Raw genomic sequence first — 60948 nt, 5'->3', positions numbered from 1 at the left:
CCATCAGAAGGGATGGCTTTGTGAGGCAGCCCTGTTCTGGGTGCCCTCAGCTTGGCTGGGGCAGTGCTGAGCACAGTGTGTGCTCATCAGGGATTAAGACAGCTCCTACAGGGAACTCCCACAGGGAATTCCTACTTCTAACTCCTACAGGGAACTCAGTGCTGCAGGAGCAGGACCAGGGAGGCTCCAATCTACCCGAGCTAAACCAGCCTGGAGGGTGCCTGTTCTCACAGTCACAGCTTTGTTGGCCCTGAACCCAAATTCCCAGAGCCCTACCTAGGTCAGGATAATACACTCAGAGGAGTAAAGGAGAGTTGTTCCCAGGTATGTGCATTTTCCCTACTGAGGGCTGGTTTACTATTGGTATTTCTTACCTGCCTGACAGCAAAATGGTCCAGTCAATTCCAAATTGGGAAGAAAGTAGCTGGCTGTTTAAAGCTGCAGCAGCAGCTCCTTGGAGAGTCTACAGCAATTCTGACTGACTAAGGTTGATGAGACCAAGGATTTTACTCAGGTAGTAAACTGGGAGCTACTCCACTGGCTTTATTTGTCTTAGCAGGGGGATGGAGAAGACAACTCAAAGTCTTCAGCATGCACAGTCACTTCTAGAAAGCTTCTTACATCTATTTGGCTATTAACAGATTACTTTGTTGGTAAAATATCAGCTACAGTCTCTTTTGGGTTTTCCTTCAGCATGATCTACACATTTTAGTGAACTTAACAGAAAACATCCCTAAAAACAGTGATTCCATCTCACGGAGAAGTACAGATGGGGGATTCCTGTGAACAGGCATATACTTCCTATGGAACTGGTTCCTGCTTCCCTGGGGCAGCAGTACACCACGCTGGATCCAAAGCCAGGTGGCAGTGCAAACAGATTCCTCCACGCTCAGAGTTTTGCTGTCACGCTGTGCTACATTTCTGCTGGTTGATAACAATATCAACTGTCCTGCTTTGATGTTTTGTGATCCTCACAAAAACAAAGCTGTGCCTAATGGTAAAGGAAAGCTTTGCCTTGACAGGCCCAGGATTTCCTCTCTCATGTCAAACAAGACGTTTCTACACACTTGTGCTCTTCTCTCAGAAGTTTAGATAAAATATTGAGCACCCACAATCCACAAGCCTTTGTAGTAGAAACAACAGATCATTTCTTTTTGTCTGAGGAGACGTTGCTTTTGATTGCACAATTAAGACTACGGAGTGTGGCTCTTTATTAACATGCTTGAAATACGACAACGTAGTAAGAGCATGAACGAGGATAAAGCACCTTGCAGGAGTCTGTGTCCCATCACCTGGGATGAAACTACGGCCAGAGGTTCCCACATCCAGCAGGATTCTCCACCCTGAGCCACACTAATCCGGTAGATCATTAACAACCATTTGGGAGAAGGGGGCATTCAGCCTGTCCAGTTCATCCACTTGTGGGGGGTGATGCATTATAACCTCGTGGTCCTCTGAAACATCATCCCCCACCGTGACCAGGTTTGTCAGGGATTTGCTCCGAACACACTGGAAATCAACGTGGCGGCTCTTGCCCTCCTCCTTTTCCCAGGACATTTGGATGAACGGCCGCTGCACGTAGTTGTAGATCACCTCGGAGCGCCCGCCGGGCCTCCTCTTCACCTTCTCTTTGCAGGTGGGATACCCTGGAAACACAGGCAGCCAGTCAGTGCTGCACCTCTCTGACTCACAAAGTGCCAATAGGATTCCAGAACATTCAGGGAGGAGTGACTGTGGGGTCAGGGTGAGACACACACAACTCAGTAGACAAATGCTCAGATTCCAGATAAATGCTCAGATTCCACATTTAGTGTTACTGGCTTGCAGAAGACTGCTCTCTTTCCCCCTACAAAGGAGTCCTGGAACGCTGGACATCCTTCAAGGAAGAAAATGTAAAGCTCCAGGAGCAGGTCATCCCTATGTGCCAAAAGATGAGCCAGTGAGGAGGAGAAGGAAAAGGGGGCAGAAAAATCAGGAGACTGTGAGGATGTCGTGAGCTTATGTGGGGAGAAAATGAGAGGAGTCAAGGCTGAACATGAGCTGAGATATGCCCAGGTGGGCAACAAGGCCAAGAGCATTTGGGCTGTAGCAGCCATGGTGTGTCCAGCAGGCCCAGGGCAGTGACTGTCCCCCTGTGCTGGGCACTGCTGAGGCACCTTGAGTGCTGTGTTCAACTTTGGGCCCCTCATGGCAAGAGAGACATGGAGGGGCTGGAGCATGTCCAGGGAAGGGAACGGAACTGGGGAAGGGTCTGGAGCCCCAGGAGCAGCTGAGGGAGCTGGGAAAGGGGCTCAGCCTGGAGCAAAGGAGGCTCCAGGCTTTAAATCCTGGAGGGATTTAAAAGACATGTGGATGTGGCTTAGCAGTGCTGGGTTAATGGTTGGACTCAATGATCTCAGAGGGTTTTTCCAACCTAAATAATTCCATGGTTCTCTGACAAGAGGGTGCAGCACTATGTGTAGTAAGTCTACAGGTGCTGCACAGCACCAGCCATTCTGTAAGCAAACACAGCTACTATAAAAATAATAAAGTCTCCCAGGATAAGGCCCAGCATTCTGTAAGCTCCCTAAGGGAATGCTTGGATCAGTAGGTGGAAGCATTTGACTCCTGTTTCCTGTTTACTCATTCCTAAGGAGATGAGTCTTTCTTGTACATGTTATGTACTTTTTACTTTCCTTTAACTTTTAAGCCTCCTGGCCAATTTCAGTGGAACACAGTAGAGGTAAAAGAACATGCTGAGTTTTAAGTGGTTTCATAAAGATAAACGTAAAACACAGAGTAAACAAGGAAATGCCTGGAGTCCAGAGGAAACCAGGCTTTACTGACTGTAGAGTCACCTGGTTCTGCATTTCCCCTGCTGAAGCAGCAATTTACCTTCGATGCCAATGCGAATGTTCTTCAGGCCCCGTTCCTTTAACACAGCTTTTGCCACGTCCCGGTTCTCGATGTACTTGAAGAATCTGTACAGCTTGGAACTGTAAAGGACTTGAGAAATAAAAAGGATTATTAGAATCTACGAAGAGGAACCCTCTCCCTAATTCTGACGTGCCCTGCTGTGCCAAAAGCCAGATGTGGTTTCCACGAATTACTTCAGGTGTTTGTTCTCCTTATTGGGATTAATTGTACTTCCTTGTGGGAGGGCAGAGATGCACATCACAGTCTCAACAGACTGGGTGGTGATGGGAGTGTAAAGCAAAGAGTATTCCCTCACTAAGGAGCCAGGAAAAGGCTGAGGGGAAGGCAGAAACAGAAGGAAAAGTGCAGTGAGTGCTGGCATCAGTTCTAACTAGCCAGGCATCCTGCCTCCAGCAGCACCCGCTCATCCAGAGCACACAAATCAGGGCTCCATGTGCCAGCATCTCCTCCTGGAGGAAGCCAGTTTGGGAATGTGTCCTTTCCTTATGGCTGGGTGTGTGTGGAACACAGTGCAGAGCCCTTACTTTGGGAATACTCCTCTCCCATGGGAGGTGGATGATCCTCATCCCAGTCCACGGTGTCTTCATCGGTCAGCACGACGATGTGACACTCCCGCTCCCCCTTCCTCGCACTGTCCACCATGATGGGCAGGATCAGCTCCTCCAGGTAGCTGTCAAACTGCTTGTGAGCCCCATCATTGGAGAGCTCGTGTAACAGAGCACCTGAGGAGACACAGATCACAGGAGCTTTGCTACACTATGAAAATATGTCTCAGCTCTGCACTTCCCAGATCCATCCAAGAGCACAGCCAGAATCCTTCTTCAGATAAAATGCTCAACATATGTTCAGACACATCGACAGCCTCCAGATCCAGAACTGGCAAAATCAGAAGTGCAGACTGCATTTCAAATGGGATGCAAATTGCACTGGAGAACCATTCCACTCCCATTAAAAACCCACCAAGCTCCAATCAATACAGTGAAACAGTAACAGACTGAATAATTAATTCATTATGATACTTAACTTGAATTTCCAGCAACAACCTCTGCCCTTGAAAGTACATTTTGCTGCCTTGTCTGTGATCACTCACCGGAGAACAGGGCAGGAAATTCCACCCACAGCCTGTGTTATGATACCACACACCCCATTTTGGTAAAGTGCCTTTCACAGACCTGCCAGTGTTAAAAGTACTTTTTTTGCCAGCATGCCCACCAAAAAGCTACTCCCAATCAAATCCCTTCATGACCAGGAATTCAACTACTTTCCAGATTGGGTATCCTTGGTTCCTGTTCTGCCCATCAGCCTTTATCTTAAATTATTCACGATTCTCCGGTACATTTTGGATAGGGGTTATAATCCTGCTTTTAGCCTTCATTTTGTTGGCAGTAACAGCAAGCTCTGCTCAGCCTCCGTTACAAAAAGAGGCTAAAATGTTTATAATTTGCTTTTGGATCAAGGTGCCTATGTTCTGAAGGATTCAGCCACTTCACTTAGGATTGAAGCAGCCAAAAGGAAGCTTTTTAAATGCAGCTTGAGCCCCAGTGAAATCCAAATGTTCATGCTTAAACTAAAGCACAAGATGAAGAACTGCACTGAATCAGGATCAGAGTGCTCAGTGCCCTGCAGATGATCTCCTAAGAGCTGATTTCTCTCCATACTTACTTAAATCTTGACATTTGATTGTGTTGAAATCAAAGTTTATGCAGAGGTAATCACACGTGTCTCGAAGGTCTGGGATGGAAATCCCATCAGGGCAATTAATGATTCCAGTTTTGTAATAATCCTGTGAATAAAGGGACAGATTTTGGAGAGAAAAATTAAGACATCTTGGACTATGATAATTCTTAATTAGTTCTTTGTTTTGTTTACAAATGGAGAGATACTGAAGCTATTTATAGCTCTGTGAACAGTAAAACAGCCCTGCTTGTCTGAGAATCTACGTCTCTTTCCAGATCCTCTAGGGTCTGATAAATGATGAGCTCCAGTTAAAACTTTTCCATGGCACACAATTTCATAACATCTCATATGCAATATGCATTTATATGCAACCACAGGGTCAGGATACAGCTCAGGAATTACAACAGCAGGACATAGAAAAGGTAAAAGGCAACATCAGCAAATAGCTGAAATGTGGACTTATACCAAAGCCTACAGTATTTTTTCTTTAGGAATCACAATGCAAAATGTAAAAACAGAATGTCCCAGGGAGTGCAGCTGCCTGGAGATGTCTCAGCTGAGCACATGTGACAAACAGATTGTTTCCTCCTTTTCTGCCCATCTGCAGAGCCGCCCTTACCAGCACGGTGCGGAACACGGCTGAGCTGATCCCTTCTGCGATCTCGTACTCGCCCTTCTCGTTTGGCCTGGTGAAATTGTATTCCCTGCCTGGTCCAAACATTCTGGAGAGGTAAAGAACTATGTAAGTGCACAAGACCATCGAAATGTATTTATTTCAGAGACAAACAGGTGCTCTGGGGTTAAAAAAGTTCTTCCCTGTGAGGGTGGGGAGGCCCTGGCACAGGGTGCCCAGAGAAGCTGTGGCTGCCCCTGGATCCCTGGAAGCATCCAAGGCCAGGCTGGATGGGGCTTGGAGCACCCTGGGAGAGGGGAAGGTGTCCCTGCCCATGGCAGGGGGTGGAATGAACTGAGCTTTAAGGTCCCTTCCAACTGAGGCCATTCCATGATTCTGTGGTGAAGCCCAGCAGTCACACAGAGATAGAGTAACTTTAAATCTCCACTCCAATCTCTTCCATAGTAAATAAGGACAAGAGGAGGGCTGGCCTCTGTTGCTATGGCTACTGCACTCTAAGGAACAAGCCAAAGGAACAGATCATTCAGTCCTGGGGCAGAAAACCCCCCGACAATAAAGCCCTTGCTCTGACCTACACCAAATAACTCCGCATGGCTTTTGATGCCTTGTTTTACACAATAACCCATGCAAGGGTCAGTGACCCGACAGAACCCTTTGGACACAGAGGGGAGAAAGTGCTGGCAATACAGCACACAAGGATTTCTTGATGCAGCAACAGGCTCCAACCTCTCAGCAGGAGCTGAGTAACTTCTCTTTAGGGAGAGTATCAAGGGGTGGCAGCAGGAGGGGATGGAGCATTATCATATTCCCCATTCAGGAGGAAGGTTATCAGCTGAGGACAGATGTACTGCTGACAGACCAGGCAAACACTTGGGGAGAAGGCAAAAGGAGACCATGTTTGGCTAAAAGTGTGCATTTTTTGACTGAAGTGGACCAAAGGGAGACTTATCTAGAGAACTACCACCTCTCCATCTGCTCAGGTCTTCTGGGCCTCACTCACAGCCAAATTCTTACTGAGGTCACCGTGAGGAATGTTTATTCCATTTTAAAGAATTTTAGACTGTCTTGAGGTACCTTGAAAGTAATGGCAGTGACTCACCTTCCCAGCATGGTGTCAGGGTGAGCAGTGAAGATCTGGGGATTCACTGCAAAGCGGGTGCCATCCACCACCAGGGTCACTTTCTCTGGAGCTACTGTCTGGGAAGTGCTGCTTGAAGACAATGCACAGCATCCATGGCGTTCCTGGGTATTAAAATATTCCAACTGTCTCTTATTTCCATCTGGGATATGGCAGTTGTGAGGTTCTTCAGGAGCAGACAGCATGCTACTGATCTGGGGACTTACTGGGCAAGTGTTGTGTCGGCATTCAGAATCCAAACCTGAGGGACACAAACAAACATTGCAAGGGGAAGAGAGGAGTTATTGAAAAACATCATTTCATAGTAACACTTCCTACTGAAATGAGAAAACTGAGTCATGCAATAATTAAGGCTGCCAACAGCCATAAGTGTCAGGGTAATGTTATATGACATCAAACTGGGCTGTTACTGAATTGAACCAGCAGCTGGCTGTTTTGGTGAGCCATGATGCTTAATGTTCCTTGTTAAAGCAAGATGGATTCAGGTGCAAAGAGCAGGAGCACAGGAATTAAGCAAGGCCAGAAACACAGACCCAGACTGCTGGCAGGACCCCCACAGGAGGCTGAGCAGCAGCACACACCTCACCACAGTGGTGTAAGGCAGCAGTGCCCAGTGCCAGTCTGTGGTGGGCACTCAGGACTGCCCAGGCACCTCCAGTGAATCTCTTCAGGGACAGCCTCAGGCCAGCCAGGGCATTCCCATGGGATGGGTTCCAAAGATGCTGAACTCTGCTGTGAACTTGTGCCCTTTAGGGCAACCTGGCACAGGCAAGGCACATACTCCCCAGTGCAAACTGCCTTGTGATACTGGAACATTTTCCAAAACAGAACACCCCTCAAAATAATACACCCCAAAAAATAATCTCCCTTAAAGGCTACAAGGTTGAGGACCTTATCCTTACCCTCAGTCCTGGGAACTGCAGGGCTGTGACCTCCTAACACAGAACTTTCTTCTGACTCATGGGCTGCTACAGTTCTGTTTTCCACAGGACAACTGGACTCCAGATTTCTCAACCAGTCTGTGCCCCCAGCACAGTTCCCATTCATGCTGGGCCTCCGTGCTGTGAGGAGTTGGTGGCGTTTCCTAAGAGAAGAGCTGGAGAGAGAATGCAGGTTGTTAGTTTTGGAAGAAAACTCCCAAGCAATGAAGTTCAAATCCCTGTATCTGGTACCACAAGCAAGGTCCCTCAGGCTCAAAAGGCATTTCTTCAGGTATTTAACTGTGTTTCAGAGGCTTATGGTGCTAGTTATGCCCCTACCCTCACCTAGGAAGAGGGGAAAAAAGCTTTTAAAGTAATCAGGGGTCTATTAAATCTATTTAATCTACAGACCTGCACTTTTTTAAAGCTGAGTCTAAAGGCACTGATGCCTTTAGATCACACATGTGTTCCTGCAAATACCTTCCTGGCAACTCCTCCAGACCTCTAGAGCCCTTTAGAAATTTTCTATTCTTGACTCCCAGACCTGGCCAAATGAGCTCTATAACATGGTCACAGCCTGAAATATAACATTTTCCCAGTTAACAGCTCAGGCATTGCCTCTTAACCACTGAGGTTTGACCAGGAGGTTCCTCGCTCCCAGTTTTTGCTTGGTTTTGGTTCTTTCTTCTTGATTTATCCTGTGCCATCACACAGTGCTCCCCCCACTATTTAACCCAGGACAGTCCCACAACAAACACTCGTACAGTGCAGAATGGCTGTGGCTGGAGCAGCCCCACACACGATGCTTTAACCAATGCCACTCAAATCTGGAATGCTCTTCCAGCACATGCAGAGACACAGCTCCCATTTTTTCCAAGTGAAATTCTTCCTCCTCGTTTCTATCTTTAAGACCCACTTCACTCCTCTGTATCTCCTAAGAGATCAGATCTCTTTGCTGTCTCTTTCCCTCACTCTCTCTGGCATTTGTCTTGCCCTGGATAAGAACCAGCTCTCCTTTCTTTCTTTCAAGAAAGCGATTTCCTTCCATCAAGTGTTTTCCTTTCACTCTCTCAAACATAAAACACCAATTTCCTCATTAATGATTTTTTCCAATTTCCCCCCTGCAGAACAATTGTCCTGTGTCTTTCCCTTGGATGAATGAAGACTGCAGGGCCTGTGGGTGCCATCTCTGACGCCTGGCAGAACATTGCCACAGCAAAGACAAAGCAGATAAAACACAGCACCAATAAAATAGCAAAATGCCAAGTCAGAGTTGCTGAGTTTCTGGCCAGCACCTGCTGAGGGTGAAGGCCTTAATGAGCAGTTCAATGGCTCAAGCCCATTGTTACTGGTGGTCTGAATTAAGCATTTTACTCTTAATGAGAATTTAAAAAAGGAGTAACAGCTCATTCCTTTTGTTCCGTAAACCCAATTCGAAGTTGCCAATGTTATTATATCTGTATATTTTTAGAAAATCTGCTGCTTACGCATCATGTGATGGTCATCCAAAGGAAGATTTTTGGCAACAACAAAACCATTTCTTTTTTTAAAGGCTCTGGCAGGCAGGACCAGTGACACAGGGAGCCCCCAAGGGTCATCTCAGTCCCAGCAATCTGAACAGCACCCAGAGCATTGCCTTCTCCTCTGCTCTTACCAAAATACCCAGTGTGGTAAAACTCGCTCTCCCCACACCTTCCAGGCTGCTTTCCTGTCCTGGCTGCCTGGAGAAACCCCTCAGCAGTCCCACCAGAAACCCAACAGTCCCTGTGAATGCTGCCCTGCACTATCACAGAATACCTGGAGTTGGAGGAGAACATGAGTACGAGAGTCGGCCTCCCGGCTGCTCACAGGACCACCTACAACTAAACTGTGTGACCAAGCATCCTCCAAGGAGAATCATGGGATACCCTGAGCTGGAAGGGACCCACAGGGATCATCAAGTCCAGCTCCTGGCCCTGCACAGACAGCCCAACCATCCCACCCTGTCCCTGGAGCTCTGGCAGCCTCAGGGCTGTGCCCATTCCCTGGGGAGCCTGGGCAGTGCCCAGCACCCTCTGGGGGAAGAACCTTAAGAAGAACATCTTAAGTGGGATGGACCTGGTCACACATGAACAAATCTTTTACCTGAGCAAAGGTAACACAAACTCCCTGTGAACAATCCGAGCAACCCTCTGCCCTCTTCTCCCATGTCAGAGCAGCAAAGAGTGGCAGAAAGTCCAGCAGTGCCGGGCAGTGGGACAAAGGGGTGTGGAGGTAAACCTAAATATGAAAACCCACATACTCTAAAACACCCTGGAGGGGAAAAGAAGCCCAACCCCCCCTCCAAGAGCCTTTAAATCAATTCCAGAATTGACAATGTCCAGTGGAAAAAAAAGTCAACTATTCCCCTGTTTCACAGCACTGCAATTATTGTGAGGAAATGGAATTTCTCAAGACTGCAAATATTAAAGTATTCATAGAACTAATACTGTGATTTCAAACACATTCACTGAATTATTACACTGTTATTTTCACCCTGAGATTAGGTCAGTTGGCTGGAGCACGACGCTGATCACACCAAGGTTGTGCATTCAATCCCTGTAGGGACCATCCTCTGAAGAGCTGGACTTAATGATCTTTGTGGGTCCCTTTCAACTCAGAACATTCTGCAATCTGTGATCTGAACCAAAATGCTTTACAATTTGATAACTGCACTGAAAGCCAAAACCTGTTTTTTAAAATGCAGTTTGATTTACTTAGGGAAAAGTATTTTGAGATGGGGAAAAGAATACCCTTGTCGAGCAGATACATAATCATAACCCTAACCCTAAGGGAAAGCCCTTAAGGGGAGTCATTCTCGAGACTTGCCAGCTGTCAGGAGGAACCCCAGAATGCTTTGGGTTGGAGGGACCTTAAAGCATCTCAAGGGACACCTGCCACTGGCCCAGGTTGCTCAGAGGAGCAGACACCACACTGGGTTGTGGCTCAGGAACTCTTTTCCCCCCACCTTAACTTTCCTGTACTGAAACACTATCCCTGATAAAACTGATGCTACCACGCTCACCAGGGAACAGAATCTGCTCTGCAAGCTGACAAGAACTCCATTAAGAAAACAAGACAAGCATAAAATTTACTTCTTGGGCCTCTTTTCTTCCAGGAGTGCTCAATTGCTGCAGCTCTGCCAACAACCTCCTCTTGTGGTGCCTGAACAATCTCTTGATTATTTAACGCATTACTCAGCAGAGAGGAGAATTGAGGCAGGAAATCAGATCAATAAGCAGAGTATATGAAGGCAAAGAGCAGCTTTATCCAGGGACATTTAGACTCCATAACTTCCCCAGAGCTCTGCTTTACAAGCCCCATTTAAGTGATGTCGAATAGCACGAAACACCAACAGACTGAATTTCTCAACAAGCAAACTGGTTTGGGCGAATGTTGAAATCTTTTTCATCACCTCAAGCTCTGAATTAAATGCAGAGATCCTGCACACCCCTTAGCAGAACCCTTAACAACAGCAGCTCAGAACTTATTTACAGAACTAACACCAGTTATGCAGGAACTACAACACATGAATTTTCCTTCGTCATTTCCCCTGTTTTGCTGCTTAATCTGCTAAGCAGGATTGGTAGGGAAAAAACAGCCCAGCTGTTTGACACCCTCCTCCTTTTCTGTTACACTAAGTAACACCAGCAAAACACACTAGAACCAGCTGCTCTTTGCAATGTGGTGGCTCTCCCCAAGCATAAGATCTTGACTTTCCTCTTTCCTGGAAATGGAACATCCAGTCCTGCCCATCATCTGACCCTGCTCAGGCTGATGGCATTTCCCTGTCTCCTGGCCCCTCCTGGCCTGCCAAAATCCTGCACATCGTGTGTCAGCAGAATTGAGGGAAATGAGAAAAGATCTTTTGGCACATCTGGCTGGTACAATAAATCCCCAAACTGGTCATTTAACGTGACAAATATATTGCAAACACACCCAGAACCCAGTGGGGAAGCAAGTACATAAAGACTTCAAGGCCAAACTCCTGCCTGACCAGCTTACAAATGTCCTGGTTTCCTTTCATGCCCAGGATCAAGGCAAACTACCCGTGGTGAGAATGAATGCCTATAAATAATAATTAGCACTATTCATCTTCAAAGCTTTTTACAAATATTAACTGCTCATTGCTCCTAAGAGCCCTGGGAAGCACTGCAGGGAAGTGTTTTATGAGAGAAAACAGGGACACAGAGGAGGAGACCTAATCCTCAGGATCAGAGCAGCAGGCCCACTGCCTACTCAGGTGTTACTCTGACTTGTAGCACGTTCACTGCTCACCTCCCTGGCCATGCAATTCCCCTGTGCTAGCAGGACAAATAGCCCCTGGTTACCAGTGTCCTTGAGGGCTCCTTCCATGCACGTTCCCACCCTTTGGGAAGTGTAAATTGGCTGGTACCACAGAATGAACAGGCAGCCTGATGTCTTTCCTCACTTCTCTGTGATTTGTTTGTGTGCTCAGATCCTGAAGGATCAGATAAGGACAAGTCCACACAGAGGAGCTGAAGCCTCACAGCTGGATTGTAGGAGCTGGGCACTCAGGAGCAGCAAAAGCCCCATGTCACATTCAGCACTAAAGATCAGAGAAAGAGCTCCTCCAGCCAGAGAATTTAAATTGTTTTAACGGGACTCAGTGTCAGAATCAAAAATCAAAATTCCCATCTGGCTCTGGCTGCTGGTTTTGCCATACTTGGAGCATGGGGGCCCCTTCTTCCTCTGGAACACAACAATGTCAAGAATGAGCTGTGCAACTGCACAAACATCTCTGCTCTCCAGACCCTGTGCTGGTGGTCCCAGTGAAATCATCTCTATTTGAACTTGTCTAGAATCTTGTCTTTTGTTGAAGGAAAAACATGGAAATCATATTTAAATTGTTTTTAATCACAAAGTGGAAACACTTTTATTTAGCAATGAACCTTTGGCACAGACAATTCATGCTGCAAATGCTTTGCAGAGATAAAAAGGCTGATCCTTGTTCTTTGCAATTTGTAAGTAGGAAGTGTTCTGGAATGTAAAGAGGCTGGGATGATCTTCAGCACGTTATCCTTCCCCACCCTAAGGAATCTGAGGCACATCCAAAGCCACTTCCCAGTGCATACAGTTCTCACCCCACTACTGGAAGAGCTGAATGGCTTCACTTGCACAAACCACCATAAACAAGGTAATGTGTGCCACGAAAAGAAACTCAAATACTGCAACATGGCCAGCAAGGAAAACCCATTTAGATACAGCACATTTATTAAGCAAAAGAAAACAAAAGCATCAGTACAAATGTGCTGATGTTTCTACTTTTTATTTATTGTATTATATAAATACAATATTTTATTATCTTTATAAAGATATACTCCTTATCCTTGGAGGTTTTTTTTTAAAGAGCCATTATAGAGTATTTTAGGTATGAAGAACTTCACAGAGACTTCGAAGAAAAATAATGAAAAGCCTAGCTGCCAAATCCATTGAGGAGTAAAGCCCTTGCTAAAAGGCTTGACAGCTTATACAGGGTCTTGCTGTCATCTGGCATGGCAAGAGAGAAGGTGTAAGAGAGTAAAAATAGTAGAAGTGAGTGGCTTTACTTCACCATTTGGTTTGCAAACGGTGAGGAAGGACCAGCAGTGAGTGAATCAGCTGGTGAACAATCCTCCCCTCTTCCTAAACCACAGCCTAACCATCAGGACTGAAATAAAACTCCAAACAACTCATTTTTAAGGTGACAACACTCCTTTAAGTCTACAAAAACATTCCCATGTACAATTATTCTCAGAAATATGAGCAAGCAGGAAACACGCGTACGCAGGGTGTGCCTGACCTAATTCCACAGTCCCACACTTAGAACAAGATGGATTTCTAATGGAACTGCACGTCTTTCCACAATGGCTAAAGCCTGGCTTTAATTTCTGTCCTGGTTTAACCCCAGATGGCAACTGAGCCCCAAACAGCCACGTGCTCACTGTTCCCTGGTGGGATGGGGAGAGAACTGGAAGAGTAACTCGTGGGTTGAGATCCAGACATTTTAACAGGTAAAGAGAAGGTTGTGTAGAGACCTCACAACACCTTCCAGGATCTAAAAGGGATCCAAGGCAGCCAGAGAGGGACTGCTCATAAGGAACTGGAGTGACAGGACAAAGGGGAATGGCCTCCCACTGCCAGAGGGCAGGGTTAGATGGGATATTGGGAAGAAATTCTTCCCTGGCAGGGTGCCCTGGCACAGGTTTTCCACAGAGCAGCTGTGGCTGCCCCAGCCCTGGAAGTGTCCAAGGCCAGGCTGGACGGGGCTTGGAGCACCCTGGGAGAGTGGAAGGTGCCCCTGCCCATGGCAGGGGTAGAACAAAATGAATTTTAAGGTTCCTTCGAACCCAAGCCAGTCTGGCATTCTATGACTCTATAAAAGCTGTGCATGCAAGTAAAGCAAAAAAGGAATTCATTCCCCACTTTCCATGGGCAGGAAGGTGTTCAGCCGTGCCCAGGAAAACAGGGCTCCATCACTTGGGAAGAAAAACACCATCACTCCCAACATTCCCCCCTTCTTCCCCCAGCTCTAAACGCTGAGCATGATGCCATAGGGGTGGAATATCCATTCCTGGCTCAGCTGGCCTGGCTATGTCCCCCCAGCTCCTGTGCACCCACAGCCCACTGGTGGGTGGGCAGCAAAAAAGGCCTTGGCTCTGTGTGAGCCCTGCTCAGCAATAACTGAAACACCTCTGTGTTATCAACTTCTTTTTCCAGCAAAAATCCAAACCATGGCTCCCCATGAGCTACTTGTAAGAAAATTAACTTTCTATCAGCCAAAACCAGCATGAATTCTTAAAATATCTTCTTAGAATATGCCAAAAGTTTCTCTAAACATAAAAGCAGAGAAACAAATTAGCAATGATTGACTTCCTACTCTGGAGAGAAAAAGGGCAATCTCATGGGTTTAAGATAAATAAGGAGAAGTGTTTCCTGTACATAGGGATTAGGGGAATCACTGTGAGCTGTAAACCGCAGCAGGGGATGCAGTATGGAGATAACAGATCTCCCCTGGGCTGCTAACATTGGTTAAGTAAAAAAGCAGCCATCAAACCTGATATGAAAAATTATAATATTGACAAGTAGGTAGCAATGCAACTTCTAATGTTCATAATAACTATTTGTTTCTGATCATCAGATGGAGACTTTCCCAGAGAGAGAGAAAAAGAGAAAAAACAAACCATTCTGCCTGTCAGCTCAGTTCAGCTGCAATAAAATTTTCCCAATTGCAGGGAGGCACTCCAGAGGGCTGTGCAGCATGACAGCAACTCATCCACTAGTAAGAAAGGCAAAAAGTGAAATGTTCTCCTCTATTAAAAATTCAGACCAGACCTGATGCCTCATTCTGTAACTGTGAAGGAACTTAAAGCTCATCCAGTCCCAGCCTCTACCACGGGCAGGGACCTTCCACCATCCCAGGCTGCTCCAAGCCCCATCCAGCCTGGCCTCGGACACTGCCAGGGATCCAGGGGCAGCCACAGCTGCTCTGGGCACCCTGTGCCAGGGCCTCCCCACTCTCACAGGGAGGAATTCCTTCCCAATGTCCCATCTAACCAATATCCCTCTGGCAGTGGGAAGCCATTCCCTGTGTCCTGTCACTCCAGGGTCTTGTCCAAAGCCCCTCTCCAGCTCTCTTGGAGTCCCTTTAGGCACTGGAGGGGGCTCTAAAGTCTCTCTGGAGCCTTCTACTGTCCAGGTTGGACATCCCCAACTCTCCCAGCCTGGCTCCACAGGTCCCTCACAACCAGGGAAATCGGCATTTCCAGGCTGAGCCCCAGGCACTGCCCTGTGCACCTGAACCAACGGAGATGCTCAGGGCAAGGTGAGACTTGGCAGGTGTGGGGTTGCCACTCCCTGGCAACTGTGGATACAGCTGGAGCACTGGAGAACAACATGGAAGTGCATTCACCTGGACTGCACCAGAGAGAAAAACATCTAACTTCAACCTTTACATGCTTTTCACAAACCTCCTACTGATCCTCATTTCTTTTTCCCAAAACAAACACAAGCAGACAATAAAAGCTGACTTATAGGTTGAACCAGCACAGGCACATGACAAAAAGCTTTTCCCTTGTTATGAAATAACACTATCAATATACAGAGGATTCATTTTCCATCTGGCATCAAATAATAGATGGAAAATAATGTCCAGCAGGCCTGATGCAATGCAGGACAGCCTGAAAATGTTGGCAAGAGACAGCAAGGAGGCTGATGAAATGGTTGATTGTTTCTCCCATTCTGTGCATAGTGCTGCACTGTTAGCAAAGTTTACTGACTTAGTCATTTACTTGAGGCTCAACAAAAATCCACTGTTTCCACAAATGCAATTCAAAACTCCAGTAGGCAATATGAGTTTAAGGGTTTAACACTGCACTTGCACACCTTGATTTAAGACCCAGGGTTCACCAGGTCCTTCTGTCACCACCAGTGCTCAGTTTATGCACTGAACTGACCCCTCATCAGTGCCCCACACTCACAGCATCTTTTCTTTCGCCAATTTACAATCACCAAGACTGATACCTGCAGAAAAATAATGGAGATTTATTAACTGGATGTAACCTATTACAGACTTTCCCGAAATAGGAAGGTCACACCGTGGCAGCCTCATCAACAGGACAGATGAAGTGCATCCAGCAATGTCCCACCAAGGGAACAAAATTCCTCACCAAGGCAACAAGTTACTGCTTTCTTATTTCCCTCCCTCTAAGGTCCAGGGTATTCATATTAAAGAGCAAAACCAAGCTAACTATAAAGGGTATTTCCTCACAATACTGGAATAAAGACTGTAATCTGAAAAAGTATATTTGATCCCCATAAAGAGCTTCTTACCACTGTGGCAATGGCAGCTTTGCCAGTGCTATCTGATTAAATTCAGCAATTTAAATAAAGCTGGCTATGCCCATATAGAATACACACCTCCTTCCTTGGCAGAAGGTCAGAGCGGGCAGATCTGATCAGGGAAAAGGGAAAAAAAAATCTGGCAAAAGATGAGCTGTTGCAAATATAAGCAAGATATTTTTCTCTAGAGACAGGAAAAAGCAATGTTCCTTGCTAAAATAGACAATACTGAGCTAAGTAAAGTTTTAAGGCAGGTGACACCTATGAGTTACACCTTCTCTTCGCCTGTGTTAAATTAAGCTACAAACAGTTATGTGAAAGCCTGCAACAGGAGTAAGTGCTGCAGACAACAAAGTTTGGCTGTGTTCTCTATTCTACCATTTTCTGCAAAAGTACTTATAAAGCTTTCAGAAAATCCCACACACTTCAGCAAAGCATAAAAGCAAGAGCTGCCTTATCCCTTTGGATTTAAAAAAGCTTTTATTTCTCAACTTTTGCTCTTAGGCAGTTAAATCAAACTTGGTTCCAAATTCCCACGATTTCAATTCCTGCGTTTATATTATGAGAAGTCCAGTTTTTCAATTATAAATGCAGAAAACAGCATAAGGACAAGAGTATTTCTGAGGGAGTTCTGCCACAGAATCTGATCCACTTGCAACCACCAGAACTTCTGAGCTGAACTGATCACCCACATTTCCTGGTGTACCTCTGGAGCAAACCCTGTGCCAAGCACCCCTCACTTACTGCCGGCTCATCCGTGCTCAGTGCTCCCTGCACCACGATCCCGAAATCCTGCTGGAGCAGAGGGAAGCACCAGAGCACAGCAAAGCTTCGGGTTTAAACTCTTTGAGCAGCGATGGTCACTCCCCCAAAACCCGGGCGGCTGATTCATGTAAATATTTCAGGTTAAAAGTCCCTGCAGCTGATTCATGGAAAGTTTGACTAGAATCTGTGAGGTAACAGTTTAAAATCTCCTCTTTCCAGTAAAAGCCTCCCGAATCTCTCTCTCTCTCTCTCTCTCTCTCCAGATTCCTTATTCAGGCAGTTTTTGCAGGAATTGTGTGGTAGAAAAGGCTCAGTTTTATTAAACCCTTGATGCCATTTGGTAAAACACCTGCTGCCAAACATCCCTTAGACAGGCAGAGGATGAATACCAGAATTTTTGGTTAGGCACATAAATATGTGCACATGGATTCCCAAGCCCAGGAGTCCTAGGACTTGGGCCCCAACAAATTTACAGTAACTGAGGATACAATGAGTTATTTTGACACATCAATGCATTGCTAAAGAACCCAAATAAGAACGACCACTTTCCCTCCGTGCTCAGGTGCCATGGCCAAGGCATTACATGTTTATGGAATCTGGAGATGTTACCCTCTGTCAGCCCAAATATGAAATCAATTTATTCTATTTCTTACCACTTTCCCCTAAGATACAGCTGGATTGCTCAGAGACTTCTCCGAAAACATTTTCACAAAACAGCAGAATTAAATATATCACATATTATCAATAATATATTATTTTTAATACAAATAGAGTCTAAACTAGCAGGAAACTATTTTTCTCCTGACTCATGCCAGCGATAAAGCACATTTTCCTGACAAGTCTGAAAGTGTGAACGAAAGATACCTTTAGAGGGCTCTTGATTAAAAACAAACCAAGCAATACAACACCAAAAAAAAAAATCCAAGTTGTCACTAATTTACTAACTTTCGTATGCAAAAACTTGTTATTACTTTTAGTTTGGGGGCAAGATTTTATTTTTTTTAATGCCCAGTTATCTCATCTGTCTACATACAGGTACAATAAAGCACCTGTGGCCTGTAAAAAGGGTGGGGGAATGTAAACATCAAGAGCCTCTAATCACCAAGAGGTGTTGTCCCACACCAGGTGAGGCTGGTGGCCATCATCAGGACAAAGAACAGATTTATATATATTTTTAATATAACTTATATGATTTGTATATGTATAATTTATAAATTAGCTTTTATAATTACCCTCTGTGTGTTTACCACAGCAACTGTCCACTGTGGATCTCTCGAGATGAGCACTGGTGTATTATCAGTGTGTTTTGAAATACACAAGTTTTAATTAATTTAATTAAAAATTCAGCAGAGACAATATCCAGCCTAAACCAAAACTCCTCTCCTCATTTACAGAGCTTTTAGTTCACTACAAAAAGTTATCTGACATTTCACCCAGGGCAAAAAGCACCTACTCGTTCTGACTCTTATTTTAGAAAGGCTGCGAGCAGCTCAAAACTCCACCTTCCCTCTCTGGAAGGGATCCCAATAAGTAACAGCTCACTCATTCCCAGCTCATCTGCTACAACTCTGCCCTACAACTCCAACTGCCATTCATTTCTAACCAATTGCATGGCAGCAGCTCGGAAAACTAACAATAGATGGCACATTTTTGAAAGCTGAATGCAGTTACAGGAGCTTTCAAAATAATAACAATGAAAAAAACTCAAACCAAACCCAAGAAACAAACCCAGGGAGGCTGCAATGGAATGCAATTAAATTTGCAAGGAAATACTGCCACGTTGAGAGAGAGGTTCAGACTCCAGGTCCAGCAGCAGTTTGTGTCCAGTGGGCAAGGGCAGAACCAGGCTTGGCAAAGCTCAGGTGTGCTCACGCAGCACTGGGGATCTTTCCCAAAGTTTGGGATGATTCAGGCTGGCATGGGGTCCCTGCCAGGGGCACTATCTGCCATCCCCACGGGGCACTGCCCTATCACACCACAACAGCTGCTGGAAGCCTGTTCAGATAAAGCCACAGCTGAATTTTCCTGTGGAAGGGCAGAGATGCTCCTTAGGCGCTGAGGCACAAAGGGAACATTATCAGTGTTGTCCTTAGAAACAACAGAGTTCTCCGAATCAGACGCATGGTTTAATTCTCATTAAGATACAGACAATAAGAAAAAGCAAAACAAACATAAGGCTCCTTTCACAGTGCAGCTGCATTAGTAACTGCAAGTAATACTGAGTAATCCGAAACCAAAATAAACACGGGAGTTTTATTTAGCACAATTACAGCTCTTCGGAAAACACCTCCTGATTTATTTTGAGGGAGGCAAGAGCAGGGGCTACAATTTCATCTAGGTGAGGCCAGCCATTAGCACTGGCAATTCATGTCAGCAGAGAACCTGATACCTTATTTTCAAGAACTGAAAAACAGTCCATGATTTCAAACCAACCAAGGTTTACAAGGGGACACTGGCAAGACACCTCTTGCTTTGTTTACATGCCTGGATAAATATTTTACATGTCAAGCATAGTTATAACACTTTCTAAGAATATTCCATTACATTCTTTCTTCTATGACTAATAATTCTTCCACAAAAATATTTGGCTAGTGCTGTGTTACAGCAAAATTAGCCAGGAACTGGAGCCATATTTTGTGGGAGTAAAAACGGGAAAATACCACAAAAAAAATATACAAAATTGAAAAAGCAGAGAAGATGCCTATTTCAACACACATAATGAGGTGTTTGTGCTGAGGCAAGGTGCCCATCTGGGCCATGGATAAGGTCACTCTTGAAAGGGTACGTTCTAAAATTGAAGTGTATTTCAGAACAGGCCCCTCCAGCTTGTTTTTACCTTGACAAGCAAGAACTCAACAATATTCTAGCCAAAACTGTAGCTGGTTTCTTGCCTATCTCAAAAATAACATGCAAAAGAAATGCCAGGACTTTAAAACAATTATTTATTTCAAGGAAATGGTCTTCAAAGCCTCTCCTTGTGAGGAATATTCACTCTCCTTCTGAATAATCCAAGAGATTCTCAAATAAATTAGCATATTCCAGCAGTAGAGCTTATGCATGATTTTAATAAATCCTTAACATGAAGATGATAGGTTTTCCTGCAGAGTCTGCTAATTAAAGGGTCTATAAATGTCCAAAAAGCAGCTCCCTGTAACCCGAGGATTTCAACTCAGTCCTGACCAGATGTGACCACACTGTGACATTTTAGAGCTCTTAATGTGGATTGCATGAAATGAGGTGGCTTTTGTCAGTCTGGCTGAAGACACAAGACATCACCTCTTGCTGCTAAACCTAGAGCACGTCTGCCATGAGCCCAAGTCCCAGCAGGCCCCGCCCCAGCAGGGGAATGTTTCCTCCAGTCCGGTGTGCCAGGCACGGCCTGGGCAGCACAAGGGGCTGGAATGCTCCTTGTCAGGGCTCCAGCTGCTCCAGGAAGAAGTAAAGCCTTTAAGGCTCATGGCTCTCAATCCAGTTCACAGGAGGTTTTGTTTTGAGTTGTTATTTTTACTTCAGCTGTGACAGCCTTCTAATTAAAGATAGCACTTAGTGTCTGCAGCACACGGGGTGAGAGGCTGGAGAACACTCTATTTTCTGCATTAAGAATTGCTTCATCTCTCAGAAACGCAATAATTCCACTCTTCAAGTGGTGAAGTGGCATTTCCCATAGCTGTTTATAACACCTTTAAAATGCTCTTGGAATGACTTAACAGCACAAAGTGAAGACACACAGAGGTGCCACAGCCATGGCATGTTAACCAATTTTCTGAAAACAATTGATTTTCAAAACCAACTTCTTTTAAAAGGAGAGGCCCATGATCTTTGCAAAGAACATTTTGTAATAGGGACATCTGACAGACAGGACACCACTTAAATATAGCACAGCCCTAATGCACAAAGCTCTCCACAGCTTTATCAATAAACAAACCCAGTTTCCCCCTTGCTTGGCTAGCACAAGGTAACAGAAATCATTAGACTGGTTTCACTTCAGTATCTTGTGCAGTGCATTCCCAGCTGACCTTCTCTAACCCAGCTGTTTATCACTCTCCTTGGGCCTGACAGCAAAACTGCACGTGAACACAGCTCCTTGCATCAAATACATCATTTTGGTCTTTCTGAGAGCCACCTTGTTCAGCCCTGCGAGGGGACTTCCCAGAACACTGGGAGCAGTGACAGAGCTGTCACAGCACCCTTCCCACCCCACCCAGCACGTCTGACCATGGCCTCACCCTGAGCCTGAGGTGGGACAGGAGCAGACACGCTCCAGCCCTATTACTGGATGTGGAACAGGAGGGAATGCTGGGAATGAGAAAGCTCCTTTCCCATGTGCCCAAGAAGTGCTCATGATCAATATTGTTCCCCATTAGTGCAGCATCCAAATCGATGGCTTCGACCGCACTCAAAGGGAGGTTTGAAATCGCTGGGCAGCACAGCTGAGTCCAGGGATCAGCAGCATTTAGAGTAAAAGCTAAAACCTGCCTAGTCTCAAGTGACTCAAACATTAGCTAATTTACACATGCTTAGGATGGATCTCAGCAACGCCTGGATATGGGCAAAACCTTGTGGTCTTTAGGTGCTTTACATTAAAGCTGAATCACTTCTCAAATATACCTGAATCACCTGATTTGCGCATGACTGAATAAACTTATGATTTTTCATATTTGTAACTTGGTCAGCCTGAAGGGGAAAAGAAAAATTAGATCCTATAGAAAAAGGCCAGGTTGTGCTCACATATAAGAGAGAAACTCCATGGATTTAAGAAATCAAATTTTAACAGCAAATCAAAACCTGAAATTTTAATAATCTCTATTTCTTTTCTTATTCCTTAGCTGGACTCCTTTCCCAACACAGGCAGTAAAGTCTTTTTTCCAAAATCCCTATCAGTTTAAAGGCCTTTGTTATGTACACATCCATCTCCTGAGGCTGTATCAGCCCCTGACACCTGACCAAGGACTTCTCAACAAGCATTAGACTACAGGGAAGTCTGCAAGTGCCTGCCGGAACATTTCCGTCAATGGATTAGGGAACTCATTCATAACCACCAACTGCCACAGCAGATAACATTCCAGACAGACGGAAGCTTTTCTGTGGGTAGAGATTATGTAACACCACGATTTTTAATCCACTGGCCCAGAGGAAGAAGAGATGAGCTCACTTTCACAGAGGTTAAAGCTTCCTTGCTCTGTTTTTCTCCGTTGTTTGCTCCAGTTATGTTGAATTAGCAGATGATACTGAGCACATGAACTGAGGGACTTGGAAAGTCCACCCCGCTCATCTCCAGTCCATCAGAAACTCTGCTGCTGCTGCCATCAGTTTCTCTCTTCCTGCCTTTTCCCTGCTCAAATCTTGTGGACCTCTCACTCCAATTTATCCGAGTTACCAGAATAACCTGAGAACTGCAGTAATTCAGTTATAAAACAGGCACCACTTAGAGAAAAATAATGTCAATGATTATTAAACTGAGCAAATCGCTCAAACTGGGGCAGATGCTTAATCCTGGCAGTTTACAGGACATCCAATGGCATCATGTGGACTCACAGATTCATTTCAGGTGACCAGCTGCTGTCCCAGCACAGCGAGCCACAGGGCTGGGCTCCAAGGGACTCAGCTACGCCTTCTAGACCAGGAATTACATTTATTGAAAACCCCTCTTTTATCAAACATGGCCTTGTTATTTACATCTGCCTCATCTGTTTTGCAAAGCTATGTTGCCAAAACTTTGCATACAAGCCATGTGGCAGCAGCAATCATTAACTGTTACACACCACTTCTCATTGCTGTCACAAGGGTCAGTTCTCCTGTTTTTATGGCTGCCAAGCTCTGCTTCCTTCTGAAAACTTCCTGATTCAATGGACTAAACTCTGACACCCAACACAGGTCAGGGATGTAGCACTGTTTTATGGGAGCTGGTCGGGAACCGCATTCATTTCCCAGTTCTCGGAACACACGCTGTTGCCACTGAAAGCATGACTGACTAATAAACTCTAATCTAGACTATTTGTCCACAAATTGCAGAGGCAGACCTGACACAGAGCTGTGCTTTCATTTCTCTATCTTTAGTCCATTTCCATCACCCCTTCTTTACTGCTCCTTTTGGCTACTTCTGTATTGAATCCCAGGCAGCTTTTTATTCTCGCAGTAAATAGCTGAGTAATTCTCGAGTCCCTCTGACAGAGGGGTATATATGAATTGTTACATTTTATAGTTCACAAGGGTATTTCTATATTTGTGTGTTCAGTAGCAAAACCAATGCAATGACTGAACATTCGTGCTCCCAGGAGCAATCCATGGATTAACACCACTTTTAATAGCTGCACATAACACATTTGAGGTTGTTCTGAGGGCAAGAGGAAAAAAACAATTGCAAATTGCAGAAGAAATTACTGAATGTTGAGCTTCAGCGACTACAGCCCATGTTCAGTGCTGCTTCCAAGGCTAACAGACACTGATTTTCCTTCTCAATTTCAGGCCTATGCTTATGGGCCAGCTGCCCTTCAAAAGTCCTTAATCCTCTTTTGTACTCCAAAAAGTGGATCCAAAGCCCCCAGGGGTCTGTGTAAAGTCTCTGCTGAGGCTGGAGGACACATTGTGACTGCAAATTAGAACTGGAACAAGACACAGGAGGAGAAATGGTTGTGAAAACTGATGGAACAACACAGGCAAGGCAGGTCCCAGGACTTAAGCACCTGTAATTATTGCCCTGTACCACTCCCAAAACACATCCACCTCCCATTACCTGGATTACAAGTCCCAGCTTCTCTGTACTGTCATGGCTCAGAACAGAACAGGGAGGCTGTTCAGCAAACAATTCACATGGCAAGGCCATCCAAAAGCCAGAGACCCAAAATTGTACCAACCTTGGCAAAGACGCTCCAGCAGTGCTACCCGACTGTCATGTTGGAATCAGAGGGGACATTGGGACCAGAAACCTGAAATCAGAGTGACTTTTATCAGCAGCCTGGCCAGGTCTCCCCAAAAACCAGATATTGCAATCACATTGTTTCTATAAAAATGTTATTGTTACCTAATTGGTAATTTCTAAACTTTACGTTAGCTCTGGTTATGCTATTTATGAATAAAGTGAAGAAAAAAAAAATGCTGATGGCTCCCCATCCTTTTATATTTTCACCCATACAAAAGGTGTTCTGCTGCTTGTCTGGATGTGGGTTAAATTAGCCAGTAATGATCCTCTGGCTAAGTTCACTTTTTATTAAGAAACTCATTTAAAAATCAGGAGATCCTTTAGACAGCTCAAGTGACCTTTATCAGCAGGCACCAACTCAGCATTTTTCTTGTAAAGAAAGAGCTCATTATCCACACACTCCTCTGGGATCTCCAAGCAGAACACAGCAGTTCCAGGGTCCATCCCAAGGTGAAGCTTTAGGGAGACTCACTTTGCATTTATTAGGCAGGATTTGACTTTCTAGAAGGAGGAAGAATTCCTGACAGGGGCTTTGGCAAGCACAGGCACCAAACAGAGAGCACACAGGTGCTATTTCAGGGAGTGCTGCAAGGCTCCTTTCCCCAGTTATTTGGCTGCTGAGCTGGCCTCTCATCATGCAGTGACTTTCCTAACAGACTCTGCAACTCTTGTGATGCAATTATTAATGCAGTCCCACTGCTGGGCCACTGTCCCTTTGCAATCACAGCTTCTGGCAAAGGGGGATGAAGGTGTTGTTAACTACAGCACTGGAACCTTACAGCAAATTCATTACAAAGGGTGAAATGTTATTTACTTTTCTCTACACCCGAATTTTCTACTTAGGGGTTTTCAGATAAAAATAGCAAGACTTTTAAACAATATTATACTTCAGTTCTCCTGACTGCACTGCTACTCAGTGAACTGAACACTTGGCTGCCTGTCACGGGCACATGGAATGAGTTCAAGATGAGGTCGAATGACAAACACATCCTAGCATGGCCCAAACTTGGGGCTGAAAGCATCAACCAAGAAAATGAGATGTTGATTCTTACTTCTCATGACCTGTAAAGACAGACTGAGTCACCACACAAAAAATGTTACAATATCCTGAACAGAAAACTCCAAGCAAGTGGTTATGAAACCTCTTGGATTCTGAGAAGGCAGGACTGAACATGCCAAAACATGAAGGTACTTCAAAGAGTCTGAGGTAATATCAGATTTATGATCAAATCAGCTGAAGTAAGAGGGTTTCTCAAGTCTGATGGTTAAAAATACTTTGGGGATGCAAATACAGATTACTGGTGTGCAGAACTTGTGTAAGGCCATCTCTGGAGCACAGGAAAACAAAGTGTAACTTTGAGTGCTTTTATACTGGACATCCAACAACCCTAGATGGATCTTAGGTGATACATTTCTGTTAGCACAACCAGTGATGAGGCTTCTGGAATTACTGTCTTATCTGCCACTCCAAGAACTGTCTCAAAACCTTTCCAGAAAATAAACAACCCAAAGAAAGTGAATATGGGGTTTTCTCTGCCTGCAGGTACATGCAATGTACATCAAAGAGCTCAAATGACTTTGCTACTTGGTTCTCACTACTGTTAAGAAGGATAGAAATAACCAGTTTGGTTCTTTCATCTACAACTTCTTCCAGCTGCCCCTGCAGCTTGACTGAGCTCACTGAACTCCACTCATTTTTAGAGAGTAACTACAAAACAGAAAGCTTACAAAAATAAAATGATGTAATGAACTACTACCAGAAAGATCATTCCTTTCAAGCCCAAATCAAACACAAAACTCATCCCCTTTAATTCTGGCAGCAGAAGCCAGCATCAAAAGATATCAAAAAGCATTCCACGTGCTGCAAATTTGTCTGTCTTGAGTCAAACACCAATAAAGCAGCACATGCCTATTTCCACGATAGCAGAACTTACTTTAACCTGTCCTTAATTGCTTTAAGATAAGCTGAAATTAGTCTAGACACAGTCTTCTCTGCAGGTTGGTTTACATAAACTGCTGCATTTCAGCTGTAAGATCAGAACACAGATGTTATTATGGAAAATAAAGACAATTGTACAGGCTGCTTTGCAGAAGAGCATTTGTTAGTGATGTAAATACAGAGTTACGTTATAAACAGGGCATTTATTTTAGTAAAAGGTGACTGCTTCCCTAAACAGAATAAATAATAATAAAGGCACATGGGAGTCCAGTCTGAAGAACAATAACTCTGACAAGCAGCTTTGCCTACACAGTAACCCACAGTTCCTGACCCCAACAATTCACTGTTTTGATGCTCAGATCACTGAAAACACTGCTGTGAACTGACCAATAAGGTACTTCTAACCCTCAAATCCAGGTGGCTGTGAGCAGTGCAGCTTCCCAGCCCCTGCACAGGGTAAACAAGGACACAACAGGGAAAGCTCAGCCTTCCCATTGATTCCCAGACACGACTTCCTTCCGATAAACTGTTTGTGATTGCTGCTGATGCCAGCAGGAAGGATTGGGACTGAGGTGAGGATAAGGCTCTCACAGGGACCATAGGTGAACTTTCTGCCTTAAACCCATAATCTACAGCTACAACAGGATTTGGGTTGCAGCAACCCTGGCAAAGCAATTCAAACCACTCTCCCTACAGAGGTTCTCAACCTCCCAGGCTTACAGAATCCCAGAATGGTTTGGGTGAGAAGAGACCTTAAAGATCACCCCGTTCCACCCCCTGCCATGGGCAGAGACACCTTCCACTACTCCAGGTTCTTCCAAGCGCCATCCAGCCTGGCCTTTAAGAACTTCCAGGGATGGGGCAGCCACAGCTTCTCTGGGCAACCTGTGCCACCACCTTCACAGGGAAGAACTTTTACTTAACAGCCAATCTAAATCTACAGTCAGTGTGAAGCCCTTCCCCATTGTCCTGTCACTCCAGGACCTTGTGAACAGTTTCCCTCCGTCTTTCTGGAGGCTCCATTCAGCTGCTGGAAGGCCACAATATGGTCACCCCAAAGCTTCTCTTTTCCAGCCTGAACAATACCAAATCTCAGCCTTTCCTCACAGCAGAGCTGCTCCATCCCTCTGATCATCTTGGTGGTCTCCTCCAACACCTTCATGTCCTTCCTGTGCTGGACCTCAGGGCTGGAGGCAGCTCTGCAGGTGGGGTATCCCCCCCTCCCCAGCTGCCCACCCTGGGGGCTCAGCCCAGGGCTTGGGGGGTTCTGGGTCCAACACACGTGACCAGGGCATGTCCAGGAACTCATGCCCAAGTTCTTCTCCCAGGGCTGTTCTCTATCTCTTCATCCCCAGTCTGGACTGATACCAGGGGCTGACCTGACCCTGATGCAGCACCTGCACCTTGGTCTTATTAAACCTCATACCCAAGACTGTTTGCGTTATTATCATCCCTTCCCTGAAGGGCCTCAGGTCACTGAGATGGCAGTACAGAGACAGGCAGGATCAGAGCTGACACAAAAATGTGCCTATGAGCAGAGGTGGGCTGAGGTTTCACCCACTTAGGTCTTCTCACCTACTCACCCATTTAGGGGAAAACCCCTTAGAAACTCCTGCTCCTTTCAAAGCACTGTGGGGCCAGCAAGGATGGAGGAAAAGGACGGTTAACTCAAGCCTAAAGCATGCTTAAGAACAACGCTGCACCAGCCTACAGTGCCAGAACACGCGTAGGAGGGCAGTGTGTGACCAACCAGCACCCCGAGGGGAGGCTGGTTCCATTCTGGGGGTGGTGGACACCACAGCAGCCTCTCCACAGGACACTGGGCAGTCCTGGACTCACACACAGCCCAGGAAAAGGTGAACATGTCAGGGACACAAGGATGCAGTGATAACCCAGGGATAACAGCCTCATCCCCCCAGTCAAACACACCCCAAAGACCCCCTTTCTAAGGAAACACTAAAAAGGTGGCCGCACCCTCACCACCACAGATGCCTCCCGTCGGTGCACACAATGTGCTGTCCCCAAAGCTCCTCAGGCCCCTCCAAAGCACATTCACAACAAGAGAGTCCCCTGTGACTCCCAGACACACCCCAGCCCCACGGCCTCCTCATCCGTGTCCCCTGACATCTCTTCCATGTCCCCAGATACCCCCCGAGCTTCCTCCAAAGCCCATTCACAACAACGGAGCCCCTTGTGACCCCCTGCGAGCCCCTCAGCCCCCTCCCCCAGGTTTCCTGTGACCCCCATGCCCCTCTCGGCCCCGCACCTTCCTCCATGCCCGCTGGGCCGGGAAAGCCCCTCCCACCCAACCCCCTTTTCCGGACACATAGCGCACCGCGGGCGCCCCCAGGCCCGTAACCACCCTCAAAGCACAGAGAAGGCCGAGAAGAGCCCCAGAAGCTCAGAGAGGACCGGGAAGGGGGCCCCAGAGCCCCGGAGGGTCCCAGGCCGCCCCCTCGCCCTTTGAGGCCTCACTCACCGCGTCCCCGCCGCGGCCGCTCCCTCAGGCGGGCGGTGGGCGGGGCCCCGCCGCTGAGTCCCCGCCCACCGCCCACGGCGCCACGTGATTGGATCCGCTCCGTGATTGACTTCCCCGATTGGCCAATGGGAACCCACAGCGCATGAGAGGGCGGGGCGCGACAGGCGGGTGCCCGCGGGGAGCGGAGCCCGCCCCGTCCAGCCTGGTGCCCGCCCCGTCCAGCCTGGTGTCCGCCCCGTCCAGCCTGGTGCCCGCCCCGTCCAGCCTGGTGTCCTCCCCGTCCAGCCTGGTGCCCGCCCCGTCCAGCCTGGTGTCCGCCCCGTCCAGCCTGGTGCCCGCCCCGTCCAGCCTGGTGTCCTCCCAGTCCAGCCTGGTGCCCGCCCCGTCCAGCCTGGTGTCCTCCCAGTCCAGCCTGGTGCCCGCCCCGTCCAGCCTGGTGCCCGCCCAGTCCAGCCTGGTGTCCGCCCAGTCCAGCCTGGTGTCCTCCCCGTCCAGCCTGGTGCCCGCCCAGTCCAGCCTGGTGCCCGCCCCGTCCAGCCTGGTGCCCGCCCAGTCCAGCCTGGTGCCCGCCCCGTCCAGCCTGGTGCCCGCCCAATCCAGCCTGGTGTCCTCCCCGTCCAGCCTGGTGTCCGCCCAGTCCAGCCTGGTGTCCTCCCCGTCCAGCCTGGTGTCCGCCCCGTCCAGCCTGGTGCCCGCCCCGTCCAGCCTGGTGTCCTCCCAGTCCAGCCTGGTGTCCTCCCCGTCCAGCCTGGTGCCCGCCCAGTCCAGCCTGGTGTCCGCCCCGTCCAGCCTGGTGTCCTCCCCGTCCAGCCTGGTGTCCGCCCAGTCCAGCCTGGTGCCCGCCCAGTCCAGCCTGGTGTCCTCCCAGTCCAGCCTGGTGCCCGCCCAGTCCGTGCCCAGAGCCCCTCTCGTCCATAAAAGTGCCTCCCAGTCCCATCCCAAGTCTATCCCTGTCTCCTTCTAGTCCATCTCCGTATATCGCAGTCTATCCCAGTGTCCCCCAGTGGTTCCCAGTGCCCTTCCAGTGTCCCTTTTGTTCCTAAAAGTACTCTTTTTGTCCCGGTCCCATCCAATCCTGTCCTAGCACCTCCCAGTCTATCCCAGTGCCTTAGCAGTCCACTCCCAGTGCCCTTTTTGTCCGTAAAAGTGCCTCACAGTCCTTCCCAGTCCTGTCCAATCCCTCCCAAGTCCCATTCAATCCCCTCCAAGTCTATCCCAGTCACTCCCAGCTCCTCCCCGTCTATCCCAGTGCCCTCCAAGTGTATTCCAGTCACTCCCAGTCCATCCCAGTGCCCCATTTGTTCCGAAAAGTGTCCTTTTGGTCCCTCCCAGTCCCTTCAAAGCCTCTCTAATCCCCTTCCCAGTCTATCCCTGTGCCTCCCGGTCCCTCCCAGTCACCGGTAGACCCCCGCACCGTGTGTCTACGCATCACAGGGTGTGCGCGGGGGCAGGTGGGCACCCTCCAGGTGCGCGCCCGCCTCCCGGTGCTCCGGGACCGGTGCGCACCTTCCCCCCCTTCCCCCGAGCCCCCCGGCCCCGGCAGCGCTGCCCCGGCCGCGCCGGGTGGAGAAAAAGGATGAACCCCGATACTGGAGCTGCTCCCGGCGTGTCCCGGGATCCGTCCGTCCTCCAGCCGCGTGCCCGCCCCCGGGGCCGCGCTCAGCCCCCAAGGCTGAGGAGGTTTCCCGGCGCTGTCCCGGTGTCCGGCGGAGCGGGATCTCCCGGGCGGATCGGGCCGAGCCGCGGGGTCACGGCCCCGGGAGGGGCGGGGGGAGAACGACCCGGCCCCGGGCGCTGCCCCCGGCGCTCTCCGGCTCCCGGGGCTCCGGCTCGTTTCGATTTCGGTTCTCGCAAGGATCGCGCCGCGGCGGCCGCGGGGACGGAACCTGAGCGCTCCGGACACCGCGGCAGCGCCGGGCTCCGCTCGCACCGGGGCGGGGAGCGGCCGCCCACGGCCACCGGCCATGCAGGTAGGAGCCGCCCGGCCCCGGGCCGGGCCCTTGTCCTCCCTCCTCCCCGTTCCCCCCCGGGATTTCTCCCCTCAGTTAGGGCTGGAAGTTCATGCCCTGGGGGGTGACCCCCTATCCCACCTCCAAACGGCCTCACAAAGCCCGGAACAGCCGGGGGCCTCTCTTCCCCCCATTTGGTTCTGAGCAAAAAGCTGCTCTCATACATCTGGGGGTTCCTTTTCCTTTTCACCCCCCTTTTTCTCACGTTCCCACTCGAACACCCCCAAGGACAGTATTTCCTCCTGAAGCAAAGAAAAGCCGTCTCAGAAATGTCTGAAAGCAGCTAAGCAGGGATAAAAGCAAGAGCATAAAATCAGTATAACGAAATAAAAATTCAGAATGTATCTCAAGGCCTAGAAACTGTTAGGAGCAAGAAAAATACCAGATTTGTCCTGGTTTTACTGTAAATCTCGTTTGTAAGAGAGTCACACTGATGGGAGAAAATTAAAATAACTTTTAGATAGTTCTAGACAAAATACACTGCCAATTTCTTTCACTTTTATTTTCCCCATAGCTTATTGCTTAGAATGAATCTGAAAGACAGTTTGCATTGCTGCCAAGCCTGCTCAGAGTTTATTCTGGAGTCTCACTGTTCTCCTCATGCAGTGTCATGCCTGCTTTGCTAAATCCAACCCACTGACAGCCAGTGACCACCAACTTGTCCTTCTGCTGAAGAAACCCCCTCAGCAGCCTGCTGCCTTCCTCCTGCTGTAACTCCCAGGGAAGCATTTTTCCCTGGAGTGATGCAGTGTATTGCTCCTGTCTCCTGGTCTCCTGATTTTGGGAGCTTCAGCTTTGCATTTAAGATGTGTCCAACTCCCATCTCCTCACCCCTGATTTTCAGAGGGCTCAGCTCCTCTCCCCGCACACAGAGTCGAGGGGTGGCTGCTCTAAATCACTTCCAAAAGCCTGCCCGAGCCTGAAGTGCTCAGAGTTGGTAACTGCTTCAGAAAATACCATTTGACAGCAAAATTGTTAATTTTCCAGTGAGTGAAGCTGAGAAATTGCTGGGATTCACATTAATGGATTTTTAAGGGGAAATGTTATCTGCTTGGCTGCCAGTAATATTTCAAGATCTAGATGGAGCTGGAAGCAGGATCTGAGCTCCCTTGTGGCTCACATGCCCTGGCTGGGGGGTGGGGGAGGGAAAGTAATTCTTGAGGGGCAGGAACTCCATAGCTGGTGAGCAAGAGGAGCTTGCATCTCCCTAAACCATGGGATGGCCATTTCCACTTATGCCCAAATGATCACTGGGGCTAGTGAGAGACCTCTCTTCATATGGTGTTTTTAAGACAAAGTCAAAGCGCTATTGCCAGCTTTATTTTCACAGCTCTAAAGAACTGAAGCGCTCTCCTAAAACCTTGAGCATCCAACAGGTTGCTGCAGGAACAGGGAGCCAGCACAGGCACTGCAGGCTCTGCCAGTCTTGGCTCCATCTTCTACTTCCCTGCAGCCATGGGGAGTGGGGATGGGTGACCCCCATCCAGAGCCTGAATGAGGGCAGGTTCCTCTGCTAAGGAGCTGTAGAAAGAGAGGGATCTCTGGCTACTAATGCTGACTTGGGTGACCAGAGACTCATCCTGGGGCTAGGATAAGGAAAAGTGTGAGGAAGATGTATGGAAGAGCTGCAGACAGCACATCACATCACACTGCTATGAGAAACCAGTTAGGAAATACTGGAGTGGGTGGAGGCATCTCCAAAGCAAAGGCAGGACCAGAGCTGGGTGTTTCCCCCCACTGATGTATCTGATCTCTTCCCCAGGGCAAAGTGGCCATCAGCTCTTCCAGCCCCGTGGTGGCAGTGTCCTTACCAGCCCCTTCCCAGGCCAGACCATCACCCATCAGCACTGGGGAGATCTTCAAGCTTCCAGGGAGGCTGAGTGAGTAGAGGTTAAGCAAGTCAGTGGTGCTCAAAAAGGAGTTCCCATGGGTGGGACATGGTGGGTGCAGCCTTGGTGTCCCACCCAGGGACCATTCCCTGCTGACAAGGGGGACAAAGCATCATCAGGGTTCATTTTCTCTTTGTGGTGTTTTTGGCCTGTGAGTGCTCAACATAGAGGGAAAGTTTGGTGAGGGAGATGAAGCCCCACCCTGCCACTCAGCAGTTTTGAGGACAGAGTTGTTTCAGAGGCTGCTCCTGGTTTCAGGAATCCAGCCCTCACTGTGGAGCAAGGACGACGTGATCCACTGGCTGCGGTGGGCTGAGAAGGAATATTCCCTGCGGCCCACTGACGAGAGCAAGTTCGAAATGAACGGCAAAGCCTTGTGCATCCTCACCAAGGATGACTTCAGACACCGAGCTCCGAGCTCAGGTCAGACCCAGTGCAAGGGGGTTTGTGAGCATCATCCCAGCACGAGCTGTGCTCTGCTGAGAGAGGCTCGATGGGTCCCAGCAGACCAGGCTTTGTGCTGGAGATGAGGACAACTCTTCCTTATTCTGGTCCATCTGGGGATACACATCATAAAGTCACCCCAAGACAAATACTTTGGGATGGGGAATAACCCCATACTCTGTAGTTCAGAATCTCAGCGACATTACCTGAGAGGGACTATTGTCCAAAGTCATCTGAGCAGAGTTTCCCTCCCTGCAGGGGATGTGCTTTATGAAATACTCCAGTTCATTAAGACTCAGAGAAGAGCTCTGGTGTGCAGCCCCTTGCTGAACTCACCCTTCAGGAAAGCTGGGAGCATGGAGGAAGGTACGATGGGAGAAAAATATCCCGGGAAAACGGCCGTGTCCATCAGGCAGAACCTGCCTGCAGCCCCAGTGGGTTGCTCACACCTGGGATTGGAGCTCAGCCTGCTGAAACCATCCCACACCACTGGAGAGAGGCAACCAGGTCCAGCAAGTCCAGATCATCTGGGAAGTTTGTAGGGATGCAGCAGGTCAGAACCAGTGCTAGGCAGCACCAGGGGGTCCATGGCAAACTGGCAAGGCTATTACTTCCCTAAGAAGTCTGCCTGCAGACTGAGATTTGGATCAGGGAGGGTCAACAGCCAGGCAGAGGCACAGCCCTGCTGGAGAGTAGTCCTGCAACATAGCTGGGAAAGGGCTGAGGAGCTGGGGCTGAGCTTACACAGAGCTTCTGGATCAGTGGGTGGGGGGGGAGAGGCCCCAAGTGAGGCTGGTGGGGGCCAGTGAGGCTTCTTGGTGCCCTTGGGAGGCCCAGGTAGGAGTTAGGGTGGGGCTGGATTGGTGTCAGGGGCTGGATGTGTGTGGAGGTGGATCTGGGAGCACTTTCCTGGGCTCTTCTGCTGGTTCATGTGTAAGGTAATTAGCACATTAAGTCCCCACAGCAATTTACCAGGGGGTGCCTGTGCTCTGGGGCATTTTCCTGTTCTGGTTTTTCTTCTGCATCTGACCCTTACCCTATCTGGCATCTCCTCTAACCCTCCTGGACTTTCTGCTGCTCCTGCCTTAGGAAAATCCCAGGCTTTCCTCAGCACCTTCCTCCTCTGCCTGGGCTGGTACCAGGCTGAGAACCACCCTGGGCTGTCCCTCCCCTCCTGTTTCAGGGCTTTGCAAGGTCTGGGACCTGCCCTAATGTGCCACAGGGTGTTTATTAGGGGTTTTTTTGCAGGTACAGACTGCAGTGCTGAGGCTGCCCCAGTTGTTTCCTCATGGCTGGGCTGTGCAGAGCAGCCCCTGTTCCACAGCCACACGCAGCCACTGAACCTCTCCCACCACAGCTCAGAGAGTAGCTGCAGGCCAGGTGCCATCTGCTCTTTTCCTGCAACTCTGTCGGCCCCAGTGGATGGGAAAATTGCAGGTAATTATGAATTTATAGCCTTGTTCCCTGGGGAAATGAGATGGTGCTTAGTCCTGTCTGCCCATCTGTCTCCCTTGCCTTCATTCCACACTTTTCCACCTCAGTTTCCCCACCTGAAAAATTGTAATTGTTCCGAGATCTCGCACTGAGTGCTGTGCCTGAGCTCTGGGTTCTTCTCATATTTATTGTCACTGCTAAATGCGCAATCCTGCTGCTGAGCCCCCCTCGCTGGAGCACAGTGGGAGCTCTGTGGCCATGAATCCCCCCCTGCCCAGACTGCAGGCTGCTGTGGGAATACGTGTACCAGCTCCTGTCCGACCGCCGCTACGAGCCCTACATCAGGTGGGAGGACAAGGACGCCAAGGTCTTCCGGGTCGTCAACCCAAACGGGCTTGCCCAGCTCTGGGGCAACCACAAGGTGAGTGCATTTGAGAGCGAATTTGTCATCCCCTGAGAATGAAATTTGTCATTCCTGGTGTCTTGGGGTGACGGCCAAACCGGTACACCTGGGCTTCTGCATGTCCCTTCCATGACCTGATGGCTCAGGGACTGGGGAGGGGGACACAGTGGGTGGAGGGTTAGTGAGAGATGCCAGCCTGGTGGTTAAAGAGGGACTTTCTCATCCCCTGGAAAGCAAACCATGAAGCCAGTCTGAGTTAGAGGCCCACACTACAGACCCACAATGCCCCAAGCCACCTCAAATGTCCCATGTGTGGTCCTGCTGCACACAGAGCCAAACCAAGTGTTGTTGCTTGCTTTTGCTCAACACCCCACAATTCTTTCCTCCTTCCAGAACCGGATGAACATGACCTATGAGAAGATGTCACGAGCGCTCAGACACTACTACAAACTCAACATCATCAAAAAGGAGCCAGGGCAGAAGCTGTTGTTCAGGTGAGGTGAAGAAGAACAGAGAAAGGAGCTGCCTGGGACAGCATGGATGGGGCATGGGAAGATGATGAGCTCCAGATGTTGGCAGCTGCTTCATCCAGCAACATCCTCCCCTGCACATACCCCAGTGAGTTTGTGTCCAGGCTCTGTCCTGTGCCAGCTGGGACCTCAGCGCTTCCTGGGATCCTCAGCAAAGCCCAAGGGTGGCAAATCCCCTCTGAGCTCCAGAGCTCAGCTGATCACAGAATCCTGGAATGGTTTGGGTTGGAGGCACCTTAAAACTCATCCCATTCCACCCCCTGCCACGGGCAGGGACACCTTCCACTCTCCCAGGTTGCTCCAAGCCCTGTCCAACCCGGCCTCGTTGAGGGCAAAGGTTCCATCATTTACAGCCCGGTTTGGGGCTGGGTTTGGACGTGCCCTTAAAGTCATCACAAAAACGTATTTCAGGTTTTTGAAGACTCCTGGGGAGGTTGTCCATGAGAAATCCAGCAAACTGGAGCAGCTGGAGAATGAGGACCATGAAGATTCAAAGGAAGACCCACTGGAGGTTTCACCATAATAAAACTTAGGAGGTTTCACTTCAGTGCATCACAGAGAGACTTGTGCTTTGCTGGGAAGTGCTGGTGTCTCTTCCCTCTCCTGGACAGAAGGCCACAGGGCTGGCCTGGATTTCACACCCTGCCGTGAGCCACAGCTGGGACATCTCTGGGGCTTCCTTAGCAAAACACACCCAGAAGCTGTGCCCCAGCCCCAAAAGCGCAGGTGAACGTGTGGGCTCGTCTTCTGCTGGTTTCTCTCCTGCCCTTGGGGGAGGGAATGTGATATTTTTGCTCTGAAATGTTGATGCTTGCCTTTAAGGTTTAAACTTGTGGAAAAGATCCCTCTGTTCTTACAGTGAGATGTGCTGAGCAGAGCAGAGCTCGTGCTCCGGGCCGAGCATCGGCTGCGCTGTCCCCAGGTGTGCACGTGCTGCTCTGAACCTGAGCCATTTCCCCAACTTGAACACAGACTGCTACTGCAGAGATGGTGCACGTTGGAACCTCACTGCCTCCTGCGAGGTTGCTCTTGGGATTAAGGTTAGGAGTTGCTGAAATTCCTGCCTGGATCAGGCCTGGCTGAAGCTCCAGGCTCCATGGTTGCCCTAAGCTGGTATTCACTTTAACTCCTTTCCCTCCAGGTAATGATTTTTGTAATTAGCTGATTAAATAATGTGAAAAGAAACAAAGCCAGTAATGAATATGACCCCACTCATGGTCAGATATGGGGTTATTTGCTTTGAGTTTGAAGCAGGAATACCTGAAGTGAGCAGAGTGTGTGTGTGTGTGTGTGTGTGTGTGTGTGTGTGTGAAAACAGAAAAAACCCACTACTATTTTCACTTTGCTTTCCACAGAGGAAATAAAATGCTGTGACTGGAAGGTTGAAAATCTCACTTCTTGCTGTTTGAAGGTCTGAAACTGGGAAATCCAAGCTTTCCTCATTTAAAACCAGCTCCTGTGGGCACCCAGATCTTGTCCCCAGCATCTTCTGGCAGCTCCCAAGCCAGAGGTCACCAGTCTGAGCTGCTCAGCAGCTGATGGGTGAGCACAGCACAAACACGTGGTTGCACCATGAGGTTTCCACCAAAATTGGTTACTGCCAACCTGAAACTACAGTCCCTTTGGCTGTAACTGGCCTTGCTCCTACAAAACTGCTTCACAGCTGCAGCCTGGAGATGCTAGTGGGCAGTAGCCAGTAAGAGACAGTGGTGGGATGGGTTGTGGCTGGTGAGCAAACCTGCAGCAGTACAACATCTCTGGAAAACTGGCTGAGGAGATTCACTTCCAGAAAAAATCACCAGCTCACTGGCAAAACAGAGGTACTTGAAAATTCGAGTGGTGGAGGAGAAGGAAATGAGAAGATCTGGTGGGGCAAATGAGTGTAAGGTCACAGCCTGGGGGAGATCCTGGCTCGGAAGGGAGGCCACAGTCCCTGCTAGGACAGCAGGGTAAAGGTTCCCCAGCACCCACCTAGTGCAGCCTGGGGATGCAGCACAGCAGGATGGTGCAGTGAAGCACCCAAACCTCATCCTTCCCCCCCCAAAGGGTACTTTTTGTCCCAGGGAAAAGCCAAACCAAATCTTTCTGGGGGTGAAATCCTTCAGCTTTGGTGGGACTGCAGCTCCCCTTCCTTGGGAACTGTAAAATTCTGGCCCCGTGCCACTCCTGGGATAGGTACCCATGGGGTGCCTTTTTCCTGATCTCCTCTTTCCACTCCACTTTCTTGCCTCAGAAACAGCCCTGACAGCTCCTGAGGATCCCATCGCTTCTTCCACCCGTGTGTTTGCTCTGTTGGAGCAGGTGACACTTGGTGGCCCTGGTCCTTGTGCTGTGCTCACAGGGAGTGTGCGAGGTGACCTCTCTTTACCTCTTTTTCCCGTGATGACTAAAGATCACTCTGGGCTTGGCCGGGGATTTCCTTTCCTGGCTGGGAAGCTGCCAAAAGCCCTCAACCCCCCTTGTGCTGCCCTGAGCAGCTCCAGAGGGGTCTTGGAGGGAGACAATCCAAGGGCACCTTTGCAAGCATGGGCTGGAATAAGGAGCTTTGTCCACGCTCCTAGGAAGCTTTCATGTACCTCCTGGAGAAATGTGTGTCTTTCCCTGTGACAAACAGAGGCAGGAGGGCTGTAAAGCCATGGCTTTCCTGGAACATGGACCCATCCCTGTCAGTAAACAACGGAGTAACTGCTGCTTGTGCCAGGGAACTTGGTGTGGGGGTGTGGGAGGGACAGCACATGGCTGCCTGTGACTTTCGGCATGGCTGGAGTTCAGGGGCTGTGAAATGCAGACAGGTGCCTCATGTGGGCTTTCCCAAAGATTTCCAGGTGCTTCATTCCCTGGAGAACATCAGCGACCCTTCAGCAGCCCCACATCTGCTGGTGTTTGGGGCAGGGCATTGCACATGGCTCATCTGCTGGGGGAAGCAGCTAAAACCACACCCAGGGCTGGAGGAAAAAGAGGATTTGCTTTGGGGGCTGATGCCCACCCCCCTCTTGGATCAGAGGAATTGCACAGCTGGGCTGAGAGGTTTCCACTGAGGCCATGTGTTGGCTGGTGCAGGGAGCAGTGGCTGCCCTCAACACCCCTGCCGTGGTTCAGGTGTTCCCCTCAACACCCCCATCACGGATCAGGTCTGCAACTGCTGTATTTTTGTGCCCAGGTGGCTGTTGATGGCTCGAAGGGACCTTTGTGGTCCACATAAAACACAGTGGCCTCCTACACCAGGTCAGGTTGGCTGTGGCTTTGGCTGGCGAAGCCTAGAAGACCTCCAAGGGTGGTGATTCCCAACCCCTCTAGACACCTGTGTGAGATTGTCCCAGCCTCCTGCAGAGTTTTCCTGATGTCCAGTCTCAGCCTGTGTTTTCCCAAGAAATTAGGGTGCTTTGACCCTGCCTTCTTCTGGACCTGCTGTCGCCCTCTGCGCCTTGCAGCTCCATGTGGGGAATGCCTCTCCTTGGTTTTTTTCCATCTACTGAAGCAATTTCTGGCACAGAAGCTGGTTATCCCCTGCTGTGTTCCCATGGGTTTAGTTCTGCTTTTCCCCCTGACATCACTGGCCTGAAGATGCCAACCCCAGCACTGTGTGCTCCCTCCCCCCGACTGCATTTCCTGACAGCTTCCTCATTCTCTCCCAGCACTGATAAGAAAAGTGGATGAAAAGTTTGGATCCAGATCTCTTGCCCCCACTCTGGTCATGGGCTTTTGGTTTATCTCAGTCTCTTCCATGTTTTTCTTGTGCCTCTCTCCCATTAGGTTTGAACATGTCCCAAATCCCAGGAGGGATCTGAGCTTGGATAAAGGCCTCAGTCCTGAATCACATTTCAGGTGAAGATTTTTCCTGGAGTTAGGCTCTCCCATCTTCTGGGAAGAGGCCATAAATCAGTGCTGATTCCCACCTGAATCATGAGGAGCCCTCTGTGAGCAGGGATGGTGTTTGGACTCAGCCTTGGGTAATCTCCAGTAGCAAGATCTCCAAACTGGAGATGGCCAAACTGCCCCCCATGGCAGGAGTGGATGTAGCTTTTTGTTTTATGGATGTTGCAGAGGGAAAACCAAACAAAATCGATTGTGAAACTCCTCCTCACCCCCTGGAATAGACTTGCTTGTGGAAGGATGTGGACAGGAGCTGGGAAGTAGCCTGGAGCTCCTCACTGAGGGTTTAATTATTTATCAGTAGATGGGGATGCTGAAAAACGGAGCCAGGTAATTCCTAATCAATACCAGACTCTGATTCAGCCGTGTGGGCTCCGGAGAAAGGGAGGGACGTGGTCTGAATCTCCCCCAGTCATAGGAAATTACAGCACAGAGAGTTTATAGAAAGAGAAATAAAATAATCCCGGCGTGTTCTGATTGCAAGCTGAACTCCGTACCAGGAAAAGAGCATTTTTATCCAGGAGACACCTTGGCTGCGCATCATTCCAGCTGAACACAGCCTATGCAGCGCTGCTCGGGTGGAAATCTCCCCGAGGGGTTTTCCAAAAAGGGGTTTTCCAAAAAGGGGTTTTCCAAAGCCTGCGCGCCTGCAGCTCCGTGTCCGGCCCCATCCCTGCGAGCTGCAGCGCGGAATTTCGCCATCAGGTGGCAAAGCAGCGATGGGGAACAGTGGGAAGCACCTGCCGGAGGATGCCACAGCCGCGGGAGGGGCACTGCGGTGCCCGTGGGCCAAACGGAGCTTTGGCGTCGGATTTGCTCGGCCCGGGTGCAGTTTGTAGGTGTCGGGATGGGCAGATCTGCCTGGTGGAAGATTTTCCATCCCTGGGTGAGGCTGAGTGGAAGCCACGGGAGTGGGAACGGTTTGGGGCAGGAGATGGTTCATGTTTTAGGGTGGAAGCACGGGCTGTCTGAGGGACCCCAGGGTGGGTTTCAAGGATGTTTCAGCCCAGCCGTGCCCAGTGTGAGGCAACAACCTGACAGGGCCATGTCCCAGAGTGTCTGTGGTTCCACAAGAGCTGCCTGGGAGCTCCTGGGATGTGAGCAGGACACTGCTTCCTGCATTGAAACCCCGCTTGTCTGAAGAAGTTGTGACTTCCCCTCAGAAAAATTACCCAGAAGAGCCCATTTAGGGCATCACACTCAGTAAAAAACAACAAACCAAACCCAAAGCCAAACAGCTGCCTGAGATAGCTGGTCTCAAAGGGCAGTGCTTACACCAGGTGACAGGTGGTTTTATGTTGTTTTGCTGCTACTTGTCATAAGGAAATTGTTTTCTCCTCCAGTGAAACTCACGCCACGAGGGCGGTGATAGCGGGGATCCCAGGCGGAAGCGTTGGCTGCTCTCCTACCTGAATGGCTGCTAAAAATAGGACTTAACTCAGCCTCAGGTATAAAAAGGCACCTCCCAGGAGAGCCTGAGATCCCTCAGCGCCCGTGGCCCAGGAGCTCGTCTTGACCTATGCCCAAAGGGGCAGAAAAACTGATGGAAAGGTAAAAACCAAACCAGCAAATAAGCAGTGTTGTGGTCAATGTACTGGAATCAATCGAAGCAGGATGAGGGTCGTGGCTTTGCCATGATTTAATTTAGTGGAATGATTTATTATTGAGTGTTTGGTGGGCTTTGGTGTTGGCTTCGATGAAGGGAACTTGCTCTTTCTGATCCCAAAAGCAGGTCGAGGTGGGGTGGGTGGGGGTGCCGTGTGTTGTGATGATGATCTTTGGGTCTGAGCAGAGGCTGATTTGCAGCTCCAGGGTGCTTTGTACAGCCAAGTGGGCCAGATTTCGGTGTCAGTTCCCCATGTGCTGTTCAGTGGTGGAGAAGTCTGGTTTGGGTCTGGTTCTTTGAAGGGTGAAATTGGTTTTGGAGGTAAAACCAGCACGAGGCACCATCATGGCCCTCTGGTTTTCCAATAGCAGCGTCTTTGGTTGAATTTTGCTTGTAAATGTAGAGAAAAAGGGTGATGGGAAAGGCAGGGATTGGTGCTCCGAGCTCCGTTCACAGCCCTGCGCTGGTGGGAGCTCACAGAAGAGCTGCGTCCTCACAAGGTGACCAAGACTGTTTGCAAGAGCCCACATCCCTTGGCCTCTCCAGGGGCTGGAATGATTTTTAGCAGCCAATGCTTTAAGGGGAAATACTCTAAATTCTGGGTTGTGTGGCTCACCGGCTGCTCCTGGGGTGTTGTTTTTCATCGCAGGGTGGGAACACGTTGCCCTGGGATAATGGGATGGTGTCTGGGTGATGTCCTTGCTGGATGAAACCCCTTGGGTGATGACCAGGCTTCCCCTGTGGGACATGCCCAGCCCATGTCCCCCCTCTCCACAGTTTCGGTTCCTTTATCAACGAGTCTGTGGTTGTAAAACCCCACGTGGGCCGTTTGCATCAGGAGCACTCAGATAACGACCATAAAAGCGACTGATCATTAACCAGGAGCATAAACAACCCCAGACACCCACAGCACCCCTGGGTGCCAGAATGGGGGAGGTTTCCATCAGGCCCGACCTGACTGCGCAGTGGCCTGGGGAAGGCAAAAACCAGACTGAAAATGTTGTTTTTCTCCACAGCAACACGCGGGCTCCGGTGGCGGAGGTGCCTCGGTGGGATGTGGGGATGCAGCCGTCGGGCAAGATCCTCTCACTGGACAGGCGAGAGGCCCAGAAGGTGCTGGAGATTTACGTCAAGCGCTCGCTGAGCTGCCATGAAAGCTCACTGGTGGGCAAAAAAACCCTTCAGGAGAGAGACAGAGGGCAAGGGAGGAAACTGGATGGGCTACAGCGGTCAGAAAGTGATTTCTGCACGTACTCATGTGCCAAACTCAGCCCCAGGAAGGAGCAGGAGGAGAGACTTAAAGCACCAGACCCGGAAGAGGCTTTGGATGATGACAGCAAAGCTCCCCAGGAGGTGCCTAAAGAGGGGCTGAAGCCCGAGAGGAAAAGCACAAAAAACTCTTCCCAGGGCAAAATGCAACATTTGGGTTCAAAACCAACCTGGCTGAAAAGTTTCTTAAATCTCTTCCTCAAGAAGAGCCCTGAGGACCAGAAGGAAAATGCAGGGAAAAAATCAAAGGAGAAAGATGTCAAAGCTCCTCAGGGCTCCAAACCAGAAGGAGCCAGAAAACACAGAGTAGACTCAAGCACATCCCCAATGTTGGGCAGGGCCCTGAAGAAGAAACCCAGTCTCAAGAAGGTTTTCTCCCTGAAGAAGCATGGGGAGGAGGAGCGGGGAGAGCCGGGATCTGGGGCGAGGAGCAAGCACCCCAGCTGCCTTCCCCTGCGGCACGTCCTGGCCCCAGCCCAGCCAGGTGGGACCTCACCCCCACCCCAGCCCTGAACCACCCCTGCTGCCAGCAGGACCCCACTGGCCTTCTTTGGGGAAAGCCATCATGTTTAGTGCTGGTTTCTAACCCCTCACAGGGTTTTCTTAGGCCTGGGATAGGTTTGGAGACTCCAGTCCCAACCTGCTGCTCCAGGAAGGATCGTTCTGCCCGTGCTTTGAGCACAGTCACCTCAAGTCAGCTGTTGGCAGTAATCACCCAAGCACAAGCTTTCCTCCTCTGGCAACCAAGGGTGTTTTAGTTTAAACCTGCATTTGAGACCTGAGATTAGATCCTAAGCCACTCTAGGGCCAACATTAAGCTGCTTGAGATTTGCCTTGGGGACGAGTGGGGGCAGCTGGCACAGCAGAGCCTGTGGGACACCCGTCCCCACCCCAGCCCTTCCCGTGCCAAAATGCTGCCGAGGAGATTTCTGAGGTGCTTTGGCAGATTCGGGGCAGGTCGCAGCAGCTCGGTCGCGGTTCAGGGAGCGCAGCCTTCACCTCGGAATGTGCTGATCCGGGCTGGGCACTGGCACCGGTCGCTGCCGCGGCTGCTGTGCCCTGCTGGTCGATTGCCAACAAACCCAATCCTCACTTCTGGATCCGTGTTTGTGTCCCAGCAGAGGCGGAGAGGCCCGATGGATACTACACACAAGTGTCCGAGGAGATTGGGCTGATCGTGCAGGGCGGCGAGAGCCGGGGGGGCACAGCTGGAGGACGTGGGGAGCCACCACAGCCCCCTGGCACCGACGGCGTCGGTGAGTGTTGGCCTTGAGAACAAACGTGCACGAGACTTGTCCCCTGCAGAGCCTGCATGGGATCCAACCCTGCTTCAACCCTGATCCCGGGGCTTTCGTGACCCCGAGAGCGGGATGAAGACTTTGTGGGAGATTTTCAGCATCAGGGTTTGATTGGGGGAGAGGGAAATTCACAGAATCCCAGAATAGTTTTTGGGTTGGAAAGGACTTTAAGGAAGATCACACTCCAGCCGCCCTGCCATGGGCAGAGACACCTCCCACTAGACCACAGAAAAGACAAAATTCAGAGGCAGGAGAGTATTTTTGCTGGCTGAGGGTAACAAGGGTAACAAGGCACTTGGCAATAGGTTGAAATGGGTTTTGGAAGGATGGAGGTGGATAATCATTGCTCAAGGAAATTTTCCTGGGGACTAAACAGCACATCTGGATGTGTGAGGCTCGGAGAAAGGGCTGGAGATAACCTGGTGTCTCTCTCTACAGATGAAACCATCAGGAAAATCGTTGCCCTGCTCCGGAGTGCAGGAGATGAGCTGGACAGAGAGGTGAGAGGAGAGCTGTGAACAGCTGGATGGGGCTGAGGGAATCTGGGCCAAGCTCTGCACTGATGTAAAATAAATACAGCAACACCATCGATTTCCCCAGGGCAGGGAAACGCTCAGTAAACTCAAGGAAATGGCAACTTTTAATTCCTTGCCTGGGTGTGATCGTGGCTGGCTGGCTGTCCTCCACCAGCTGCAGTCCTGGTGAGGAGTGAAGGCGTCAGCATGAGGGTGACACATGGAGTCATTCCCTCACGATGTGCACTCACTTGTCTCCCACCCAGGTGCGGGAGGACGCGCGGCTGCAGCTGTTCTTCAGGGACATGTCCTACAGCTCCTTCAAGAACCTGGCCGACGCCTACGTGCAGAGGGAGCTGACAGCCAGCAGGCCCAACATCAACCCCCAGGAGATCCAGTTTGCCTACACGGTCCATCTGACCGCCACGGTGGCCGGGATCTGCAGCCAGGCCGTGAACAGGATCATGGGCTTCGGCAGCCGCTACCTGGAGGATTCCTTTGTGCCCTATGGCAAAATGCTCCAGGTAAGGAGGAGGATGAGCCTGGGGCTGAGCTCCCAGCAGTAAGTTAGGGCAAGTGCCCAGGGAAGCTGCAGCTGCCCATCTGTGGAAGTGTTCCAGGCCAGGCTGGGCAGGGCTTGGGGCAACCTGGGGTAGTGGAAGGGGTCCGTGCCCGTGGCAGGGGGTGGAACGGGATGAGCTTTAAAGGTCCCTTTCAATCCAAAGTATTCCACGATTCTAAGAATGTTTCTTTCTGTCTCAGCAGAAGAGAGAAAAGCTCAGGACAGACCACTGTGACAGCCCAGACTGACAGCAGCTGCTGCGAAGGGCCTGCGGCGCCTGGGAACCCAAGAATGAAGATTTAGTGGTGGGAGGACAATCCCTGATGGTGACCTGGATGTGGGGGGAACTTCTGAGCTGGGGATTTAAAATCTTAATTTTAAGGAAAACCCCCATGACAGTGCCAGCAGTGTGAAATGCTTAAACCCCACCTGGCTGGGGGCAAAGAGTCTGTAAATCAAACAGAGCCCAGATTTCACCCTGTATTTGTATTCTAGCTCCTGCCAAGTGCTTGTGTTGAACCTCACGGGTTGTTGCTGTTTGTGTACATGTATTTATTTGCCTGCTTTTCTAAATGTATTTGTGAATGTACAACATAATTTTTGTAGTTTCTGCTACCAGCCAAGAATCCAGTTCGGAAAAAAAATCTGAAACTCAAATAAATTGGTGCCTAAATGCCAGCCAGGCTTGTCTGCTGGGTGTTGTGTTATAGATGGAATAATGTTTGCTTTGCTCCAGCTGCTGTGGGCTGCTCCTTTCTAGCCAAATTCTGAGTGGCACAAGGGACTCTCAGAGCAGATACACGGTGTTGTCCTGCCATCTTTACGATTTATAGGCCTTCCCTTCCCAGCAGAAGGAGATTTACTACCCAAAGCAGCTTGATCTGACACCAAGAACTGGGTAAAGCTCATTCCTGAGCGATGCAGGAGCTGTAACATCCTCAAGGACTGAGGGGATTTACAGCTGCTGGGGTCTCACCTATGAGCTCTAAGAAGATGTGAAATGTCAAAGCGATTTAAGCCCTAAACACTGGGAATGTTTCCAGCTCATCTTTGCCCAGATCCCTAAGTAGGGCCATGGATTAAGGCAGCTCGGGGCTGGTGGGGGGGGTTGCCAGGGCTCGGTGTGGTGGCACCAGCAGGAGCATCTCCTCTGCAAGGTTGGACCTGGCCTGAGGTGAAGGAGATGAAGTTTGCATTGTGCAGGAGGGATGTTCTAGTGGGTTGAAGGTGATGCTGGTGGCAAACGAACGTGTGGGTCTGTGTCACTGCCATGTGTGAGGTGACAATTCCCCCATGGGCCATGGATGACTGTCCAGGTCTGCCCAGCGCCTCCTCTCTGGGAGGATCTGACCTTCTTGGTCCTTGTAAAACCTGAAGTAAATGAAAATGGGGAAGCAGAGCCCTCGCAGGACAGAAGCAGCCCTTCCCCACCCAGATGCACGTCCCCAAAGCCTTCAGGGCTGTGTTTGACAGACACAGGGTGGAGTCACCAGCTGCCGAGGGCGGGGGGACACTTTGCAGGGGCTCCATCTAATTCACTCCGGGGTAATTAGGAGTGTGGAAAACATCAGATCCCACTCCTGGGTCCTACCAACCACAAGCGCAGCGTCAGCACCGCGATTCCTTCTGGCTGGGAACCAGCTCAGGAGATTTTACTGTGGGAGAAACTGGAGCCGCCCTCGTCTGTTTGCAACAGTCCCGACATTCCCGTTCCCTGCCCAGAGCCCGGGGGGCTGTGCCGGGCTGGGGCCAGGGCTGGGCGAGCTGTTGGTGGGGATGTGGTTAGAGGGTCACAGGATGCCCCAATTTGTTTTGCATCTGAGCTCATGCGGTGCCAGGGATGGGCTGGGATTTGCACGGAGCAGAAAAGGGCTCTGTCTCCTCACTGACTTCCCAGTGGAAAGACAAATACCCTCTGTCCCAGAGGATATCATCTTCCATCAGCACGTGGGATGCACCTGCCAGGTGAAACACCAGAGAGGAAAACTCCCATTCCCTCCTCCTGCACTATTCCCAACACCACAGCTGAACCAAGTACTCTCCTTCTCTGGTCACGGGACCTTTTCCCACCCATCGGGGCAGCCGTGCCAGGGGAACAAGGAGCCAAACCTGCCCAGGCCCTTGCACAAGGGGCTCCTGCTCCCAAAAACCCCAACCCAATGTGCAGGGATGCTGCTCCAGCTGGGCATGGTGGGATGAGGTCAGGAGCAACCACAGGTGCCTTAGAGCAGCACCCCAGGCCTCGTGGCTTTTGGAGCCCAGGTCCCATCCCGTGAGCAATTCCAGCACCTTGGATTAATCTCTGGGTTATAAAATTGGGACGTGATTGCCTGTGGCCACTGAAGATACTAAGAAGGTTTTAAAGAAGGGCAAGCTATTAGTCCTGGCGGCTTGAGCCGTTTCCAGCTCTCGGCATTACCTTCATCCTTCCCTAAACACCCTGTTGTGGCTTCCCACGGCGCAGACAATTGCCTTGCACGAAAATCCCCGGATCACGGACACCGGCCATCTGGGCTCTGATCCTGCCCGGGCAAAGCACAGCCCTGCACAGCCCCCAGTCCACCCAGAGGCTTTCTCCCAAACCCATCCCAGGCTGCTGCTGGGATCCTGTGTCTCCAAAGTCATCAGTCCCCACTAATCCTGCTTTGGAGTGCCGGGGCGGGGGGGGGGGGGGGGGAGGGCAGCTTAGAAAATCACCCTGGCACTTAATGAGCCAATTAATGCAAAATTTGCTGTCACTAAGAGGATGATGACAAGGTCTCATCTCACAGGAGCATGGAACTGAGCCAGGCAGGATGATGCCTCCTGGATGCTGTCCAGGCCATGGTGTTGGCAGCTGGTGAGGGTGCAGGGGAGATTTGGCACCTTGGCCGTTCTGGAGAAGCCCCCGGGACTCAGCGCAGGACAGAGCCATGTGTGGACAGAGGAGGGTGTTCCCACAGCTCCCATGGGATCATTTACACCTTTCCCAAACCTTGGCTGCCAGGGCTGGGCATGGCTGAGGAGGTGCAAGCACTGAGTGAAGCAGGAGCATCCTGCACCTCTTCATGCAGAGCCTGCTGGATCCCCCGGGGCTAAACAACAGGAACAGTTAATGCACAGGGAAAATGGGAACAGCCCATTCCAGCCTACAAACCCTGGTGCACTTCCACTGCCCTGGCCTGTCTGGACCAGTCACGGCAACAGGTGATACTTTTATCGTTCATGAACTTGTCAGTACTGAAAGAAAGACATGTAAATGAAGAGATTTGCTTTCCCAAGGGCTGGAGGAGCCAGTGGCATGAATCATATAGATCAAAGTTTTGATATCTCCAGGAGGTTGGTGGAGAGGCTGGGGCAGGTGAGAGACTCACCCAGTGAGGGAATAATGTGAAATATCAGACATGGGTAAGACAAGAAATTAGGGGCTCTGGTAAGGCTGTGGATCTAAAATCCCTGATTCAGACAAGTGTTCACTTGCAGGATAATCCCACTAATTATTAGATATATCTTGGAGCTGGCAACTCCCTCCTGTGTGTCCTGACATGCAGGGAGCACCAGAGACCAGCCCTGGCCATGCTGTGACCTTTACCTGGGGGGTTCCATGCAATGTCCAGCTGCTGATGGGCAGCTCCTGGTGACACTTCAGCCCAGGGACACTTTGCATGTCAACATGGGGGGACTCTGCTCCAGTTCCTGTCATGGGGACACAGTGATGGCTGGAGAAGGCAGGGAAAAATGTATGAAAATTTGGGGTGAAACAGCACTGCAAAGGTGGTATCAGGATGCTGGGACTATCCTGTGGTTCCCTGTACTGTCCTGGCCAGGCTGGGGCATGGACACAGGGAGGGAGAGCCTTGCTCCTTACCCTCATGCCCACATCGTGTTATACACACAGCCCTAATTCTAACGCATGGAATGTTTCCTCTCATGTGCAGCTCTATGGACTTGGACAACTGAAACTACACAATATTTACCAGTACTTAATAAATACATCTGTTGAAATGGCAATTTTTGTTCTGTATGTTGGCAGCAGCATTGGATCATTAAGACTGAAAAGACAAGAGATCCACTGCATTTCTCCCTAGTTTTTTAACTATCCCCCAGGCAACGTAGACAGTCCAAAGGCAGTTTGATTTTGGTTCAATAACCACAGGTTTGGGGAACATGGTGCTGCTGTAGGGCCTTATTGAGAGGGGAGAGAAAAACAAATCCAGCTCTTTGGTTTTTGCCCCCTGCAAACACTATCCAAGAGTCAGGCAAGAGCAAAACCCTTCCAGCAGGGAGAAAATATAAGGAGTATTTCCAAACCTAACCCAACGTAACGCCCTGCATCCACCCCTTGTGTAACATCCTCTGGCTTTAAGTGTCTTATACAAGCCTTTACTCACTCAGTACTGAGCTGTGCCTAAGCTGGGATTGATGGAGAATCCTATTTAGGAAAACACCCGCGGATGAAGAAAGCATGAGGCAAAGAGGAATTTTTGCACAGATGTTTCTGAGTGTGGCAGACCCAGTAACACTGGGACCCACTCCAGGAGGGCTCCTGGGGCACTGCAGACTCCTTGGCATGAGAGGGCAGTCCTGATTCAGCCCTGAGCATCCGAGCTGGCTGTGGTTGAGGATTATAAGAGCTGTTTTGATCAGGGGAAAATTTCTGTTTTTAGCACAGGCAGCAATTAAAATAGCTCGCGGATCTCAACGCCTCGGGGAGCTGTCATAAAAGGAGGCAGAAAATCCATCCTCTGGACTCTTCTGCAGCCAGAGATGAGCCTGGATGGAGCAGGAGAGAAGAGAGCCTGAGGTTCACCTGGTGAAAAAGGACAACCCAAGACCTCGAGCCAGATTCACTGCTTTGATCCCAAGATGGCTGTGGAGGATCTCCGGGCTTCCAGCACCCCTTTCTCACTCTCCTTTTCGGGCAGCGGCTTCCTGGCCCTGTACCAGGTTGGGGTGGTGCAGTCCCTGCTGGAGTTGGCTCCCGAGCTCCTCAAGTCCGCCCGCAAGGTCTACGGCTCCTCGGCCGGGTCGCTCATCGCTGCTGCCGTCGTGTGCGGCGTCGGCCTCGGTAAGAAAACCACGGCCTCGAGGCCTTACGGGAGCGCTTTTGTTCCATAAACCCAGGGGCGATGCCTCGGGGGGCTGGAGGGGCTGGTGGAACTCTCCTCGCCCAACAAACCCAAGGTGTTGGCACGTTTGGCAGCCAGCTCAGTGCAGTTTTGGGTGGTGTAAGCTGAAAAAGGCGGTTCTCACAGTCTGAGTGTTCTCCGGCTCAGCTGGTGGGCAGAAATTACAGGGGGAAATCTGGATATACCTGTATTCCTTTGGCTCCTTTCCTGCTCCTGCTGGAGCAGCAGATCTCCTGCCCTTCTGCTCTGAGGTCTGAGGAGTGCTGAGATGTCCCAAAGCCAGTCTGTGCAGCCGCAGGGGCTGGATTTGCCCATGGAAAGCCCTCTTTCCCCTATGGATCAGGTTTCTTGGGATCCTTAGCTACAAAGGGACACGAGTGGCTGTTGCACAGGTGACAGAGCTGACAGCCTTGTTTGCATGTCACTTTGGCTTATCCCACTCAACCTTCCCAGGACAAGGGGAGATGACGTGCGATTCCCATCTCCAGGTGCACCTCTCCCTGTGGCTGAAGCTCAAGGGCTTGTCAGCAGGATATTCCTGAAGGAACAGCAGTCTGCTCCAACCCGGGGCTGGGATTCCTCTTATTGCTGCTAAAGAGGTTTTCCTCTGATGCTCTTTCAACAACGTGTAAACAGGCCTCTCTAGCAACAAGATCCTCCATGTGTAGAATTAATTCAGAGTAGTTAATCCACTTTTAATAATCACATCCTCCCATATTTCCAATTAGTGCCCCTGTGTAAACAAGTGTACACAAGGCTCTGAAGGCTGATCCAAGTTCTGCTTCAAGCAATGGGGACATTCAGGAGGAGCAGAGAGTTTTAGGGACCAAATAATGACGGAGGAAGCCGGCAGGGAACACACAGTTCCTGAAACCTCTGGTGGATGCTGGAACTGTTCTGCTGCAGCTAAAAATAATTCAAAACATTGGCAGATATGTATAGACAAGGCAGAAGGGAACATTTCTGCCCACATGGGGATGAACTCCTCCACAAATAAGCAAGGGCCCCAAAATTTCTGATTCCTCCTGCTGCTGTAATGGATGGAGCTGGGGCTGTCCAGCAGTACAAATACACTCAGCACCTGCTCTTGCTGAGGGCACCAGTTCTGAACTGGGCATCTGCTTCTCTGGGGTGGAAGGCACCATCCACTTAAAGGGGCTGAGATGATTTTGTGCCCAAAATATCTTGCCCAGAGGAAGAAAAGACATTGTGGATAGTGATGACTCTGGTTATGTTTCTAACAAGGAAAATGAATGTGGCACAAGCTCTGTCATATTAATATTGGGGATGACAGGGGCAACAAGAAGGTGAAAGGTGTGTTTGGTGTCCCACAGGGTGGCTGCAGTCAGGTGCCCGTCCCCTGCCCTGGGCTGGGTGAGGAGCTCCAAGCTCCCAGAGCCAGGCTGTCCTCTGCGACCCCACCGGTCACCTCATGGGGACATGCTTGTCACCAGGCTAGTGCAGGCAGGGACAGTCACATTGCTGCCAGGGTCATCCTTCACTCGCCCCGAGTCAAAGCCCCGTCTAGACCCAAAGCCCCCAAAGCTGGGCTCGGCTCTCACCTCTTACCCAGCAGCTTGTGGGCAGTTTATCCATGTTTCCCCCCATTTCCAGGACACAGAGCAGCCAGACAGTGCCCTGGGGCTGCCCCACTTCCCTGGAGGTCTGGCTGTTTTGGCATGTCCTCTGTGCAAACCCGGCCAGCGTTAATCGCCCCGCGTGGCCTCAGCATCCGCTCAAACACACATTAACCCCTCTTAATGCCTGGGTTGCTCCAGTTGCCTTCAGGACAGTCCACCTAATCCATCTGTCCATCCACACAATCCCATGAGACTGCACGGAAACCTCTGCCCCTACCAGGCCTTGGTGCTGAGCCAGGCTCGTGGCCTCGGGCTGGTGCAGGGTCCCAGGGAGCCCACCTGGGTGCAAGGACAGCTCACATCAGTGCTGGATAAACTTACACCACAAGAGTTTAACCCCCCAGGTGGGATATTCCCCCAGGTGAGCTCCCCATGTCAGCAAAGGGACCAAATTCCCTCTGGGAATGGGATCAGGCTTCCTTCAGGGTTTGCTGCATTCCTCTTCCTTCCCATCACTGCAGAACCTTGAGAACCCGGAGTCTCCTGAGCCCTCGGCTGGGGCTCCAGGGCTCTGCTCCTTTAACCCAGCTCCTGGGATGTGCAGACACGTCATGGCTGTTAACACCACCCTGGAGGTCCCTCAGGTGAGCCTCAGGAATCCCAGCCAATGTGGAGCCAGGACACCCTGCTTGCAGGAAAGCCCTAAGCAGAAGAGGTGCCCCTCACCTCACCCGGGAGCCAGCCCAGCTCCCTGTAAAGCCTGGGGCTGCCCACCTGGAGAACCGGAGGTGGAAGGCAGGAATGTGTTGTGCAAGTCACATTGCCATGGATAACTCAGTGTGCCCCTTCCTGGGGCTCTCTGGAACCTTTCCCTAATCTCCACCAGGAACATCTTGAGGCCCCATCTCTGGTGCAGATGGCGATTTCACCAGTGGGGTCACACAACGATAGGATGTCCTTTGAGGACATTATGGGGGTGATGCCCCCCTTTCTGTCCTGCCACAATGTCCCCCACTGTAGCAGCAGTATAATCCTGGGGTCACACAGAGAGGCTGCAAGAAGCTGTATTTGTGAGGAGTGTTAAAAATAGAATTTAAAATATAACTATCAGTGCAGCAGGGATTGACTTTCTCTCCATCTTTCCCCCTGCCTCTGTTTCAGATGACCTAAAGGAGTTTTTCTTTGCACTGGCAACGGAAGTCAGGAAAACCATCCTGGGCCCCCTCTCTCCCAAGTGCAGCCTGCTGGCCAATCTCAAGGCTGTCCTGCAGCGGATGCTGCCGGAGGATTCCTACCTGCTGGCCTCGGGGCGGCTGCACATCTCGCTGACGCGGGTGGTGGACGGCCAGAACGTCATGGCCTCGGAGTTCAGCTCCAAGGAGGAGCTCATTCAGGTACAGAGACCTTCCTCTGGTGCTGTAGGAAGGTCTCCACCACCCGCCTGGGGTGGAGGTACCCCAAGTGTTGGTGGCTTTAACTGCACTGTTTTCTACCCAAGATGGGCAGAGAGTCAGGAGGCTCTGCCAGAGCTGTGGTCCTACCACAACGGGCTCCATGAGCTTGGGGGCAGGGAGGAAGATTTGAGTTCCAGCATCAGATGGAACAAATCATGATAAAAATGCAGCAGGTTTGTTTCCAGCCTCATCCAGCTGATGTTGGAGCTCTAGTAATGACTTTGCAAAGAGCCCTGTCAGTGCTGGTGGGACCTCTCAGCTCTCCCCAGAGGTCACTCCTCAGCAAAGTCCCTCTGGCAATAGATTTCCTTGTTGCCTCAGCACTTTCCTGGGAGGAAGGAGTTGGACAAAGCTGCTGCTGAACAACAAGCAGCTCATTAACCAGTAAATTATCTGCTGGGGGGAGAATCCCAGGGTAAAGCCCTAACAGAGCTGACTGTGAGGTCCTGGTCCCTTGTCCCAGGGAGACAGTAGAGGATGGCAACTCCATGGAGAAGTCAGAGTTCACCCCGTGGTGCCTCCTCCAGGTAACCCAGGAGCCTGGGGTGCTCATTCCCAGCTGATGAGATTGGTGGGAAATTGTTGCCAACGCCCCAGCAGTGGCTTTACCACTTACAAATCCCAGCAGGGTGAGGATGCCTTGTGAGGGTGTCTTGGTTTTGTCCAAAAACCTGCAAAGATGCAAACTGGCCCCAAAGCTTCAGCTTGACACCATCAAAGGGCAGTGTTGAACACAGATATGTAGATTTACAACTATTAATTCTGGCAGCTATAAAATTAAAAAATGCAGTTGTGCCCTGCTCCAGAGAAGTGTTTCCACTTTCTTGAAGCCTTTCTTGCCACAGTGCCCAGAAAAGTCCAGGTGGCACCAACAGCCTGGCTCCAGACTTTGTCAAGGCTGAATTTTGAGACACCAAGTCAACAGCTTTTGTCCAGAACTTAGACAGGAACGTTGACTTCTGCATTCCCTCTCCTCCCCAGGCTCTCCTTTGCAGCTGCTTTCTTCCTATTTACTGTGGATTCATCCCTCCATCCTACCGAGGAGTGGTGAGTGATATTTCCACTAAAACACACGCTCCCAGCAAGGGCTCTTGGATTTGAACTTTACATTCCTCTGAGCAGGGAGGGATAGGTGTGTCCAGGCTTTTTTCTTTAGTTGATGGAGGATGATAAAGCCCCTCAGCTTTTTCTTCACTGCATCCCGAGATGATAGCTGGGTGGAATTGCCATCTGGAGAGCCCCCTCCTGCTTTGCCCATGGACAGAGTGTGTTTGACCTTGCAGATGTCTGAGTAAGATAAGACGACGCCCACAGTGGGGACCTTGAGACACAATCCAGTTATCGCAGGCAGGGCCCTCTGCAGTGCAGGTTCATCCTTGGCTCAGGTGCTGACTTGCATGGCTGAGACATCAAGAGTTCGTGGGAGGATCCTCCCCCAGCCCTGTGCATTTCCATGCTCTGCTTGTCGGAGGGAAGGAGGAGCTCAGCAGTGTTTTCCAGTGCATTCACTTCCAGGGCTGGGGCAGCCACAGCTGCTCTGGGCAACCTGTGCCAGGGCCTCACCACCCTCACAGGGAAGGGTTTCTTCCCAATATCCCATCTAACCCTAATGGCAGTGGGAAACCATGGCCCCTTGTCCTGTCACTCCATCCATTGTCCAAAGTGTCTCTTGAACTCTCTTGGAGCCCCTTGAGGCGCTGGAAGGGTCTCTAAGGTCCCGGGAAATGTTCAAGGCCAGGTTGGAAGCGGCTTGGAGCAACCTGGGACAGTGGAAGGTGTCCCTGCCCATGGCAGGGGGTGGCACTGGATGACCTTTAAGGTCCCTTCCAACCCATCCCCGGGCCTGTCATTGCTGTGTGAGGCCCCTCTGCACTGCTATTTCATGAACACCTAATTCCATCAGCTGCCACTTCCAATACCCCTGAGATGGGTGGTAAATCCAGATTCCTTTTGGAATAGAGTGGTTGATATTTTCCTCGAACAGTGAGGAATCCCCCAGGGATCTGCAGGCAATTATTAAATGTGGGGACCCTACTGCTCAAGCTAAGGACTTGAAAGTTATACAATGCTGTGCATTCGGTGATGTCTGAATTGGCTCTTGACTGCCAAAAATTGTTGTACAAAGTTTTGTGAAGGAAAAGCATTATATTTCTGTTTTAATAACTGCTGTGGATTACAGCACCTGGTCAAGGAGCTGGCTGGGTGCCACAGGCAGGGCTGGGGAAGGAGCTGGCAGTGGGATAAAGAGCACAGGTGGGATGAGACGCTGTTGGAAGTGGGAAGGGAGGCCAAGCTGGGACGGGCTTGTGGCAGGAGTGTCACCAGTTCAGCTACTGGTTCCCAACTCGGTGACACTGCAAAGGTCCTCAAAGCAAACCCTCCCTCTGCTCCTCCCCCAGCGCTACGTGGACGGAGGCTTCACGGGCCTGCAGCCCGTGTCCAGCCTGGAGGAGCCCGTGATCACCGTGTCCCCGTTCACCGGCGAGCTGGACATCTGCCCCCGCGACTGCCCCGCCATCTTCTTCTGCTTCCAGATCTTCAATGGCAGCATCCAGATCTCCATAGAGAACCTGTGCAGGATCAGCTACGCTCTCTTTCCACCCAGCACCATGGTGAGCCCACCAGAACTTCTCCCAGCTTAGCTTTGGTTAAAAGATTAATGCTGCTCCTGCCTTCTCAAAATTGAAGGTTCAGCTCAATCTCCACTGTTAATTAATGGGGTTTCAAAGGGAGGGGGCAGCTCCACTGTTTCTGCAGTACATTTTTGGGCGAGACACTGCTGATGGGTGGCCAGCTTGAGATGGGGTCCACAACCTGCAAAAGACCAGACAAAACCAGGTGATCTCTAAGGTCCCTTCCAACCCAAACCATTCTGTGTTTCTCTGACTGGTGCTGTGGTGGTTGGAAACCAACCAGTGCTTGCTGCCTTCCCAAATAGGCCATCCCAACCCTCCACAGTCAAACAGCTTTAGATAGATCCTGTAGTACTGGGATCAGGGCTCCTTAGCAACCTCAAGTGTTTCTCCTTGCAGGTCTTGAACGACATTTTCTCCCAGGGGTACCAGGACACTGCCCTTTTCCTGTACAGGAACAGTAAGTGGCACCCCAGGACCCGAGGGGCACCTCCAAGTGTGACACAGACACACATCATCCCTTTCTCTCTGTGTCTCCCAGATGCCTTTGGCTTTAACTACTTTGATGGCAATTTCCGCTTCGGCAGCACCTGTGGGAAGAACGACTCTGGACAATCCAGTGGGACATACCCCGGCCTGTACAAAAGGGTCCCTCAGTGCCTGACCCCTTACTTCCTGCCAGGTAGAGGATTTGGGGTGCTCAGCTTGTGTTTAGGGCTGCTGCAGCCTTCAAGAGGGGCATTGTTATATTTAAGACATTCTTGAGTTTTTTCTCACAGTAAATACTTCTATCACAAAGAGACTTTGTAAGAGTGGCTCAAGCTGGACTCTGGCTTGGGCTTCAGTACCTGCCTGAGCTGGAAAAGAGGAATGATTGCATTTATTTCATTGCTTGTAATTACTGGTCTTTATTTCCTTCTGTGCTGTCATTCCTGGGTGCAGGCTTGTGGAAGAAGGAGCAGGTGCATGGACTGCAGGACCCACTGGCGATGGTCCTGCTGCAGCCCTACAGGCTTCCAGCCTTATTCAGGAAGGGGTAAGAACATCCCAACAGAGGCATTAGGGAATGACACACAAACCAGGGGCTGTGCCTCCAGCAGCAGCAGGGCAGCTAAAGGGACACACGAAGGGATTTGATGTTCCCTGAAGGCAAGATCCAAGGGAGAGTGGGTATGGCTGGGTATGGTGTTCCATAGGATCTCCTGGTTATGGAAAAGATTATTACAGTGTGCATTTACCATGAACACCCTCCCCTTTTGCTGCCTTTAGCCATCATTAAACTCAGCCTGTTTATTTTGCTTTTGCAGGGTGAAGACAGTGTGGGGACTGCTGGAAGGTGTCAGCTCCCTGGTACAACGACTCCACAGACTGCTCCAAACCTTGGTGCCTGGTTTGCCCAAGAGAGTCATGGACAGGAGGTGAGGGGCTGGGGGGCTGCAGACCCTCAGCAGAGAGAGAGCAGGGTGCAGAGCAGGGAAACCTTTGGGAACCTCACCCGTGGGTCACTGATGCTGAGCATGGCTAAAAACTCTAAATCTGGAGTAGCCCACATTAAAAGTAGCTATTTTTTTTATCCCTGTGATATTATTTTGATATCTCAAAGGAGCTACAACCCAGCTTAGTGCCACTTCCCTAGTGCAATACATTCGTGTTCCAGATATTTATCTGCTGGACTCTGTCCTGGCAGGACACCAGGCACATTCTCCAAGATCCTGAGAGATGTTCTGGAAGCAGGCTCTAGGGATTTAAGGCATATCCTCCCCAGATCTGCTTGCGAGTTCCCTCCTGTGCAGCTGCCCAAGAGACTCGCAATGATTTCACTCTGAAGCAGCTGTGAGAAAGCCCTTTGGGGTCAAACATTCATGAAGCTGCTCATCCCTGTCAGGACATCGACCTAGCCTCAGCTCTCACCTTGTTCCCACAGATAACAAGGATCATCCTGGCGGAGCCCTGGGGGTCTCCAGCGCTGACTCGGGATGTGGTGGGCAACACCAGCACACACCAGCACGGCTGCTGGTTCTCGAGGCAATTTCTGGGGAGTGTTTTTTCCTTCAGAACCTGTCTGGTTCTGTCTCCAGTGCTGCCACTGCAGTGCCCCTGCTCAGGCCTGACCTGCTTTTCCATGATGGCCGAGGCAAAGCTTCGGTGCTGCTCCTGGGACCCACCCCAGGCTGCAGGGACCACTGGGCAGCTTCACCTGCAGACCTCACAGCCCAGACCTTTCCCTGCCCACTCCACTTCCCCCCCCACCAGCAGCATCCCTTCCCTGCTTTAATGCAGATTACAGGGTGGGCATTTGCCAGGAAATGCCATGTTTTAGTGTTTTCCTCCCACTCAAAAACTTTCAGAGAGACTCCTCAGAGAGAGAGAGAGACAGAGAGAGAGAGAGAGGGAGAAGCTTTAGGGAGCGTAACACTGGGCAGGAGCTAATTTTTCTACAGTTCCCTGAAGTTTTTTTACCAATTACCAATTCTTGAGCTTCACATCTCCCCATAGCCCTGCTTCTCCTGTCTGTGGAGGTGGGAGTGCATTTGGATCCCCCTGGAACATGCAGTTGTGCAGAAGGATGGAGAAACATAAAGATTAACTTCCCCCTACTCCCGACTCCTGCAGGCTGCATGTCCGGACATTTCACAAGGAAATGAGTTCTTTGCCTGCAATTGTCTGTAACTCACGGCCACACACAGAGCATGGCCCAGGCCAACACACCCTGTGCCACTGGTCTGCACACAGAATTAATTGGCAGCACTCTTAATTATCCCAAATCCATGCTGCACATCAGAGGTTCTGGATTGGCTTTGCCCCAACTGTGTCTCCCACTTTTGTTGGTTCCAGACAGGCAACAAATGGATCCCAACAGCAGCAGCTGTTTATTGGAGTATATAGCCTGTTTAATTGCACAAAGGGAAGGGGAACAGAGGGAAGTTTCATCCAAAGGGCCCTGGAGACTGCAGGAATTAATGTGGGGAGTAGCTGGAGGCAGCTTTGATGTAACCAGACTCAAAGTTAACTATGAGTGCTGTGTGAAAGATCAATATCCTGTGTTCTGCCGTCTTTGGTTGAAATCAGTGACCTGGGAATATTTTCTCTGGAATGATTTTGCTCAAAGAAACCGGGATGCTTATTTCATAGAATCATGGAATGGTTTGGGTTAAAAGAGAGCTTAAAGATAACCCAGTTCCACCGCTGCCATGGCAGGGACACCTTCCACTATCCCAGGTTCCTTCAAGCCCCATCCAGCCTGGCCTTGGACACTTCCAGGGATCCAGGGGCAGCCACAGCTGCTCTGGGTACCCTGTGCCAGGGCCTCAGCCCCCTCACAGGGAAGGATTCCTTCCCAATATCCCATCTAACCCTGCCCTCTGGCAGTGGGAAGCCATTGACCCTTGTCCTGTCCCTCCCTTTCCTGATGAGGGGTCCCTGTCCAGCTTCCCTATAGCCCCTTCAGATCCTTGAAGGGGCTGTGAGGTCTCCACACAACCTTCTCTTCTCCAGGCTGAACGGCCCCAAGTTTCTCAGCCTGTTTCCACAGGGAAGGTGCTCCAGTCCCCTTAGAACTTTCTGGCCCATTTTGATGGATCCCGTTTGCATTGGATCCTGTCTGCTCCTGTCTTCCATGCATCCCAGATGGATTTACATCTCTCAACCACTGCAGCCAAAGCCAGGCTGCTCAAATCCAGCTGTTGCTGCCACAGGGCAAAGTGGAAGGCTCAGAGACAGCCAGCCCTCCCCAGGCAGGGACAATCAGCCCAGCATTGGCTTCTGCACCTCTGCTCCCTCCCACTTATCCAACAGCTCCTTCTCCAGGCTGCTGCAAGCACCATGCCCCTCTCCAGGCAGGAGGATATTACCATCTCAGTCAGCCTGGGGCAGTTACCCTATTGAAATGGGGATTAGAATCCCCCAAAGAAAATTCTCATCCAGGAATTGGACCTCCAAATCCATTAAATGCATCTGCAAACCTCAGCCACAAACAGTTTGAACTGCCCGGTGTATCCCACCTGCCCCATGTGGGGCTTGATCATAAAAAGCTGGTAAAACTTTGAGAACTTTAACAAAAAGCAATCAGCAAGGAACCCCCAAACTAAAATGGTCTCAGCACAGAACTCTGCTGCTCCAAAGCTCCAGAAGTGAGCAAGAAAGAAGTATTTAACAATTCAGTATTCAAATCAGCTGGGTTTTGCTTTATTAGCCCCTGATCTTTTCAAGCAAGCAGAGCTGGCGCTGTCTCCTCTTGGAGACATGAGCTTGGAGCTAATGGCAACAGGAGGCTTTGCCAGAGGCAATGGATAGAGGCAAAGTTTGGCATTGATTGGAATCATCTTGTGCAGGAGCTTGTTTCACCCCAAGGAAGCAAAGCGGGAGCCCCAGCTGCACCCAGTGGGGACAGAACCAGCCTGAAATGTCTCCTCTCGGGGTGGACCACGGGAATCATCCGGGGGCTGTGGCTCTGCCTGTGCTGTGGCATTGCTGTCACAGTCCATGTGCTCCTCAGGACAGGTCGGGCTCTGCCTTCAGGCTGGCTTCCAAGTTGCTCATTGCCTCTTTAGAGCATAAACTGGGGTCAAAGGCAGCAGCGGGGTCACAAATGCTCTTCTGTGGCTGACCTGGCCCTAAAGGGAATAAAACCACGCTGGTCAGTCTGACAGACACGTCTGGCAGCTCCTGTGGGACAAGCTGGATTCAGGTGCCTGGTCAGAGCTGCTTGCCTTCCTCCTGTTGTCTAAAGGGCAGCAGGTTTTGGTAGCCTCAAAATATTACCCTTGTACCCTGTCCTGTTGCTCGTCTCATTCTGCTTTGAACTCAGCAGAAATGTGAAGCCTGAGGTGGACGGGATGAGAGTCTGGAGACAACCCAAGACAGCAGGAGCTCCCTCTGGAGCTGGATCCCTCTGCAGGTCAGGAGGGAAGAGTCCTTGAGTCTGATCCATGAAACGGAGCCCAACAAAGCCGAGCACTGCCCAGTCCTGCCTGTGCCTCTGGCTGTTGGCTGCAGGTGCTGCCTCCAGTCTGGGTACTAAGGAGGGTGCAGTTCCTTGTGCAGTTGTCCTGCTGGGCACACGGATGAGAGGCAAGTCCATGTGGAGAACCTGCTAATCCAGCCTGAGCCCCGTGGGATTGCAGGCTCCAGACACTTGTCCTCTGGAAATATCACTTGTTCAAGAAATCAGGTACAAGTTGTTCACAAGTTTATCCCCCTGCTGCTTTGGTAGCATCAATGATATCCTAGCATTGCACAGACAAACAGTGAAAGAGCCTTAGCCTGGCCTTGATCAGCAGGGCTTTTCCTTCCCAGAACTGGAAAATCTGATGTGCTTCTCCTCTGGAGATCGAGAGCCTGGGCTCACCCCTTGGATGCTCTCTGGCCTGACAAATGAGTCTGATTCCTCCCACAGGAGGAATTTTTCACCTGAGGCTGCTCAAAAATGTTGCAGCCCAGCTGCAAACCAGAGACAGAGATTCCTGATAGGCCAGAGCTGCCCAGCATCCAAAGAAAGCTCATGCCCACTGTGTTGCTTCCAAAAGCTCCACGAAGCTCAGACTGATGGAGCCTTTAAAAAAGCAACCAGGGAAGCAACTTCTACAGCCTAACACTGTGTCCTGCATTTCTTAGTGGGCCTAGAGTTGGTTTGTTTCCAAAGGACATCTCGTTCTTGCTCCCATTTTATGTTTCCCAAGCTTTTCTGTTTAGGTCTGGAATGGTAACGATCCTATTCCTTCCCCTTCGTATTCCTCATTTGTTGTGGGCCTCCTAGATATAGCAGATTGTGTCTTTTTTCACTTTTAATTGTGGCTACATTTTAAAGAATCCCCAGGTTGAAAAAACTGTGTAATTTTTCCTAAGCTGATAAATTCTGAAATGTTGAAAGACTCAGAAAGAAAAAGAAAATAAAGAGTAAAATGGAAAGAAACTTGGCATTTCATCAGATGCTTCTTTGTATTTTTTAGTAACAACAAACTGGAAACTGAAGTGCTGAGGTTTCACAGGTTTTCCATGCAAAACTAAAATGGGAGTGGGCGTTATTTTGCATAGGATTGCAGAAAACGCTAAGTTTTGGATTTAAACCTGCCTTGTGTTGCTTCAGAATAGCACAG

At 50.1% G+C, this 60948-nt stretch overlaps 4 protein-coding genes across 11 annotated transcripts; 3 read left to right on the top strand and 1 right to left on the bottom strand.

Annotated features, from left to right (window-relative positions):
* Positions 1–1187: 1187 nt before the first annotated feature.
* KCTD20 (potassium channel tetramerization domain containing 20) lies at positions 1188–28298 on the bottom strand. 7 transcript variants are annotated; one of them, XM_068995983.1, is made up of 11 exons: positions 28103–28201; positions 27351–27396; positions 25763–25855; positions 23764–23835; positions 7268–7461; positions 6327–6606; positions 5213–5315; positions 4579–4699; positions 3441–3638; positions 2875–2985; positions 1188–1646 (listed from the first exon to the last, which is right to left on the bottom strand). In XM_068995983.1, exons 5-11 carry the CDS (start codon positions 7410–7412, stop codon positions 1354–1356), a joined length of 1251 nt encoding a protein of 416 aa, XP_068852084.1. In that variant the 5' UTR covers positions 7413–7461; positions 23764–23835; positions 25763–25855; positions 27351–27396; positions 28103–28201; the 3' UTR covers positions 1188–1353. The 7 variants fall into 7 exon arrangements, with proteins under 7 accessions (XP_068852084.1, XP_068852085.1, XP_068852087.1 ...); XM_068995984.1 differs by lacking the exon at positions 28103–28201 and having other exon boundaries at positions 27351–27674; XM_068995986.1 differs by lacking the exons at positions 25763–25855; positions 27351–27396; positions 28103–28201 and adding an exon at positions 28247–28298.
* A 1842-nt stretch (positions 28299–30140) lies between these two features.
* On the top strand, positions 30141–36316 carry ETV7 (ETS variant transcription factor 7). The gene is made up of 8 exons (XM_068995722.1): positions 30141–30216; positions 32018–32135; positions 32403–32567; positions 32847–32954; positions 33837–34025; positions 34301–34443; positions 34819–34919; positions 35367–36316. Exons 1-8 carry the CDS (start codon positions 30211–30213, stop codon positions 35476–35478), a joined length of 942 nt encoding a protein of 313 aa, XP_068851823.1. The 5' UTR covers positions 30141–30210; the 3' UTR covers positions 35479–36316.
* A 4010-nt stretch (positions 36317–40326) lies between these two features.
* On the top strand, positions 40327–44756 carry BNIP5 (BCL2 interacting protein 5). Of its 2 annotated transcripts, none has more exons than XM_068995843.1 (6): positions 40327–40379; positions 41451–42187; positions 42825–42959; positions 43440–43501; positions 43783–44040; positions 44282–44756. In XM_068995843.1, the coding sequence occupies exons 1-6, from the start codon at positions 40348–40350 to the stop codon at positions 44324–44326; spliced, it is 1269 nt and encodes a 422-aa protein (XP_068851944.1). In that variant the 5' UTR covers positions 40327–40347; the 3' UTR covers positions 44327–44756. The 2 variants fall into 2 exon arrangements, with proteins under 2 accessions (XP_068851944.1, XP_068851943.1); XM_068995842.1 differs by having other exon boundaries at positions 42822–42959.
* Positions 44757–48923: 4167 nt separating this feature from the next.
* PNPLA1 (patatin like phospholipase domain containing 1) lies at positions 48924–56275 on the top strand. Its single transcript, XM_068995574.1, has 8 exons — positions 48924–49125; positions 51928–52160; positions 53202–53267; positions 54620–54832; positions 55253–55313; positions 55395–55535; positions 55796–55889; positions 56161–56275. The coding sequence occupies exons 1-8, from the start codon at positions 48924–48926 to the stop codon at positions 56273–56275; spliced, it is 1125 nt and encodes a 374-aa protein (XP_068851675.1).
* Positions 56276–60948: the final 4673 nt, after the last annotated feature.

Source organism: Aphelocoma coerulescens, chromosome 26 (genome assembly GCF_041296385.1).
Source record: "Aphelocoma coerulescens isolate FSJ_1873_10779 chromosome 26, UR_Acoe_1.0, whole genome shotgun sequence".
Lineage (NCBI taxonomy): Eukaryota > Metazoa > Chordata > Aves > Passeriformes > Corvidae > Aphelocoma > Aphelocoma coerulescens.
The sequence above is the reverse complement of the archived record's forward strand: the minus strand, read 5'-3'. Positions and strand labels throughout refer to the sequence as shown.

What these genes read in the sequence shown, in the direction of transcription:
- KCTD20 (XM_068995981.1), bottom strand. An exon ending in CCTGACACCATGCTGGGAAG is followed by an intron (nt 5,316 to 6,326) that starts GTGAGTCACTGC and finishes TTACCTCTCCAG; the next exon opens with AATGTTTGGACCAGGCAGGG. An exon ending in GGGAGAGGAGTATTCCCAAA is followed by an intron (nt 2,986 to 3,440) that starts GTAAGGGCTCTG and finishes TTATTTCTCAAG; the next exon opens with TCCTTTACAGTTCCAAGCTG.
- ETV7 (XM_068995722.1), top strand. An exon ending in CAAGCTTCCAGGGAGGCTGA is followed by an intron (nt 32,136 to 32,402) that starts GTGAGTAGAGGT and finishes TCCTGGTTTCAG; the next exon opens with GAATCCAGCCCTCACTGTGG. An exon ending in ACACCGAGCTCCGAGCTCAG is followed by an intron (nt 32,568 to 32,846) that starts GTCAGACCCAGT and finishes CCCTCCCTGCAG; the next exon opens with GGGATGTGCTTTATGAAATA.
- BNIP5 (XM_068995842.1), top strand. Translation starts at nt 40,348, where the DNA reads ATGCCCAAAGGGGCAGAAAAACTGATGGAAAG. An exon ending in CCCTGGCACCGACGGCGTCG is followed by an intron (nt 42,960 to 43,439) that starts GTGAGTGTTGGC and finishes CTCTCTCTACAG; the next exon opens with ATGAAACCATCAGGAAAATC. An exon ending in GAGATGAGCTGGACAGAGAG is followed by an intron (nt 43,502 to 43,782) that starts GTGAGAGGAGAG and finishes TCTCCCACCCAG; the next exon opens with GTGCGGGAGGACGCGCGGCT.
- PNPLA1 (XM_068995574.1), top strand. Translation starts at nt 48,924, where the DNA reads ATGGCTGTGGAGGATCTCCGGGCTTCCAGCACCCCTTTCTCACTCTCC. An exon ending in CCAAGGAGGAGCTCATTCAG is followed by an intron (nt 52,161 to 53,201) that starts GTACAGAGACCT and finishes TCTCCTCCCCAG; the next exon opens with GCTCTCCTTTGCAGCTGCTT. An exon ending in CCTTTTCCTGTACAGGAACA is followed by an intron (nt 55,314 to 55,394) that starts GTAAGTGGCACC and finishes TGTGTCTCCCAG; the next exon opens with ATGCCTTTGGCTTTAACTAC.